The sequence below is a fragment of the Lactuca saligna genome, chromosome 7 (assembly GCF_052625555.1).
Source record: "Lactuca saligna cultivar CGN05327 chromosome 7, ASM5262555v1, whole genome shotgun sequence".
Lineage (NCBI taxonomy): Eukaryota > Viridiplantae > Streptophyta > Magnoliopsida > Asterales > Asteraceae > Lactuca > Lactuca saligna.
In genome coordinates this window covers 128,515,285-128,587,373 of record NC_136423.1, presented here as the reverse complement: position 1 = coordinate 128,587,373, position 72,089 = coordinate 128,515,285, and the positions used below count along the sequence as shown (strand labels likewise).

Below are 72,089 nucleotides of genomic sequence, written 5' to 3'. Positions count from 1 at the left end.
ATCTCCTTGTACTGTTAAATTTAAGATCGGTCGAGAATTAGCTGACGGTGTCAAAATAAAAGTTGTAGATCTTATTATTACCTACGCGTGGATATAAAGAATGTCAAAAACGGAGGTCGTATGTGAAAGTTACGGATTTTAGAAGTCGGAAGTGTGCTGTGCGAAAATGGGTGATGTGGCACAATCTTGGCCATTGCTTTCTCCCCAAGGCTTGCCACCAGATGGTGACATGTGGCACCAAGTTCAGCCACATTTCACCCTATAAATACCACCTCTCCCACCCTCATTTTCTTCACACCTTTCCCATTCTTTCTTCTCTTTACTCTCTCTCTCTCTCTCTAGAACCTCTCTCTAGCCCCGAAATCCCCCGAAAAGCCTAGGGAACCTCCCTAGCACGAGGCGGAAGCCCCGGAGTGCTCGAAGGCTCTGAGAAGAAGAGCTTTTCGGCTCGGGAACGCTGCTCCAAGCAAAGCCCGGTTTTCTATAAAACCCGCTGTAAGGGAGCTACGCCTACGCTATTTTTAATATAACTTTTATTTAATTATAGTAACGTTATTAGGAACTTATAATAAATACTTGGGCTATTATTATGGGTTATATAAGTATTTTTTGACGCTTATATAATAATAATAATAATAATAGCTAGACTATTAATTAGTCTCGACGAATAATAAACTAAACTCTAGTGGTAATAATACTAGGTTTCGTCGAAGAAAAATTCTTTTTAAGAAGCGAAGCGCTGTCTGAGTTCGAAATCACCACCTTTTCCAGTGAGTGCATAGTTACCTTCAACTTACACATAGATATGAAGTATTTTATATAAATTACGTGCTATGTGTGCATATTATCCGAATACTTGCTACCTATGCTAGATGAACGTTGTTATACATGTTTTCAATGATTTAAACTGTATATGTATTTTATATCTACGAAAATGTTGGGGTAAAACATGGGTAGATGTAATAGGTGATGTGTGATAAAATGCTGAGAGGCCTCGATGTTGTTGTTGTTGATCCAGTCATCTAGCGGAGTATAGATGACGACCACGGACTCTTCTAGACAGTCCAGTGGAACACTAGCAGGTTCGCAACCTGTAGGTGTTGTGAACGATGTGTTCACCGGTGTACTCCATCCCCCACATGGTTGCCTATTAGGACATTTATTGCTGAGGAATCCCCTTAGCAGTAGTGTCCGTCCCGATGATAATCCTTAGGCTAGGTCCCTTATGATAGGTGTTTAGGGACGTAAAGTGAGGATAACGGGAACGGGTAATCGGGTTATTGTTGATTGATGAAATTAATAAACTTATTTATTGTGGGTTGAAAACCCTATGTGCTCACCAGGCTCCCAAGCCTGACCCACTCAGTTTTATGTATTACAGGTAGTGGCGCATGAGCATAGGTGTGATGTTTTGGACGAGGGATTACGGATATAGGCCTGTAGATATGAAATAATGTAGTAAGGCTTATATTGTACTGTTTATACTTTTGATCTGTACGAACATGGCATCCCGAGTCTTTTAATGAATACATTTCTATGGAAATGCTTTTGATAAATCTTTATCATATTATTGTTTTGGGACAAATTCCGCAAACCATTTATTAAAAGATAACTCTGATTTTGAAATAAAGTATAAACAAAACCGGTCCTTTCTGGCCGTGATTTTGGGGATGTCACACTCTGATTCACAGAGTCGAATCATCTACCGTCTCCTGCTTGGAACTCTTCCAAGAGATTGCCCCTCCATTTATGGTAAAGACCCAGCCCAACTGAGAGCGGAAGTTATCCCTATCAGTCTGAAAACTAGCATCACTATACCCTAATACTCTCAAGTCATCACTCCCACCAAGGGTAAGGATCCAATCCTTAGTCCTCCGCAGGTACTTGAGAATGTTCTTTACTGCGGTCCAATGAGCCTTGCTAGGGTTCCCCTGATATCTGCTGACCATGCTCAAAGCAAAGGCCACATCAGGGCGGGTACAAGTCATAGCATACATGATCGAGCCTACAACGGAAGCATACGGTAATCGACACATTTCTGCTATCTCAGCCTCTGTACTCGGACTCTGAGTCTTACTTAGTTTGGCATTGCATTGGATCGGTAAATCTCCTTTCTTGGAATTTTGCATGTTGAACCTATTCAACACCTTATCCAAATAGGTTTCTGACTAAGTCCAATTAGTCTTTTACTCCTCTCTCTTAATATCCTTATCCCTAGGATATAGGCAGCTTCCCCTAGGTCCTTTATAGCAAAGCACTTCCCAAGCCAAGACTTAACCTCCTGCAAGGTTGGGATGTCATTTCCTATAAGTAGTATGTCATCTACATACAATACCAAGAACCTAACTATACTCCCACTATCTCTGACATACACACAAGACTCATCTTTACTTCTCGAGAAGCCAAACTCTTTGACCTTCTCATCGAAACAAATATTCCACCTACGAGATGCTTGTTTTAATCCATAAATGGATTTCTCAAGCTTGCATACTCTATTAGGGTACTATGCACTGACAAAACCCTCTGGCTGATTCATGTACACATCCTCAGCCAACTTTCCATTAAGAAAAGCGGTTTTGACATCCATTTGCCATATTTCATAATCATGAAATGCAGCAATGGCCAGCATAACCCTAATAGACTTAATCTTTGCTACCGGTGAGAAGGTTTCATCATAATCAATACCCTGAGTCTGAGTAAAACCCTTCGCAACCAGTCGAGCCTTATAAGTGTGCACTTTTCCTTCCATTTCAGTCTTCTTCTTGAAGATCCATTTGCACTCGACTGTTTTACGGCCTGGTACATTGTCAACCAAGTTCCAAACTTGATTTTCATACATGGACTGTATCTCACTGTCCATAGCCTCCTTCCATTTAGCAGACTTCAGGCCTGCCATGGCTTCGTTAACACTTTTAGGTTCATCCAAATTTACCAGTGTACTATCACTGATAAATGTATCACCTTCCGTAGTAATATGAAAACCATAATAAAACGCAGGTGTGTTCCTAACCCGTGAGGAACGCCTCGGAGGTACAGACTCGTTAGTTGGATCAACAGGAGTTTCCTCCTCAGGTTGATTGCTAGTGTCTGAGGTTCCTTCACCAATTGATTCTTGAATTTCTTCAAGATCAATCTGCCTCCCACTGTCTCCTTGGCTTATAAATTCTTTCTCGCGAAAGATCCCTCTTCTTGATACAAAGACCACATTCTCACTGGGTCTGTAGAAGAGGTAACCGAAGGATTTCTGTGGGTAGCCGATGAAAATACACCTTTCACTTCGGGGTTTGAGCTTATCATGAGTTTCACACCTCATGAAAGCCTCGCAACCCCAAATCTTGATGTGGTCTAAATTGGGAACCTTCCCAGTCCACATCTCGTGAGGTGTTTTGGTAATCTTCTTTGTAGGGACTAGATTAAGGATATGGGCGGCAGTCTCTAAGGCATACCCCCAAAAAGAGATTGGTAGCAAAGCTCAACTCATCATAGAGCGAACCATGTCTAACAAGGTTCGATTACGCCTCTCAGCTACACCATTTAGCTGTGGTGTCCTGGGAGGGGTCAATTGTGAGACAATCCCACACTCCTTAAGATAGTCAAGGAACTCGGTACTAAGATACTCACCACCTCGATCGGATCGAAGCATCTTAATGTTCCTGCCCAATTGATTTTTTACTTCCTGTTTAAATTCCTTAAACCTTTCAAAGGTTTCTGACTTATGTTTGATTAAGTAGACATAACCATATCTACTTAAATCATCAATAAAACTCACATAATACCGATTAGCATCCCTTGTGGCGGTTTTGAATGGTCCACATACATCAGTATGTATTAGGTCCAACAAACCCTCACCACGTTCACAAGTACCAGTGAAGGGTGATTTTGTCATCTTTCCAAGTAGACAAGATTCACAACTGTCATCCGATTTAAGGTTAAATGATTCCAAGACTCCATCCTTTTGGAGTTGGACTATGCGTTTCTTGTTTACATGTCCAAGACAATATTGCCACAATGATGCTTTATCTAGGCTAGTAGAAGAATCAATATACAAAACATTATTTCCTAAGTTGTCTACAATCGACACAGCTTCATACACACCATCACAAGGTAATGCTTTAAAATAAAACGCATTATTAAAGAAAGCATCAATACCAGCACATTCATTATCAAACAAAAAGGTAAAACCTTGTTAGTACAAACCATGAAAGGAAATAATATTCCTCGCCATTTCAGATGAGTACACACATTTATTCAAATCTAATTTTAACCCATTATTCAAAAACAAAGTATAAACTCCAATCTTGGAAACAGGTGAAGCCTTGCTATTCCCCATGACCAGGTTTATCTTTCCGTGCTCCACATCCTCACTTCTTCTTAGGCCCTGCAAATCAGAACATATGTGAATACCACATCCTATATCAAGCACCCAAGAGTTAGAATATGGTGAGTTATTAGACAATATTGTGTAAATACCTGCATGGGTGGGTTTCACTTTCCCATCCTCCAGATCCTGCAAGTATTTAGGGAAGTTTCACTTCCAGTGCCCCTTGTCCTGGCAATAGTAGCAATCAACATCCTTGGTAATGGCAGAAGGAGTGATAGAACCGCTCTTGGTCCTTGATGAGGAGCCTTCAAGAGACTTTCCCTTGGTACCCTTCGAAGGGGACTTCCTCTTTTTCCCTTTGCCTTACCCAATAGCCAAAACAGGGGTAGATGTTGGAGTAGGAGTAGTAGAGGTAACAACCAACTTGCCCTTAAGACCGGTTTCAGCGGTCTTCAAGAGTACTTGAAGCTTGCTAAGAGTAACATCCTCCTTGTTCATATGATATGTCATACGAAATTGGTCATAGATATAAGGTAAGGAGTGCAAAATGATGTCAATTGCCAACTCCTCAGGGAAGTTCACATTTAGCTTGAGCAGACGGTCCACATACCTTTGCATCTTTTTCATGTGGCCCGTGACGAATTCACCGTCCTTCATGCGGGTTGTTATCATGGAGGAGATTATTTCATACCGCTCCTGACGAGCACTCTGATGGTACCTTTCCATCAGGTCTTGGTGCATCTCAAAATGGTAGAAGTCATCATAGGACTTTTGGAGTTTGGCTATCATCATGGCCATCATGATGCATGCCACCTTAGTAGCATCTCTCCCATGTGTCCTGAATTCAGCGATCTCCTCAGGAGTAGCAGTGGACTCATCAAGCTCCTTCAACTCCTTATCGAGGATGTATTCTTTGTCCTCATAACGAGTACCATCCTGATGTTCCTAATCCAGTCCACGAAGTTGGAACCATCAAAGATGACTCTCCCACAAAGATTCATGAGAGAGAAAGAGCTAGTTGGGTTAGAGCCCGAAGCATTAGTGTTGCAAGACACCTGAAAGAAGAAAGCAAGTTTAGTTTATATATATAGAGTCCTTAATAAGACACCCAAATGTAATATTAAGGCTAGGATCCAATCACAATATATTATACTTAGAAGAGGGATGCCGTAATCTAAGTAATAACATATTTGAAAGGTAGGTGAATGACGATTCACCGATTTCCACCATGAAAAACGAAATGAATTATTAGGTTTTAATTGGATTTGAAATTCATAGATTCTTTTGAGATTCATTAAACTTTTCAATGGCATGTTTCAATCTCAATTGTGCCCTTCATGTTTTGTGACTGGGATGCCGAGGATCACAAAACAAGGTGTGAATAACCATGCTAATTCACTTGGTACCCTTAATATTATCACCTAATCAATGTGCCGGTTAACCACACACGCTCCATTGATCTATGAAAAACATTAAGTCACCATTTGTGATCCTTACTAGTCCAAGTTGGTGTGCTGGTTAACCACACACACTCCACCAACGACTTGGTAAGGTACAAAGTGTGAATTCCATGGACTAGCACCATGATCACATTTTCCTAAAGTAACTAAGATTGGGAATTCAAATAAATGTTTATTTACTTTATAATAATCATTATACTTTTAATGAGAATTTAAAGTCATTGTCCTACTCGTTCGGCTAACGACCCTCCACCGATCAAGGAAGCGGTGGGTGAGAGTGGACACCCATTAAGCTGTCATTTTATAGGCAACAACCTTATACCCCCCTTATAGACCGGCTTCGTGAATGAGGCCTACTAATGGTAAAACGACTTATTCTTATACATATATATAATAATTAACCATTAATGTTATAAATAGTACAAGTGTTGAATTTTAACTTATTAAAACTCTAAGGGTTGGAATTAAAGTTTATTAAAGTGTGTGAAACTTTACAAATTCCAAAACTTGAGGATAAGTTTTGTAAATATCCAAAACTTTTCATTTCATAACTTATGAATTAAAGGTTCATAAAATGGAGACTCTTCATTTTCATGTAACTTATGTGTTTTAAATGTGTGTTTAAAATAAGTGACCTTTGGATATCCATAACTTGAGGACAAATTATGGACTCCATTAAAACACATAAATGATCAAGAATTAATCCTAAACAATTCAGCAAATAATTCCTATCATCTTCTAAATTCATAAGAACATGAACATGATCATCAAAGTTTCAAGAACTATATGAACACATACAAAGCATGAAATTTTGATATAAGCTATTGTAAATGGATTAGAACAACCATTACACTAACTAAAACAAGTTTTAAAACACCAAAACAATTTAGGGTAATGTTTCTAGTCCATTTCCAGCAGCTAAAGTCGAAAATCTGCATTCTGAGGCTTCTACTCGCCGAGTGCACGAACATACTCGCTGAGTAGGATGAATTTACACATGAACTCGGCAAGTCCCCCCATGGATTCGGCGAGTTCATCAGGCAGATAGCAAAAATTCGACCTTTTTCCCTATTTTGCATCAAGTATCAAACAAACAAGCCTAGTCTCTGATACCACTGTTGGGTTTTGAGCATTCTAACACTTCCTAAGTGTACATGCAACCCTAATAAACCTTGGATCTATGTTTGTCTAAGGTACAAGCAAAATATTATTTTCCAAGGTTTATAACCTATCTAGCATGGCATGGGGTACTTTTAAACATAAAAGAACTAGATGAATTACATACCTTTTGTTGATTGTTGATTCCTTGGAGTTTGAGAGCCAAGCACCAATAATGTGAATGCCTCAAGTGGAAATCACAAATCACCACAAACTTGGAAAATGTATGAGAGACTATACTAACTCTTAGAAACCGGCCACCACTATTACGCACACACTAGGGGTGGTTTTTCATGCAACATAAGCTTGTTTATATAGTGTGCATGGTTAAGGTGAAACCCTAATAACCCATGTCTTTTCCGCTTCCAAGGATCCATGGGTTAAAGCTCCATGGATCATCCATGGGCTTCTATATAAGCTTAGCCCATTAACAAATGAGTATTAGCCCACACCATAGAAATGCAATAGCCCATAATTTAATTAGTCTTCCTTTTAATCACTAAATTAATTCATAATTAATTCAAGATTAAAACTAATTAAATATCATGACTTTATATTAATATATTATAACTTATAATATATTAATAATTTAATTATCCATAAATAGTTTGGGTGAAGTGCAACCCAAATGGACCATGCCGGGTCAGGTCAAGTATATACCAAATAAGTTATGGACTTAGACACCTTATCCAACAGTTGCGAGCACATCGTAATATACCAAATGAATACATGGTTAAGTCATCGGATGACTATAGGAACATTCTAAGAGTACTTCAGAAGAACTAAGAGAATGTATATGAAACAATTAGTTTAAAATAAAATCTTCGTGTAAAGAGATACATAAGATTCTGATTTCTAAGAAAATATAGATAATTATGAATTATAATTGGATTATGACTTCATTGTGGGATGAAGAGTATGTTTAGTTGGAATGAGGTCCAAGAAAAACAAAATGACACAATCTACGACAAAGTAAGAATACATTACTTTAGAAGTTGAAATCAAATATGATTGGATGAATAAGTTCATTGAAAAACTATGTTGATATCTGACATTTAAGGATCACATAGAAATCTTTGTGACTTCAAGAGTATACTTAATCGAGCTAAGAGACTTTATGTCACGAAAAAACACTAATCATATACTCCAAGATTTTTAACTATACCTAAATTCAAATGATAGTATTTGTAGAATTTATAAAAATTAAGTTTAGTCGAACTCGTTAATAAAGTCCTTTTAAGCTAAGAATGAATGATCTCACTTCATCTATAAGAATTTATTATTCTAGAAATGGGATTTTGTTTGGATTTAGTATTTGGATATTGGAACTTTGTAACAACAACTATTATATAATGTTTTGATATATTGGGATATAATCATAACATTGGTACTTGTGTTCTATATTAACATGTTTAATCCATGAATAATCTTATTATTCTAAAAGTTCATAGTTAGTTATAATTTTAGGAGCAATTATGTAACAGGACTAATATGAATTGTATTGGTTGACTTTCACCGAAAGAAGGTAGGCAATGGGCTGTAACCAAGTTTCAGAGGTACTTGTTAGAGAACTAGTATTAAACTGGCCTGCAGCAAAATCATCTCATGGATCAGTATCATGAATGATACTTAATTAAAAGGTGTTATCTTTGTATCCTTAACACCTGAGACACATAGTGGAACTTAAGTGTAAGGAATATTGTGTTTAGATATGGTCAAACGTTAGTCCTTAACTGGGTAGTTATAAAAGCCATTTTTAGGTATTGTGTGAACTATGAAAAAGGCTTATGTAGTCAAGGTGGGATTTGTTCCTCTCATGTGTTGAGAGTTAGACATCTAAGGTGCCTTACCAAAAGTTGAACACCTAATGAGATTGATTGTGATCTGTATCTCATGTCCAACATGATGTCTGTGACTAACGGATAACTGATAAACTTGCCTTATACACCAATTATAACTTTGAGCTTTTGGGATTTGGGTGTTGATGGAATGGCACAAAGTCATATGTTGTTGGGGGCAGTGAAATGTTACTAGGCATTCACCACTGTCTATGTCAATCTAATATGAGTCTTGTGCAAGTGGGAGATTGAAAGATCTAGTATGCTCAAGAGTCATATTAAAGTGATACTACTAATTAACATATGATACTAATGGGTCACACTATTAACAATTTGATATAATTTATTTATTTATTAGAAACTGATTTTAGTAAATATTCAATAAACTCTTATAATTAGTTAGAAATTATTTATTTCATGGAAATAAGAATTTTCATTAGCAGGTAACATAAAATATATATATATATATATATATATATATATATATATATATATATATATCATATAGTATGATTTATTAAGTTATGTACAACATTTTGGACTATAATGACTTTTGTCTTTTACCAAAAGGTTAAAGTTTATATTTTATAAACTTGGTTTATAAAATATAAAACTCATGACTTCTTTTTATTATATTGTCACAACTGGCATTTTGCTAGGAAATTCTATTCTCATGTAAACATCATCCATTGTAAAAACTGATACTCTAAGTGAATACTATACTCTATGCTAGTTCAAATATCGTATGTTCAAATAAGGGTTGGAAACCCTAGAAATCCCGATTCAAGTTCATTATGGACTAGGATTCACATTGGGCCTAAGGGACCAATAAATCATCAATTCGACTATTTTGGGCATAAATACCCTAATTGGATTCTAAATAAACCCAATTCATAAATCTATAACATTTGGAACCATTTGGGCCTAGAATGATTCATTCTAACCCTAATGGGCCTCATTAGGACATAAATGAATTAATTATCCCTAATGGGTCATAAACTTCACTCCTTTTATTTTAATGGTCTGAGAACCTTCCATTTGGGCCCATAATATCGAAATCAAGCATTCAAGGCCCAAACCACTCCTCCTTTCTCCTTTTCTTTCTTCCTATCGGCCCAACAACAAAAACAAAAAAAAAATGAAGAAAACAAGGTTTATCTGGGCTTGCCACCTAAACTTTATTCAATGGTAATCTAGGCTAAAAAATCTTAACCATCAAGTATCAACCATTTAATTCTCTCTCTTCCTCCTCCTCTAAAATTGGCCGAGAACACACACATCACCACCATCTTCATTTTCTCAAACTCTCACAAGAAGTCTCTCAAGAACTCTCCTACATTCTCCTCTAAATTTTCGAGAATTAGAGTATACTTCAAGAGATTCTTCTTCAAGATAATCAACTTTGTTCAAGATCTACTCAAGAAAGCTTGCTAGGATCAAAAATATGCTTCTACTTCTTCATCAAAACCAATCCATCACCCCAAGGTGAGTTCATACCCCTTATTTTCGGTTTTTACATGATTTTTTTTTTTTGGGGGGGGGGGGGGGGGGAGGAGGGGCGAATACAAGTAAAATGTGTAGATCTATGTGTATATGCATGAATATGTGTGTTTTTCATGACTTATTTGTTGATTATGTGTGACATACCTCCTAAATCTAAAAATATGTTATGAATATTAAGTTTTTCACTTGCCTCTACAAGGAAACATTGAGAAAAGTATGTGTTATCACATATAATACATGTAAACTTGTAGATCTGGGATTTATACACTTAAAATAGCAAAAATGAGCGTTGTGTTCGAAGATCATAAACTAAACTCCTAAATAAGCCCTTGACAGAAAAGTTTTGGTCCAATCTCGGACTGTTTTGACCAACTAAATGATAATATTTTTCAAAACTGTTTTACATGAAAAATGTTCGGGCCTATACCTTTAAAATGACTACTCTCATGTTTTCATACGATTTTTCTATAATTTTTGGTAAATTTTACAAAATTGCCTATCACATTTGAAATAATTTTGGACCAACCTGTGAAGGTGAGAAATTTTACACTAGTTTGAGGCCATTCAAAATTATGAGAAAAATTGTGAACAAGGTAGACAAAATTTCCAAACTTCTAGAGTTTATGGATTCAAATTTTGACTTACTATGATTTTTCTACAAATTTTCCAACAACTAGGTCAGAAAAGTAAAAAACCAGAAAAATGTGTGTTTTCACAAAAATCAAGCCAAAAATGGGTTAAAAATGTTATTTTTACCAAAAAATAGCCAAAAAAGAAAGTTTTGAACATAATGGAGACTAAACTTTTATTTTTACTAAGATTGAGCCTTAATTGTAAATTTTTGGCTTATTGGGCCAAGAGTGTCATTTTTACAAAAAGTGGTCCTTCTAACACAATGTGGCAAATACTTGGTATAAAACGAATAGAACAATAAGAAAACGGGTTAAACACGGTATTTACTTTTGTATTGGACCTGGAAATAATATACAAGTTTAGCGGACCTTAGTTGTCCCTTTACAAGTATATTGGGTCTTGAAATACTCATTTACTTTTGTATTGGGCATGAAATATAATATACATGTTTAGTGGGCTTTAGTGTCCTTTTACATGCTTAGTGGGCCTTAGTGTCCTTTTACGTGTTTAGTGGGCCTTAGTATCCTTTTACATGTCTATTTGGCCTGGAATTTACATTACATGTCATTTGGACCCTTGATGTCCATTTACATGTCAATGATTCCAAAAGTTTATTAATTATGTTTAATAGTGTAGTTCCATATTCGCGTAAATTTTGGTAAAGACTCTAGTGAGAAATGTCGGTCGACACCTATTGAGTGTATGATCGTAGCCTGTAGTTATAACCAGAGTCTCCTGGAGGGAGAACGGGAGTTTGTATGTAGATCTATACGATGGTGACACCCCACACCTGAGCTGTTCGCTATAATTAGACTAGGCCAGTCTAGGGTGACAAACTTTATCTTATGATTCTTCGGCGTTTATTAAACGTCATGAAAGGCGAAATTGTCATTATTATATATGGTTATAGAGACTCACATAGAGAATAACTCCATTATAAATTTACAGAGTACTTCATCAATGTAACACGGTCTTTGCTGATTAAGACTGCTTCATACTTTACAATAAGAAAATATCATATTTTCTAGAGAAAAGATTTAACTAATCAATATCTTCTACTTATATCAGAAAGTATAGGATTTTCTAGAATGTACTTTTTGTACCTTAACACACGTGCATTAATATAAGATCTGACACAAACACACTAAACTGTTTTCAAAAAATATAGGATTTTCTGGTGGTTTCAAAGTTATACAAATCATTTTCACAAACATGCTTATGAACTTAGGAAACTGTTGAAGCGGGTTAAACTGAACAAACTATCGGATGTTTAGTATTATTTTGTTTCATCATACTTTAACTATTTGGCATGTAATATTCAATTACAATCCTCAATGTAAACTATGAATGTTGTTATATTACATGTGTGATAATGATGATGTTATGTTTCAATTATATACTTTGTAATGATACTACAACAATGAAGTCACGCTCAAGCCCCTGTACATTTCCGCCGTCTGGTTCGGGGGTGTGACATATATAAAATCCAAAAATTTGAAAGAGGAATGTGGACTTGATTATTTTAATCAAAAGTAAGAGCTTTCTTGCAATCATGGGGGACATCATGCCTTAGGGGCATGGGTTGTCTTAAAGTTTTAAGACCCTTTGTGTAAAGATTACACTTTATAATGCTTGCATTTTGGCTTGCTTCCTTACTAGTCTAAAAACCTTAAGTTGCATGGAGGCATGAACTCTCTCTCATTTTGTTCATATTATGAAGATGTTACTTGCATTCATACTCTCTTCAAGTTCATACTTTGGATATGAACTTCAAGATTAAGAGTTAGGAGTTTTGGACTAGCATCTACATCAAGTTGAGTCATTGATGTTGTCTCTAAAGTTCATCGTTCTTCATAAACTTCCTAGCCTCTTAAGAGGACCCAAAGAACTACAAATGTTGTTATTCCTTCATCTCTTCTTTGGTTGCGTGACATCCCCAATTTCACGGCCAGAAAAGACCGATTTGTTTATGCTTTGTTTTATAAAATTAGAGTAATCCTTTAATTAAAAGAGTTGTGGAATTTGTTCCCAAAATAAAATACGATAAAATAAAATTTATCAAACATTTCTTAAAGAAATGTATTTTCATTAAATAACAAAATCTCGGGATGTCATGTTCCGATACATGCCAAAAGCATAAACAATATAAAATAGACCTTATAACAGTTATTTATAACTACTGATCTATAATCCAAAATCTCTCGTCAAGTCCACCAACTTATACCCTTGTGCCATTACCTGTAATGCAAAGAAAACTGAGTGGGTCAGGCTTGGGAGTTTGGTGAGCATATAGGGTTTTCAACCCATAATAATATAATTATTATATTTAATCATCAAACAATCAACCCAATTACCCATCCCCATTATATTCGTTTAATCTTCCCTAAAGATATTATCCTAAGGGTTATCTCCTATATCATATTTACCTCTCATCTCCTTACATCTTATTTCCTTATATGTTTGTTCCTAAGAACTTTTCCTAAGGATCATCGCATAGACAATACTAATTCGGAGATCACTCCCTCAATATGTGTCTAGTAAGGGTTAGGGTATCATCGCATGATTACGCAACCACAACATCGCCTGGACTCGTAAATCATAATAAGGGTTAGACTATCATCGAATGAATACGCAGCCACAACATCGCTTGGACTCGTAATTTATAATTAGGGTTATACTATCATCGTATGAATACGCAGCCACAACATTGCCTGGACTCGTAATTCATTACATATCTATCATCACCTAATTATCATCACCATTATATCCTCACCTATTTCTTATCACATTATTTCATCACACACCAACTATTTCATCTACCCATGTTCTACCCAACATATTTGTAGATATAAATTACATATATAGTTTAAATCATATACAAACATGTATAAAACATTCATCCAACATCCATCTCAAATAAACAAACAATATATAAACACATAACACGTATTTCATAGTAAATACTTAATATCTATGTGTTAGAAGAAAGTAACTACACTCACTTGATTAGAAGATGACCGGACAACACTACGACTCTAAGAGTAGTACTTCTTCGGTGAAACTAGAAGATCTTCACACATCGGGCTTCTCGCAGGCAGAGCTTCTGCTCGGAAACTCTTTTCTTCTCGGGATATTCGGGCTTTGGGACTTGCTTCGTGCCTCAGGATGATACCGGGGCTTTAGGGGGTTTAAAATATAGCTTAGAGAGGGTATCGGGAGTGGGAGAGAGGAGATTGAGCAACCAAACTCGGTTGCCCCTTAAGTTCTATTTATAGGGCCATTTTTCTGGATTCACGTCGTGGATCTCAAATATTCACGTCGTGAGTTCAATGTTCATCAGGTGCATCATCGCAACTTGCATCTGTCAGGCTCCAGAAGTCATAAATACTGAGTTCACGTCGTGAACTCTGATAGTTTTGGGTTTTTGCGCCCCGAACTTCAAAAATTCATAACTTTCGCATACGAACTCCATTTTCGACGTTCTTTATATCGACGTGTAGGTAAAAACAAGATCTACAACTTTCATTTAGACATCATCGGCTAATTTTGAATTTATTTTTATTATATTATTTATATATTATTTTTAGTAGGCCGGACAGGAAAACTTCATTATAAACTCGTAACTTCTTCATCTGTCGTCCGTTTTCGTCTGTATTTTCACCGTTGGACTACAATAGACGAGATCTTCAGTTCTCGTTTAGATTGTTTCGGCTAAATATCTGTCGATCTCATATTCGAACTTCGGGTTGTACACTGCTAAGCCGAAACTTCGAAAAATCATAACTTCCTCATACGAAGTCAGATTTGGGCATTCTTTTCATGCACGCTTTCGGTTTAACGTATTCTATGACTTTTTTTTGGATCACTAAATCCAAATATTGCTCTATCATAAATTCACTATGTACGTCGCGTTGTGTCATGTCGGTTCTATCGCGAAACTTTGATAGGTCATAACTTCTTCGTTATAACTCGGATTTTGGCATTCTTTATATGTACGGAATCCTTGTAACATATACTAAAACTTAGTTAAGATTACTCTTTCTAAATAATCTTCCATCAAAAAATCATTTTTGATGCTTATCGTCTCTAAATTGACTATCCCGGATCTACGGGCATTATAGGTTGGTATTTAAATCTTTCTACAACTTGCAAGATCATCCTTGGTGGGTATAAAATTGTTTATGTTATTCAAGATTATCAACTCTTACATTTCCTAAATTTTATGTTTTTAGGACTATTTTTGAATAAAAACCCAACAATTACATTCAACAATACACAAAAGTCTAACATAAATATCACTTCCATTACAAAATAAAATACTACATATTTTACTAAGTTTTAGAATACCAAAAAGTAAAATACAAATAGTGCCTTAAAAGATAGGCATAATTTACAAGCAATAAAGTGGTACTCTTGTGATTCTTTTATTGTTCCCTAAAACATGATACACATCTAGCTTTTAGTTCCCTGAGAATACATGGCATTTGAAAAGCATCAACATCAAGTTAGTGAGTTCACATGTTTGTTGTATTTGTATCAAAAGTATTTTTCCCTATGTTTGTTAATTTATGGGGTTTATGCAAGAATAGCAACAAACTGTTCATTTATTTGGTTGTTATAGCATTATACTTTTAATTCTTCGTATTACAACATTGTACTTATAAAAAATCTACCTAATAGAACAATGTCATATTGTCATCCAAATCCTAATATTGCTCCAACTATACTACTATAATTTAGTATATAATTTTCAAAGTACAATGTCCTAACATGAAATAACCTAAAAGTACAATGCTATAACCAGATTCTTTTTTAAAGAAAAGTATTCATAAGAAGACCCTTTGTAGGTTTCGGTTCACATACTTCTTCATTAGCTTCGTTATTTTTCTATTCTTATTCGTTTTACTGGTTGACTTTATAATATTTTTTGCATCTTTCGTATGAAAACAATTGTTTAGTGACCACGAAGTGGCCAAAGGTGCCCATTACGTGGCTTCTGAACAAATAGAAAATTTAAATTGATGCAGAAAAATAGCCTTTTGTGGTTTTTGCCCCACAAAAATGATTGAATAACCAAAAGTAATTAAACTAAAAATCAAATAAGTCATTCCTCGACAACGGCGCCAAAAAATTTGATGTGCACAAAGTATACCTATCAACTTTTAAATTTATAAACCTAACTAATTTAACTAATTTATGCACCTATAGGCAGTGTGTCTAGTCAGATTATAAAATAGCTTAGGTAAGTCGATGTCGAACTCGGGGGACGAAATTTAATTAATAAAATAACTACTTTTAATTAAACTAAGAAAACAAACTTTAAATTGGGTTTTTACTTATTTTGCAAGTTCAGTAACTTAATTCAAACTACTATCAATTATTAAAACTAAACAAGCAAAGAAAACGATTTTTACTTCAAGATTAAAGAGTACTTCCGCTTTGTTCCGATTTCCCCCTCTCATATGGTTTATTTCTAGTGGATGGATTATATTAATTTAAATTACTAGATATAATGATCAAATACCTAGATGTACCAATTTATGAATTACCATGCAATGATCAAGCACACGTTAAATACCAAATTGATATAAGCATGAACTGGACCATGAATGATAAATCGATAAATTATTTATCCTAGATCAAGAAAAGCAATTCAAGCACAAATTAATGATCAACTATGTTCTCTAACACAATTAAAGTTATTAACTTTTATTTACTTAACCCTAGGATTTGATTAATCACTAGCTCTAATTATTTAATGATAATAAACAATTAGGTAACAAATTAATGCAACTAGAATGATCATTTATTACAAAGAACTTGATTAATCAGCAATCCAAGCTAAAAATTCAACATGCTAGGATATTGATTATCAAACACAAGTAAAGTCAACATAAAACATTCATGAATTCAAAATCAACACATAAGGATCGGGTTGATCTTCACCAAACAGAAGTATAGGGTGATTAGCCCATAACTAAAGCAGAAACAAAGATGAAATCAAAATTAGCTAGAAAATACATGGTAAAATCTAGCAAACTGGATGATTCAATGATGATATCCATTCAACTATCTTCAAAGCTTGAGTGCAAATGAAATCTTCACTTCTGAGGGTTTTCTAAGGGTTCTTAGTCGTAATACTTAGCTTAATCATCAAGCTAACCTCTAGAATTTGACCTAATGTCCGGTTTATATAGATACCAAAAATATGGCTACCAAAACGTGGGGAATAAGTGTCACGTCGTGGTCAACACTTAAAACGTGTGCCTCAAGTCACCAGAATCTTCTGTACCAGGACAGGTGGCCACGTTGTGGCTTTTAGATTGTGAAGTCGTGGCATGTAATTTTTTGCACGACTTATTCTCTTCTTTTATGCATCTGCTAACTTTGACCTCTAAGTTTGCATCTTTTGTTATTTTCTTCAAGAATGTCCTTTTTTTGCTGGAAAATGTAATTTGACTTAGTAAGTACCAAATATCTTTGCTTTTAACTAAATCGTAGCTTAAATGTATTAAAATAATGCCTAAAACATATATAAATATGGCAATATCAATCACCCATCCCATGTAGGATGTAGTGATTTTTGAATTTCCCATTATCTTAAGGGTTCTAGAATATTCAAATTAGTTAACATTTAACTAATTAATATTCAATCCTTTAACTAATTAAAACTATTTAGTTAACTCCCAAAATATTTTCCAATTAATTTATTAAATTATAATAAATTAACAAACTTATTTTCTCTTATTTCTTTTTGCTCAATTTTGTCACGAGGGTATCTAAAAAGGACCATGTTATTATTAGAAATATTACTAATAGTTAATGACATTAGACACTCTTTCCAACAGTTTGTTCATTTCAACATTATTATTTTCTTTATTATTATTATTATTATTATTATTATTATTATTATTATTATTATTATTATTATCTTATTTTTACTATTATTATTATTATATTTTTTATTAATCAATTTATAATGTGATATTTTTGTAGTCTCACACGAATAAGGATCATTTAAATGATACCAAACTCATGTAAAATGATTATTAGTAGTGATTGTTAAATCTTAGAGCTAGAAAGGAATTGAAACCATATGATTACTTTTTACATACCAACCTAAATTTTGTCAAGTCCCAAGTAAAAAGGGAGGATAAATTTCCCTAAATTTTATGCTCTTAATATCTATCTCATCTTCAAGGGTATTCCCCTTATATTCTCAGTTTTATCCTTTTGTTGAGCTTTCTTCCCTATGTATTGCATGCTGAAAAGAATGAGAAAACTTATGAAGTTGAACATGAACATGAACATGATCCTTTTCCTTTTCCGGACCTTAAAAATAAGGTACCTTATTAATTAATTTATAGGAATCAATTCCATATTTTTATCTTTTATATAATTTATAGGACTCCCTTGTTTTTATTTGAGAATAAGACGCATCTGAAGATAGTGAGTCATTATTAAGGGAAGAGTTAGATCGGACCATTGGTTCACGTTGGATAGGGAAAAATATTAAGCATCAAGCTGAAGATGCACATTATGCTAAGAACCATGATGATCATGTCTTGACCCTGAAAATAAGGTTTCTTTTTAATTAATTTATAGGAACTAATTCTTTATTTCTATCTTATATATAATTTATGGGACTCCCTCTTTTTATTCAGGAAGAAGATGTATATAAAGATAGCGAATCATTATGAAGGTAAGAGTTAGGTAAGACCATTTGTTCACATTAGACATGGAGAAAACCGAGCCTCAAGATAAAGATGGAGGTTCTGCGAAAAACCATGATGATCATGAGCATAATGATGATACACATAAGGAAGAATGCATTGGATATGATACCAAAACTAAGGAGGACCACCATAATTATGATGAAGATGACACTGAAGATCATACAAATGGTGTTGGAGATAGAGCACATGATGATTTTAGTAGTTCACATAAATACGACATTACGAAATTGATTTGTCAGGTGCATATATTTTGTAATGCCCGATCCTGGTAATCTTCTATTTTGGTCCCTTATATATTTAGTTATTAATTTTGGCCTTGTTTTTCAAAATTGGAATGGGAGGAGGGGTCATTTCTGCTATTTTCGGATTTTGGAGGCGGAGCTTGAACGCGGGGTGCTCCCTTGGGGAACGCTACATGCTCACATGCAGAGCTCAAACCTTAATTTTTAGGGTTAAAGACCTATTTAAACACCTTAAGTCCCAGGTGTTGGCCTCCTTCTCTGCCTCCATAGCCTTCTAACCCAATTCTCGAACCCTAGAGCCTCCAAGAGTGTTGTGAGTCCATTGAGTGTGTTTGGTGTTTGTTTGAAGCTCATCCAATGAGGAGAAGCTTAGTATAAGGTGGTGATTTGAGAAGGAGCTTATAGATCTCGATTTTTTGCTTCATTTCCAACTCATTTGAGGTATAAAGCTCTAATCTTGCTCATGAAGATCTTAGATATAGGTTCTCATGGATATTTATCCCTTTTTGGTCCCATAGTTGAGATCTTGTAGTTGTGATCACTTTTGAGGCTTTAAGTTGCTCCTCTTGGCGTTTTTTAGGGTGTAGATTCATAAAGTTTGCATCTTTAGAGTAGTATAAGCCCCATGCATGAGATTAAGCCCTCCTATGAGAGTTGAATACTATATTGTGAAGTTGGAACCTTTTGGGGCATTCAAAGTCACCAATTCAGTGACTTTTATGGTCATATATGATCTTTAGGACTTAGATCCATGTTTTGGTCGAGTGGCTTTAAGCATTAAGTGATTAATAAGCCTTTTTGGAATCAACATGTGAATGCACTGCATAGGGTTGAAGAATGCCATGCGTTCTGACTTTGGTCTGCAATTAGAGTCGGTGGCAAACGCCTAACGCTCCACCAGGGAACGTCGTACGTTCGAGGCATCAGTGGGTTTTTGGACCTTTTCCTTGGACTTGATTTTTAGGTTTTGGGCTTAGTAGTTTGGACCTATGTTGGACTAAGGACTTTGAAGTTTTGGAGTCCTAGTTGAACACTCTCTTTTGGGCCTAAGATTGTAATTTGGGCCTTTTTGGATCTAGATTTGAATTCAGGCCTTGGCCCAATTGGGGAAAAAGGGGTCAAATGGACATTTACCCTAAATATGGGTCCTTAGTCAAGGATGTTATTCTAATTGTTATTTGGATGTTTGTTTACTGTGATAGTCCAGGATTTTCCGCAAGTCAGCAGTCGGGGACTTTAGTGCAGCTTGACATTTGAGAGTTGAGTTTTCCTCACTATACTACTAGGTCGAAGACACCAAGGCCGGCCCATTGGATTGTTACCGTGGTTATTGTGTGATGCTATATGTAGGGATCTGTTAGATATGTATTCTGATTATAGAATAATGATATGCTTACTGATCTATTAGATCTATTAGATATATTTGACTGATTGTGCATGCTAGATAGTACTTGATATGATATATGTTGTTATGTTATTGTGGTTGGGTTGAGGAGGTGATGTTTTGTGTTGAATGCCAAAAGACCTAAGGCGTCCTGGATAGACTGAAGGCCAAAAGTGACGTACCAGTCAGACTGAAGGCCTAACGAGCGTCCCAGTTAGAGTGATCGTTCCAGTCATGCTGAAGGCTCTATATGAATGTTTTTTATTGTATTGTTTTGGTTTTGTTGTGTGCTGGTATTTTGGGGGAAACTCACTAAGCTTTGGGCTCAATTTTGGATTATGTGTCAGGTTCTTCTGAGGATCGCGGAAGGCGAATGTATGATCATGCACCCCATCATGTTTTTATTTCATGATTTTGGGATTTCTCTAATGTTGAACTTATTTTGAAAACAATTTGTAAACAATGATGATTTGTGGTTTATTTTAAAATTTTAAATTTTTCAAGAATTTGTCGAATGTTACAGATTTCCCTATATTTGTTAATCTATGAGCTTTATGCGGAAATAATATCGAACTTTCATTTATTTGCTTGTTATAACATTATAATTTTAATTCTTCGTATTACAACATTGTACTTAAAAAAATCTACTCGATATAGCAATGCCATATTGTTACCCAACTCCTAAAATAGCTTAAAACTACGATGATATAATTGAGTAGATAATTTTCAAAGTACAATGTCCTAACATGAAATAGCTTGAAAGTACAATGTTAATATCGATCGCTTTTTGAAAGTAAAGTATTTGTAGTATGGCCCTTCATAGGTTTCGGTTCACATACTTCTTCATTAGCTTCCTTATTTTTCTATTCATGTTCATTAACTGATTGACTTATAATATGTTTTTGCATCTTCCGTGTGAAAAAAAATTGAATCATAGTGAAAGTTTCAATGTAGTGTGTTAATGATTGTTATTTCCTGTCTAGCAAAATATTTGAATATATAAACTCAAAATTAATTCATTTTGGCTGAAAATTGTGGAATAGGTAACAATTACAAAATTCAAAAAATTGTAATAACTTTTTCTCCAACCTAGTAATCCATTTCAAAATCCAGTAGCTCAGGTAAAAATCAAGATCAAAGGATTTTTGTTCTTTTGAAATTTGAACGTAAGCACCATGCCTAAATTTACTTGAAACTTTATTTATTTCTATGGCTTTTAAAGGTTGAAAATTTACAAAAATAATATGAAGATGCAAGTGGGAAGTTATCTAAAATACAAGACAAAATTTCACAATTGGTCCATGTAGTTTACAGAATATCGCATTTTGAGGACTTCCTAGCAAAAAGCCACGCAACTAGTCCCCGTGGTTTGTAAAATTACATGAAAGGTCATCCGACCATTAAATCTAACTTTTCAGTTGTTAGATTCAAATGGAAAAGACTATTTTGCCCTTGTACCGATATTGCAATACACTACAAACCTCAGGGACCATTCGTGTAATTTTATAAATTTGAAATTTTATGTATATATATAAATTATAAATTTCGCATTTTATATTTATATAAATTATAAATATAAATATATATATATATATATATATATATATATATATATATATATATATATATATATATATATATATATAATTTCAACAATTTGATAATTTTTTTTTATCTTTTTGATATTTTGTTTTCTATTTTTATTTTATAGTTTTAGTTACTTATGGTTTTTTGATAGTTTTATTTATTTCTATTTTTATTTTATAATTTTTTTTTATCCTTTAATTTTTCTTATTTGCGAATTGAAACATTAATGTTTTTTTTATTTGTTTGTTATTTTTTTTTTTAATTTTATGTTGTTATTATTCATGTTTTTTTTTATGTTCTATAGTTAATATCGTTAACAACTTTATGTTTGCATTTATCATTATCATTATTTGATCTTTTGTTTTCTATTTTAATTATTTATTATTTTTCTATTGGTTTTATTTATGTTGATTCAAGTAATGAAAAATAAAAAAATAAAAAACAAAAACTCAAACACCAAATTCTATTATACTCTAATATATTAATACATTTTACATTTTCATATTTTTTGTTTTTTTCATATTTTTTTATTTTTTAGTATTATATTTTTAATTTTTTCATATTATTTTTAAATTATTTCCTATTTTTATTTTTTAATTATTTCTTTTTTTATTTTTTCGTTGTTTCGTTTTATTTTTCATCAACTTTATAACTTTTCTTTGACCTTTTCCAAAAAAGTGTAAAATGTATGAATATATTAGAGTATTTTACAATTTTGGTGTTTGATGTTTTTTTGTTTTTTATAATTTTGGTTATTTATGGTTTTTGTAATTTTTTTTATTTTGATTCACGTAAATAAAATAGTTATATTTACAAATATAAATAAAGAAAATAAGCATAACTTTTTTATTTACACAAATCAAAAAAAAAGTTACGAAAACCATAAATAGCCAAAATTATAAAAAAAATGTGAAAAACATAAAAAAAAATATGAAAAGTTTAAAATGTATTAATATATTAGAGTATTTTACAACTTTGGGGTTTGATTTTGTTTTTTTTGTTTTTTTTTTTCTATTTTTCATTACTTGAATTAAAATAAATAAAAACAATAGAAGAACAATAAATAACTAATTATATATATAAAAAAAAAAAAAAACAACAAAATGTGAAATAATGATAATGATAAATGCAAACATAAAGTTGCTAACGACATTAACTATAGAACATCAAAGTAAAATAAATAAATAAACCGTAACAACAAAAAATTAAAAAATTAAAAAAAAACATTAATGTTTCATTTCATAAGTAAGAAAAAAAAAGATTTTGATATGGTTTATCTAACTTCAATTTATTTATTTGAATCAAAATAAATAAAAACATTAAAAAACCATAAATAACTAAAATTATAAAATAAAAATAGAAAATAAAATGTCAAAAAAGATTAAAAAAAAAAGTTATCAAGTTGTTGAAATATATATATATATATATATATATATATATATATATATATATATATATATATATATATATATATATATATATATATATATAATTTATATTTATAATTTATATATATACGAGATTTATATCTATAATTTATATATACACAAAATTTCAAATATATAAAATTACACGAATGGTCCTTGAGGTTTGTAGTGTATTACAATAACAGCTGAAAAGTTAGATTTAACGGCAGGATGACTTTTCATGTAATTTTACAAACCACAATGACCAGTCGTGTGATTTTTTGCTAGAAAGTCCTTAAAGTATGATATTTTGTAAACCACAGAAACCAATTGTGAAATTTTGTCAAAATACAATAAGGGTAAGAAGTTTAACAAAAAAAAGCTAGGACATGACTTTCATAAGTTTTAACCTTATGAACTTTTAAAATTAAAAAAATATATATACCAAAAAGGTACATTGCCTTTTTTTGTTTATAACTTATAGTTTTGTATTTTTTTATGGTTGGAGATTTCTAATATCTTAACATTACAGGTCTTTTGTTATTTTTGCTTGATCAACATTGATAGTATTTTAGTTTAACCGCACTTAAGAGTTTAACCGTATTTAAGATAAGGATAAAGGAATTCAGAATGTTTACATGCAATTCCATAATGAGGGTTCATGGATTGAGATTAAAACATTTCTCCCGTATTTAATTTCCTTATGAAACTCTATATCAACGAATAATTTTTTGGTTTGTTTTTATAATTGGGATTTTCTAATATGTATCTAAGGACACATATCTACTATAATAAATAAATGTTTTTTTGCCACATGTACTCTTCTCATTCATTTGGACACGTGATATTTTCTATAATTTTTAAATTTTTTATTTTTCACTTGTCATTTTATTGTATTTTTCATTTTATTAAATTAAAATTTTATATTTAATGTGTAAGGTAATATATATGTAAAGTATTTATTAGAAAAATTTTATCTATATAATGTATTCAATACATTAAAGTCTCATTATATCTTAATAATTCAAATTCTTCTCATTTTTTTTTATAAATTCAAACTTTTCAAATTGTTGAAATTTTATATTTATTTATTTTTAATTAAACCCATGTATTACATGAGTATTAAACCTAGTAAGAAATATTAATTATAAGGAATATTATCATAATTAATGTGATAAATATTCATTATAAGTAATATTATTTATAATTAATGTATTTTACATTTAACTATTATAATATTACACATAATTAATGTTTATCATATTTAATTATGATAATATTAATTATAATTACTACTTCAATTAATAATTTTTATATGTGTTCCTAAAACACGTTAGAAAATCCCTTTATTATTACATGTGCTCATTCTTGAGTACTCATGAAGAACATAATAATAATAATAATAATAATAATAATAATAATAATAATAATAATAAGTATATATGAATCGAGAAATGCACTAATCATGTTAGCTTTTATAAGATCATCTGTTATACCCACCATTAACCACTATAGTGGTGGATATCACATCAAGATCACATTCATTACCACTAACCATGAGATACCTACCATTAAACACACGGTTCCACCTTATTTTTTTTAATTAAATTTAAATAAAAAATACATAAAAATCATATAATTTTTTTAAATACTAATTTTCATTAATTTAAAATACCAAATTACATTAGTTAAAATACAAAAACTTTAAAAAAAAAAAACATTAAAAATAAAAATACAACTTCAAACTACATTACGTAAGTAACCTAATTAAAAGAATCAAACAAACATAAGTAAAAAAAAAAATAAAAAAAAATAAAAATAAAAAAAAAACTAATCTTCGTTCATATTGAGTTCGTACAAATGATCCGCGACATCTTCTGGAAGATTGAAACACGTTTCACTGTTATGAATTTCAACAACTCGTGATAAAAATTCATTTGTTTCGGGTACGAACTCTTCAAGCGGGATGACGACGTCGTCCAAATCGTACGTGCAAATCATTCGACCTTGATCTTCAATGATCACATTATGCATTATAACATATGCTAGGACCATTCGTTTAATTTTAACCTTATTCTAAATTAGTGTAGCGTATTTCACTACATGTCATGTCTGTTTGAGGACTCTAAATGCCCTCTCGATATCCTTCTCGCTGATTCCTGTCTCTTTGTGAATAACTTCGCCTTTTCACTTCAAGGAACCGAATATACCTTCATAAATGTAGAATAATCCGGGTATACCTCATCACAAAGGTAGTAACAGTATTTGTACGAATCTCCGTTTAATGTGAACGTCATATCAAGTGCTTTGTCGGTCTAAAGATCGTTAAAAAGTGAATACTGGCCAAGAACGTTATTGTCATTGTTAGACCCCTCGACTCCAAAAAAAGAATGTCATATCCATAAATCTTGAGATGCGATAGCTTCTAGGATTATACTTGGTTCACCTATATCTCCTCAAGTGAATTAATCACGCCATACATTTGGACATTTTTCCCAAGTCACATGCGTACAATCTAGATTGCCAAACATACTTGGAAATCAATGCCTCTCTTCATGAGCCAAATATAATCTCTCAATATCATGTGGAGTTGGTTTACGTAAATATTAATGATGAAAAAAATCATATACACATACGCAAAACCAATCTACACAATCAATTGCGGTCCTCTCAGATATTTTTAAGTATTCGTCAGATGCATCAAATGTTATACTGTATCCCAAATACCTAAGCACAGTCGTACACTTTTGTATACTACTAAAACCCATTATTCCTTTAGCGTCGGGTTTTTGTTTGAAAAAATCATAACAAACTTCTAAAGTATTACTAATACGTAAAAATATCGTCTTATTTAGACGGAAACGATGTTTGAATACGTCTTCATTATAAATACAGTTATCAACGAAGTAATCACGTACCAATAAGTCGTATGCGGCTTAACGATCACGATTGACAACTGCCTTTGTACGAGCAGCATTCGAACTTTCTTCATCGTGAATGTGTTGTACAACATTGAAGAAGATCAAGATGAATTCTCCATCATCATCCGAGTCAAAAAAGTTTAACACTTTCAAATCTTCCATGTTTTTTCTGGTTTAGAATGAGACTGAAATTTGATGAAATTTATAAATAGAAGTCTGATGATTTTATTTATATAAGTAATAAGTTTTTGAAAAAAAAAAATAACTGTTCAACAGTTTAAAGAAACAAAAGAAGTAAATTGAATTAGATTGGTCGTTTCATTTCATTGTCGGAAACACGAAATACCATGACTACAGTCGACCACGACCAGCCGAGATAGTGTGCACGGTCGTAGTCGAGGACCATGTAAACCACGAACCGGCTCGTGTCGGACTTGTACCAAAACTATTTATGCAAACCACATGACCAAAACCAGTGATGCGACGCGCTCTAGAAGCGCGTGGGATTTTGATACCCAACTTTCTCTCCAAACTTCTATCTTACGTACTCTTCCTCTTTCTACTACCGAATATTGTAGAGGAATCGGATCGATAAATTCGTCTCTCTCTCATGCCTTCGCGTTAGCAAGATAGAAAAAATCGAAATGCCCGCGCTCTCGATTGCCCTCATCGATCTCCCCGCTCATCTCGTCAATTTGTAGAAACAAACCCTATCTTGATTTCCAGTAAATCGACGCCCTTCAAATCCAAAGTATTTTCTTCCAACAATTCTCAGGTATGATTTTGTGTTTTCTTCCTTTTAATCGTTTTTACTAGTCGTAAAATCGTATGATTTACTCTTTGATGATTCTCTGAGATTTTTTGGAGGATTATGATGATTTTCAAGTATTTTAAGTTCGAATCTCAGATTAGGGGGTGGGTAGACGTCACAGGCATGTGCTTTTCCCTTTTTTTTAATTATAAAAGAAGTAAATACTGATGCCTATCGCCTTTGTTGCGGATGAACTCGTATTACTTTATTCATTATTAACTGTCGCTCGCGTGATTGGTTGGATATAGCATGTTGTGTAGCTTGCTAGCTACCTATATCTGCCTGACTTGGTTTACTATTTGAACATATACATATTCTGCTTACATCTTATCTTCAATTGCTTTTGGATCCAGATTTCCTTTCAAGCGCAACTGGTATGGTTAGTTTTTGTAGAATTTTGCTTTTTTTAATCGTCGCATTTGAGATCATTATCTTGAAGCAAATTTTCAATCTTTACTTGATCACGAAAACGCACTTATAGATGTTGATCCACATTGACTATCCCAAATTTATAAAATCGCATCCAGATCATGACAAATTTTGATATCATGTGTCAAGATTCACCTTTTATATTCAATTGGGATCATCTTCTCACGATGAACGTATTTAAACTTAGTCATATTGATGTTTGGTTAGCTAGTCTGCTTGTTCTTGAATTTCGATCAATCCTCATAAATTTTATCTAGATTTCATTTTTCTGGTAGTTTCGACTTCCTCTATGAGACTCTGATCACATTCTAGAAGTGATCCATCCAATTTCAAATCTTCATCTTCATCCAGCATCATCAATTGGGATTTTTTTTAATCGGATTTATTACTTGTCATCATTGTCTCTTTTTGATTTTGATTTGTATAGTTTCTACATTGATGGAGACAACAATAATTCTAAATTTCTTAGATCGATTTTATCCTGAAAACTGGACATTCTTTATGTAACCAAAATTTCCTTTCAACTTCCAACTCTGATCCTTTGAACCCCAATAAACTTTCACAAGTTTATGAATTTAACCATTTTCAATTCCCATATTTATCATTCTCAACAGGTTTATCTGAAAAAATGGCAAAAGGCACACGAGGAAGGCGCAGAATGGCTTCTAGAAACTTCCGGACAACCCCATACCCAATCCTCCCTAATTTATCAAACCCAAATGAGAAAAAATCCCAAAATGAAAATGAAAATGAAACACCAAAAAAAGATTGGGAAGACATAACATGTTCAGTATGCATGGAATACCCTCACAATGCTGTTCTTCTTCTATGTTCTTCACACGATAAAGGGTGTCGCCCCTACATGTGTGGCACTAGCTCCCGTTACTCCAACTGCTTAGATCAATACAAAAAAGCCTACACAAAAACCACCCTCACAAACGGGTCGTTAACGGGTTGGCCCATTGAGAGGAATCTTGAAGTTGCTGAGCTGGCATGCCCGCTGTGTAGGGGGCAAGTGAAAGGGTGGACTGTGGTGGAATCGGCTCGGGAGTATTTGAATTGTAAGAAGAGGACTTGTATGCATGACGACTGTGTGTTTGTTGGTGCGTATAAGGAGTTGAAGAAGCACGTGAAGGCGGTGCACCCGGCGGCTAAGCCGCGGGAGGTGGACCCCGACCAGGAACAGAAGTGGCGGCGGTTTGAGCGGGAACGGGAGCGCGAGGATGTCATTAGTACGGTTACATCGTCGATGCCGGGGTCGGTGGTGTTTGGTGATTACGTGATTGAACGGAATTCGTATGGGTCGGAATCGGAATCGGAAGACGAGGAGGGGTTTGATGTCGGTGGGAATCGGAATCGGAATCGGGGATTGGAAGTGCCGGGTGATGATGGTCTTGTTAATGTGTTTCTTTTGTTTCATGCGTTTGGTGCCGGTGATGGTGGCGGTGATGGCGGCGGTGATGGTGGTGGTGGTGGTGGGATGTCGTTGGTGAATCGGCTCCGGCGACAGGGGCGGGTTTTGCTTGGGAGGTCGGGGAGAAGGCGGAATGGGAATCAGGAAGTAGAGGTAGATGGAAACGAGACGTAGATTTGTGTATAAATTGGGGTGTAAAGAAGGGAATCAGGAAGGTAGTTTTTAGGGGGGATAAGAAAGAGAAATGGTGATCATTGGAATTGGAATTGGAATCGTTTCAAGTTGGAAAGAAAGTAGGTTGTTATTATTTTTTTTTTAAGAAAATTTGTGTTCTGACCAAAATTGTTGTAATTTCTGTTTGCAATTTTAATTTGCTGATTCCCTACCCAGGATTTGTTTATGTTTAAGTAGAAATTGTTGGATTTTGAACATTCTTTGGATTTGGATTATTACACTTATGTAAAGATTTGATCTCTTTAATCAAACGTTTGTGTTATACATGTCTTGAATTGTTTGAATTAGACTCATGTAAAGATTTGGATTATTACACTCATGCAATGAATTACATAATCAAATCCCTATATGTCACTTAAACCTTTTCTCAGATAGAAAACTTGTTCATTTCCATTGATCTAAAGTCTCAATCTAAGTGTACTCATTCGGCTTAATTTAGTTGAAATATTTGGTGTCTTGACATTATAGTTCAAGTATTTTATATTTAAAAATTGTAGCTTAATGAAACTAACAATTGGATCATTCATTTTTTAGATACTTTTCGTATGCAATAATTCAAATGAAACATTTAAAGAAAATTTAAAGGAGCACTTTGAGAATCATGTCAAACATGCCGACAACGTGCCAAAAGTCAACAAAATATATTTATTAGATACTTGTAACTTTTAAAATTGTTTTTTATATAAAAAAAAATTAAATCATTGTTTAATAGTATACCTTTGCAACGAGATTTGATCCATTAATTATTTGGAATTATTTTGACACGTCATTGAATATAATCCACACACATTTTGTTGAATCTAGATATTCTATCATTATCTTATTCAACAAAAAGTATATATTATTAATTGAAAAAAAAAACGAATCATATTTATATTCTTCTACAAAAATATATCTAAATTATATAAACAACTTAGATAAAAATAAATACTTCTTAGTATAAACGGGCTTTAGCCCAAGTTATTTGTAAGAGACATTGTATTGTGAAAGCCCACTAAAGAAAACGTTAACCAAAGGCTTTCTTTAAAGTTTAAACCCTAGAAAAGAATCTCCGATCTTCTCCAGGGTTTAGTTCCATCAAATTCTCGTTAAAAATTCGCAAAATTTGATAGAGCTCTAGTTATACAGACATGCCGAAATCCAAGAGAGATCGAGCAGGTAAAGTGCTTAATTTTACGTATTCCTCGAACTAAATTTTTATTCTATTTTCATTTTAGTGAAAGAGTCGATTTAAATAGGATATGGAAAGTGGGTGCGATGTGTTTGATTGATCATAAGTTTCTACTGAGAGTTGCTTGCATTTCCAATTTAGGAATTTAGGAGCTCATTTGATTCAATTTTATGTTTTTAGTCAAGCTTCGTAATTGAAATTGCAGTAATTGTTAAGAATCGGCTTTTATTTTAGTTAGTTGAATCATCCGAGCAATAGGATATTGCATTCAAGTTCAATGATATCAATTAAGGGAGATTCTAGATTGCTAAGATGAATAAGGTCTTAATTTGCTTGAAATTCTTTAGCTAAAGTTGCATTTGCATAGAGCAGAAAATGTTGGACACTGGATTTCTGAAAGTATATTATCAATCTTTCATTTTCTCTAATCTTAGCTTGAATGCAGTGACATTGTCAAAGACAAAGAAGAAAGGGAGAGAGCATAAAGAGAACATTGTGAACTCCATTCGCCAAGCTGTTGAAAAATATAATTCCATATATGTTTTCAGCTTTGAAAACATGAGGAATCTCAAGTTCAAGCAGTTCAGGGAGCAGCTTAAATCTACAAGCAGGTAACATCTGATAAACATTTAGCACTTTTTATAACTTATGCACACATATATTTAATAAAAAAGACTCTTAATCTTTGCCATTTTTATCAATTTGTTGTTTCAGATTTTTCCTTGGATCAAATAAAGTCATGCAGGTTGCTCTAGGAAGATCTGATTCTGATGAGATAAGAACAGGGCTTCACAAAGTTTCCAAGGTACACAAAATATTTACATTTACACTAAGGCTAACAAGTTTCTTTTATTGATTGTTTATTTAATAAATTATCTTTTCATTGTCTGCATACAGCTTCTTCATGGGGATTCTGGGCTTTGTGTAACCAATATGCCTAAAGAAGAAGCCCAAAGGTTACATTACAACTAAACACCTGTCTTTTTAAGTCATTTTAATACAGTTGATAGTATGACTTTCTTTAAATGGAAAGATAATCATCTTTTGCTCTTATTACAACTAACTTATTTACTTTGTCATATTTGGCAGAATATTCAACGAGTATGAAGATTATGATTTTGCTAGGACTGGAAGTATTGCAACAGAAACGGTTAGTAGAAATCCATGGAATGTAATGACTGATTCCATTCCATTCCTTTGTGATTCCATTCCATTGATGTTTGAGTTTCCAGGTGGAACTTAAAGAAGGTCCTCTAGACCAATTCACACACAAGATGGAGCCCTTCTTAAGAAAGCAAGGAATGCCTGTTCGCTTAAACAAAGGTTTTTCCAATTCCATTCCCTCTTACAAAACACACACACACACACACAATAAAATAAGGGCTTCTCTTATGAACACATACAAATTCTTCTCTTTTGAAATATTGACAGGAATTGTGGAACTTGTTGGAGATTTTGCTGTATGTGAAGAGGGGAAACCGATATCACCTGAATCTTCTCGTATACTGGTTTGTTCTCACCCTTTCTTTATAAAGTAGGGGTTTGACTTTGACTTTGACTTTGACTTTGACTCTGGCAGAGGTTAATGGGTGTGAAGATGGCTACTTTTAAGCTAAAGTTGATTTGTAGATGGAGTCCTGAAGATTTTCAAGTGTATCAAGAAGGTTTGGAAGGTTCTGATATTGAATCCACTTAAATTAATTGCTATTTGAGATTGATGTGTAATGTTGCTTCAATTAGCACACAGTTTTGTAGGATCTTAACATGGTAAGTGTGCTTTATTTGTTGCATTGGATTCTTAGTTTGTTTGTTTGAAAGTGATGAAGAAATTTTGTAAAGATTGAACGGAAGTATAATGAGATTTTATGTATGGTTGTGCTTGTTATTTGGGAGGGGATTCGAGTAGATTGGAGTAAATAGATTTGAAATAGTTAAAATATAGTTATACAATAAATTAACTAAAATATATGAAACATGAACTTGGAACAATTAAAATAATCAAAACATATATAAATTCAAACTTATAGAATCAAAGTTGTGTGCATGAAACTTTAACATCAAATTTGGTAGTGTTTGATGTTATTTTATTTGAAACGTCGACATCGATATTTGATGTGAGAAATGTGATTTTGATCAAGTGAATTTACACTAAAAACAATTCTAATCCAACACTAAATTTGATGTTGGTTAAAGATGCCCTAAGCATCTACAACTTGGCACAAAAACTCTAAGTTTATACTGAATATGGTGTTACGTTGCTCCAGTCTTATATTATATTTGTGAGATAATGATTTAAAATGGTAATGTATTTTTTGATTTGTATATAGGTTATTGAGTTTTTTTTTTCTTTACTATTGAACTTGTTGAACTATTCAAAAAACATCATTGTGACCTGCTATCGGAGGTTTAGCCGGTTTCCGACGTACTTGTGAGTTCTGGCGAAGTTCCGATCATCTTCTCGGGTGACCCCGAAATCCTTCAACCACTCCAACCCAGAAAATGAGTTTCAGAGTCATTTATGTCCAGAAATCGATTTTATATGTGTGTTCATTAGATTTTTGGAACAAAAGCTGATGAACATGGAATGATTTCGAAACGATTTCTGACACACACACCAACTTGTTTTGTCAGATCCAAGACAGTTAACGAATGAAATCGATTTGAAGGCCAGATCTGGCAAATGGGTTTGAAGCTACATCGTGTTTTAAAATCTGAGTGTTGTTCCAGATCTTATGTTCATCATCTTCAACCTTCAACCCAGATCTGATGCTCAAAGCTTCCCCTGATAACCTTCAAACATGATGTGTTCGTCGATATCATGAAGGTGTTTGTCTTCATCATGTTCATCTTCTTCTAAAAAAAGATCTAGAAGTGTTTTGAAATCAAATGATCTTTATGGTTTGGAATGATTTTTAGATCTCTTCGTTCGAGTTTAAAGCCAAATCTCTTCATTCGATTTTCAGATCTTCAAATATCTTCATTTGATTTTAAAATAAGAAAAACCTCTTTTTTCTCTTTTTGATTTATAAACCCAAAACTCGAATCTAAACACACACACACACGAACTTAAATATGAAATCGAGTTCATACAAGAAATCGATCTTTGGGATTTTTAATGGCCCTAGATCTGGGTTTCTGATGGTTTTCGTGTTCAACTTCGCAGCCCTCCTTCTTTCAAAATCAAAATATGAGTTCTTGGGTTCTTGTAACCAAGAACACCAGATCTGTTATGGTCTTCTTCTTCCCTGAAAACCCACGCATCTGGAACCTTTCAAACTCGTTGGTTTCTGGAGATGACAGTCACCGGAAAATTCATGTTTGGCCAAAGAGTTACCGGAGAAGATGACTGGAAATTCGCTACTCTCCGGCTAAACCTCCGATATGGGAAAAAAAATAGTAACTATATATATAAATCGAAAAATATGTTATCCTTTTAAGTTATTATCCCTATATTTGTACCAAATTTATCCCTATTTTGTACCAAATTTGATATGGGTGAAATAACACCAAATATATTGTTATATTATTCATTAACATTACACATGGATTTAAAGTTTAATATAAAATTTTCTTTCAAACTTTAAACTTATTCATTTTTAGTTTATTGTTTATATAATTATGGTATGTATTTAATATTGTTACTTGTGTTATTATATTTAAGAATTTAATTGCAATCCATATTTAAATAAAACAGATAATTGATATATTTTAATACTATAATTATAACACAAGCGACATAATTTTAGTAATTTAAAAACCATAAGTGACATCAATGATATTATAGTATTAGTAATTTAATAATCTGGTAAGATTTGTTCCGTTCTTTTTTAAAATCCTTCAAGTGATGAAGAAGACAAAAAAAATGTATTTCTCTATGCAACAAGTCACGTCGAAAGGATGTAAAACGTGCTTTTTGAGTTATCCAATCACATTTTGTAATTGTTAAGGGACCCTCTTGTTTTTGGAATAAAAAGAACTACATAGCATAATGATTAGTATGTTTTATTTTACATAATATGATAGTCAAAGATGAATGTGATCTTAATAAACCAACAGATGTTGCGAGAGAAGTATCAACGATGGATGCATGAAACATCATATCCCATATAGATTGTGTCTAGCCCTCTCAACGCCATTTACAATCCCTAAGTTTTCTATCAAAAGGACATCACTCCTACACTTCTAACGAATTTGTTCTTTCTTTTTTCTTCCGAAATATTTGAGTCTTTTCCTTTCCTATTCAAAATTTTTGTGGGTTCAAAATCATGCTTTCAAACTAAATTAGAAAAAAAAAAAAAAAAAAATTACATTTCTCAATTTATGCTTGTAACAGTTGGCTACATTGTCCTCATTGATCCGCGCCCCTCAATAGACATAGGAACGACAATAGTTGATTATAACGACTCCAACAATTTTTTGTTCCTGTATACACATCTCAAAGATTAAGAAGCTCATTTTGACAGAATGTTTTAATTGATAATTTATAGGAAACCCATTTCAATGTGTAAATGTGTAGTATTTTTTTTAAATATATCTTTGTAATAAAATAAACATATCAAGTTTGTGAAAACCAAATATTTATAAAGGTTATTTTGTAAAAATTCTAAAAGTTGATAAAAAAAATAACAATATAACTAGAATATTCTTTTTAATGTTAAATATATTATAATATGTTGGAAATAATTTAGTTTTTACATTATCTTTAACACTATTTATATCATTTAAGTCTAAAATATAATATTTGTGTTGGGATGGTCTAAGGAATAATGATAAAATCTCTAAAATATAGATCTTTACAAAATCCAATTCATTAGTGACAACCGAATACAATCATTAATAGTCTTCTGTTCCAACTAATTTGAAATTTATGAACCAAACACAGCTAACGGCTTGTTTGATAAGAACAAATCGAACAACATGAATAAAGCAAAGGAGCAAACAAGGTAATTTGAACTAGTAAAATGATCATAATTTGGTTGGCTTAGAAGAAAATAACGAATCATTTAGACATGTTTATTATTTGTTATGAAAGATTAAACTTTATCACATAAATTTGATCAACAAAGATTACATTATTTAATAAAAATAAATTTTGATCAAGAGAAAATGTATGTTAAATAAGTTACATATAAATATATTTCATGTACATTGAAATTATTGTATACAATTCAATAGGTCACAATCCATACTATATACCAAGGTTATCAAAATCAGAATCTTAATATAGGATCTTAAATATGATCATTTAGATTTGCAAGATTGGGTTCAAAAGATCCTACCAAAATAAATTAGTCTTTAGTTTTTTTTTTTTTTTTTTTTCGTTTATTACAGTACCCATTATAACTTGATTTTGATAAATACATAAATGATGGAATAATCTTTAACTTCTATAACAGTTACAATATTTTTCTTTAAAAAAAACCCTACTACGAAGAAAACATCTTAAACAGAAAAAAAAGATCCACATGATCATGTAAAAATAAAGACACAAAATCATAGAGAGACTAGCTTGTGTGTCATGATTCTATACCTAATTTGAGATGAATGGATCTTGTTGTGATGTTCCATGAGGCTTCCTTCGATCTGCAATGCTCAATTTTTTACGTTGAATTAAAGGATTTTTAGGCTCAATTTTAAGAAAAATTGTATGAAGAGCTGTAAATTTCTGTTTATTTCAACATCTAACCTTTAAGATCCCTGAGAAGTTTCCTGCAAAAGTTTCAATTCTCTCCTCCAATCTTCCAATTTAGCAACCTTCTCCACTTGTTCTTGTTTCAGATCATGATCATGCCCTGTTTTCTGTTGTTGAGCCTCCATCAATCGGATCTGCAACCCAACATTATAAATAAACAATCATCACCAAAACAACAATTTTGCGGTTTAATCACACTGTTTAAACCGACAATTTGTAAGGAGCTCTACCTTCTTCTTCAGTGCACGAATTCGTTTATCAATATCAGGAACATGCTCCGTTGTAGCTGAAGATTCCGTTGAATTTGAGGGAGGAGTAGTAGCAACACATTGATTTCCAGAAATCGTGATCTCGTTTATGTGGGACGCAATCGACTCAACGGATTCCAATGCTTGTTCTTCGTCTCCAGTAGATGAAGCTTCATTTTTACCCTGATCGGAATCAAATAAACACATATGAAAATCCGGCAGGAAACGCAAACAAAAGAACATGTGAAATGGGGGATCTGATTACGATACCTGCAAGCGCTTCTCCTTCTTTCGTTCATTTCTCTTAGCTGATTTGGATTTAGGTTTGTTGACGACATCTTGTTCAGGATCATAACCAGGAGGCACAGTTTCCTCCTTCAACATCGAATCATTATTGTAAATGCAAGTAGTTCAAGCATCAAAATCAGTTGGAATAATGCAAGTATGAAGTTATATTGGTAGAACAAATGTACCTTAGAGCCTTTGGATTTGTAAACAGCGACTTCATCTTGAGGGACGAAACCAGCCCTAATTCGAATGGGCTTGCGTAGAGTGCCGTCGGGTCGTCGGGTTGGAGCGAGGAGTTTTTCACCTTCTTTTAGGGTTTTGCTAATCTGAGCTGCTAGCTCTTTGGCTCCTCCTTCCCCTCCGCCGCTGACGCCTCCCTTGGTGGCCATCGTTAACCTCCGAGGACTCTTTATGGGAAACGTACCAGTGCGAGTGTGTCAACAATGATGAAGAACATACTTCGACAACCATTGTTTTAGTTATTTTAGTTGGTGTGTGGAATTGGAAGAAGGGTGATCAAAACCCTAACCTGTATTTTATTTTATCTTTTTTTTTTTTAATTACAAAACTAACCAACTTCTTTAATTACTTTGTAGAATAATAATAATAATAATAATAATAATAATAATCCCCTATCCTAATAAATAAGTAGAATAACGCCCACGTGTCATTCTCCTAGCCCCTAAAAGTCAGTTTTCCCGCTTCTTTTTTTCGAGTGTAATTACATAAATGTCATTCAGTTCAATTGGGGACACTAAATCTGGAAAAAACTAATATCTACAAATGCAATCAAATAATTAAAAAGAATAAAAGATCTGCAAATAATATGAAAATATCGGTTATTCAAGTTTCAAATTTCAAATACCCCATTTAATATGGAAGTTTGTTTATTATGATTGGAAATTAAATAATTTTCAGTGATTTCCAGTGAATAAATCCCAAAAAATCTGCACCAAATTATGAAATACCGAAATATATACAAGTACATACCATCTATACGCTTCTTTTGTTTTCAGTATTCTACTTCAGAGAATTCTATGCAAACGGTATTGATCTTCAGTTCTTCTTCACTGTTTTTAACGTAATTTATTCAATCATTTAACTTGCTAACTTAATTATTTGATTGCATCCTGTCGGTACCAGGGTTACTTCTTAATCATCGTCCGCCATCTTAATCCTGCAACGCTTCCATAAAGACATATCGGGTTAGTCTTTTCAAAATAATTTGTAGTATTTATTTAACATTATGTTAAGATCATTTTATTATTGTTAGAATAAAGAACCAGAAATCAAGATTACCAAAGTTTATATGCTCTTCGTGATATGGTTTCGTAGTATTTGTCATGTTTTCAGAATATGACCGATCTTCTTCTTCATCTTTTCCTTATTCTTCTTCTTCCTCATCTTCTTCTTCTACCTGTTTAGTTAAAAACACCATTTACCAATACACGATTTAGCAATGTCAGATTTATTATTACAATTATACACCATTTAATGTTAACATCGTTTTATTATTCTTAGAATAAAGAACCAGAAATCAAGATTACCAAAGTTTTTATGCTCTTCGTGATCTGGTTTTTCAGTATTTGTCATTTTTTAGCATAATTGGTGTAACGGTGATTTCATAAATCATACTTTTCTGTTGTAACGATTTTTTTAAAACTCTTTTAATATAATGTTTAAATGCAAAACTTAAACTTTCTGTTAAAATTGTATTTAATGTAATCAACATTACAACAATTATGATAAAAAATGCAAAAAATAAATTGTGATTATTTCTTTAGATGTTGATTTATAAATCAATTAAGCATCTAGACATTGCACTTTCATTATGAAAACAAATTTACCCCATAAAGGTATTTTGAAGTTAAAGTTAGAAAAAAGTGGTTGCGTTTTGATTTGGATATGAATTTGGAATTTAATTATTACTTTTAAAGAACAATTACAAATTTTTATTTTGCATGGCTGTATTTTCACATTGTGTGCTAGAAGGTTCAAATATTTGTTACTGAGGATTTTTTTTAATGGTTTGTCTGTGCTACATTCATAAAATATTATGTATTTATGAATTGGATTTTTTTGTTATGGCATCATATTTTTCGTTCATCAGACATAAAGTTTATCTATGTAGTATGGTATATGTTTGTATTTCCTACCATTTGTTTTTGTTTTTTCATAAACTATAAACAAAAGGGCATATTTGTCCTCTTTGTTCATGTTCAGAAATAATATCAGTTTTATTGTATTTTTTTTATCATAATTGTTGTAATTGGTGATTACATTTAATACAAATTTAACATAAAGTTTAAGTTTTTCATTTTTTTAATCAAAGTAATATTTATGGCAATATACTTTTGCCATTATTTCTTTTAAATAGAAAAGGACAATTCTATCCTTTTCTACTAATCTTGCACCCTCTCAAATTACAATGATACGATTTTTTGTTTGACTTTGATTACAAACTGGACTTTGTTTTATGTGATAAATCTTTTATTTTGATTATAAATATAAAAGTAAAATTATAATATTAATATTAATCTAAACTATATTTACGATTTAACTTTATTTCATATTAATCTTGACATTGAAGTTTGCAATTACCAAGTTATCTTGTGAAAAAAGCTGCCATGATTTCTTTTAAATTGAAAAAGAACAATGCTACCCTTTTTATTAATCTTGCACCTTCTCAAATTACAATCATTTCAAGTGAAAAAAAAAATGAAAATACAACTTTGTACTATAGAAAACTAGAAATATGATGCTATAATATGCAAATAAATGAAAGTAAGTTGCTATTTCTAACATTTACTAAGTTTATCCAGACATCAGTTAATGGGTAAAAAGAGACTTACATTGATGATTAGAACTAGGCAATTGAGTTTCTATGCTTTGTCAATACTCTGTATCAAAAACAAAAGAAAACAGGATGAACAAATTGAAGCACGAATGAATTGGGGGACAAATAGTTGAAGTGAAAATTGGGAATTACCTTAAAAAAATCGAACCAGAATGTCACTTATTCGTGAAATTATAGCACTATGTATAACAAAACTCCTCAACTTTTGTAGTCGAGAAGCCAGGTGTAACATGGGCCCACTGCAAACCGGTTGTGCATATAAGATCATGTCTCCTGCTTGATTCCATAATATTTTTAAACAATTGTAAACAGCCTCTATGTCATAGTATGTATTGGTAGCAAATTAAGCTCACTCTTTCTTTCTGCATATATACTAATGCCAATAAAATAATCAAAACACTCGGCTTGTATCCAAATGTGTAAAATACCCTTCACAGTAACATATAGGAAGAAAAAACCAAAACAAAATACATCTTGAATCTTGGCTTACCTTGCCAGTGGAGGCTCCATACCCCAAATAATCATAACTACAATATAAGCATTAACACAAAATGTTCTTATATAATTAATCATTGGAATTTTTGTAAATTGACTACCCTGTGTAATTATGGAGCAAATCTAAAGTGCCTAATTAACTTGTGGTCCATTAATCTTATTTAGCTTTATTTTTTTTAATGTCTATGTTATTATTTTTTTTGCAACATATGTTTATATTCCCAAAACCAACAAGATAAAATATAGATTATATTTGGACATTAAGTTTCTTAGTCAATTTTTCATATTTGAAGGAGATTCAGCAAGTCTTCATCAAATATGGAAGGTAAATTAGTAAAATCAAATTCTTATTTATTTGAAATGTATCAAAACAATACCTTGAACCAAATCGCCTAATATTTAGAAATATCGAATCCCAAAATTTCAAGTTATAGTTGCTGAAAAAATTAAATTAAAAGTACCGAATAATTTCTTTCATACTCGCTCTTAGCAATATTTTGTCTTTCTACTTTATGTGTCTATCATCATCGAAGAGATAATTCCTGCAGATTCAACATGTAACTTACTACATGTAAATTTTTATAAAGATATTAAAATAATGAACAAAGAGGTTCAGTTCTCGGAGTAATTTGTTGAATCTTACCGCCATTAGACCCAAATCACTTTCAATCTCAAAAGTTTCGTCATGATTTGTAATCAATTGTGCAAAAGGTGCTTAATGAATGTATTTCAAATATAAATCTTTGATTTCTCTGCTTCTGATGTTTGATCGACCGATGCGGAGATTGGGTTTGCTTTGAAAAATAGAGAAGGAACAAGGGTTGGCGGTGGTGCCCGAGAAGTAAATTGGCGGGTTACGGTGATAGGGTTAGGGCAACATATTGGGTTGTATGATTAATATATGTGTTTGTGTGTTACAGTGTAGGCAGCAGGTGTGTGTTTGGTGGGTGGAGGGATTAATGTATGTATAGACTTAAACTTATTATTATTTTATTTTATATATTTAACTTTTAGTACCATTTATAAATGAATTAATATTTGGTATAATGTCAATATTGATTTTGTAACTATCATAAATATTTTAAATGAATTATAGGAGTTTCCAATAGTCTCTAATCCTATTATGAAATTATTAATAATTTTATTTTTAACTTTACTTTATTATTTTTCATTATTTATTAGAGAAGAACATTGATGTCACGAATGCTAAACAGTGATGAAAAAAATAAAAAGTCATACTTGAAATTAAAATTGTTAAGTTTAGATATGGATGACACACTAACAAATAAAACATCTTATGTTGTGTATAAAGAAGTTTTTAGAAATTTGTAAAAACTTTGTTAAATTTTATTATTCATATCAATTTTTGTGTATATTTTATTTAAATTTTGATTCAATTCTACAAAAATCATATTTTTTTAATATATCTATAAATACAAATTGCCGATCGGATATTCAAACCACTATGTTTTCATAATTTTGACGAATCATCATATCATAGTGAAACTACTGATAAAACTTATATATTTATTACTTATTAACATTTTTATTATCATGGCTTAATTATTAAGTATCACTTTAAATAAAATTATTTTTTATTTTCTAATCCGTGGTGTCCACGGGTTATAACCTAGTAATAATAATAAAACCAACGTTATCAAACTCACAAGTGGATTAAGCCCGTCTGCGATTTCTCTATTTGATATGTGAATGTATAAGTCGGTAAAGCACAAACGTGTATTATGTGTTACACGTTCGCAGATGGTTTATTTAGTTTTTTTGAATTTTTTTCGGTATAAATACTCTCACACATGATTAAAATCACAGATGAACTTAGTCTATTTGTGATTTCCTCTTAAGTTCATCTACGATTTGGGGGTTTTCGTTTTTTTTTTCTTTTTGTAACAAAAGTACAAATATTTAAAGCACGGATACACAATAGTTTACATGGGGTAATTTTCTCTTTATTCGTGCTTTAAACACTTGTACTTTCGTTTAAAAACGAAACTAGAAACCCCAAAATCGCAAATAAACTTCAGAGGAAATCACAGATGGACTAAGTTCATCTATGATTTTAGTCAGGTGTGAGGGATTTATAGCGGGAAAAAAACATATGCAAACATACCACTCATAATGTGCGTCCGTGCTTTACCGACCTCTACATTCGTAGATCAAATGGGGAAATCATATATGAGCTTAATTCATCTGCGATTTTGGTGATTATTTTTGTAATGTTGGTCTTATTGGCTATTTTCTACAAAGTAATTAAGAAAATTGGCTATTTTTTGTAATTTTTTTAATGATTTATAGCTATTAAATTAATATAACGTCATACTATTATTTAAACTGATTAAAAATCTACTCTAATAAATGAATGTTTTTTTGTCACTTGTCACACTCTTATTTAATTTGACAAATGTCATTTTGTGATTATTTTAAATTAATTTCTTTTCCACATGTCATTTTATAGTTTTTCTATTTTAATAAATTCCAAATACAACTTTAATGTAATAATTACAATAAATCTAGTAATAAATGAATATCAATTTAATTAATAAACTTACCTTTTCATTTCAAAATTTTCAAATTAAAGCTCATTAGTTTTTTTTGTTTATTTATTTAAATTTAAAAGATAAAAAAAAATTAATTTTAATAATTCATTATTTTTTATTTTCTTATAAATCCAAAGTTCTTAAATATTTAGACATTTATATTTAACTTTTATTAATTAACTAATGTGAGTCTTACACCAAGTATCTATAAATTTAAAACTTATTATTAAAACGTAACTAATTATTAGTGTTTAAACAATATATCTTTTATAACAAGTTAAAAATATCCTGCTTAAAATCATGGCGATATTATGTATCTGTTAGTTCATTTTGTTGCTTTTACTCAACCTTAAAATGAAATAAATAATTAAATATTTCATTATGGTTAGAAAAATACATAATTGAAGTACAAAAAGTTCACATATTGTTATGGTTAAGAAGGTTATACGTGAAAACGATCTTACGAAGAAACATGATATAATTAGTTTTACTAATTTGGGATTTGAAGGGTATTACGAAGTATATTGATCCAAAGAAAAAGTCGGGGAAAGGAAAATATTTATCTTAACCATTGAACGATATACTATTAAATTTATATGATCTTTCAAGTTGTATGTATATGATACATTATTCTAACCATAATAATATATTTGAAATATCAACAGTTGTGGTGATAACGCTTTAAAATCCAACAAATTGGTGATGCTTGTTAAAGATATGTCTTTTCAGTATTTTTGTGAATTAGTTTATTTGTTTATAGCTACATGAAAGAATTGAAATGAACTGAAGTTGACTTAATTTGAAAAATCATAGAGAACATGCAATTTGTAGGTAGGGAATTATTGGTGTTGTCAATGGAAAAGAAGATAGACATTGCACTTAAAGAATGCATTTCGATAATAAAAGTATCGAGAATTTTCAATGTCCAAAAGATCAAGTCATAAGGTCATGGACACACCACCCCTTAGCCTCAACATGGGGGTGTTTCGCAACCCTTCTCAACAAATCTCTACATATGAGAGAGAAAGTCTAAATCTCATATTTGTTCCCATTTTCCTTTTCCTGAAAAAAATGAAAATATCATGACAACCCATCACCTCTAAATGGCAATAAGTTAATGTGGTTTGGGAAAAGTAAAGTGTCATCTATGTGGTAGCAAAATAGTATAACAAGAGTAGCCTTCTGATCCTTTTTTATTCAAGATAAATATTTGAATGATCAAGACAAAGAATTAATTTTCTAACTATTGTAGTATATGATCTTTCAAATTGTATTCAAACGATATTGTTTCCGAACCATGGAAATCAAAATTGATTCCTTATTCATTTTAGGGATAAATGAGAAATAAAATGACATCAAATAAACAAAAATAAGAATTTGCCTAACTAGTTTGTTGTTGTAGATCGAATAATCAAATATAAATCATTCCACTTAAAAAAAAATGTCAGTTGAATGTAGAAGAGGTTAATATCTTATTTTTTCAGTCAAATCTTAATTTTAAAGTGTTTGATGATGTTTTTTGCACAAGCATTCTTGGTTTATAGTGTTTTTAACATACATTCCAAGTTTAGGGAATTTTGCAAAAATAACATCCAAATTTGAAAAACTTAACATGTTAAACATGCTAGAAAAGGTTATTACCGCATTCTGAACACTTTAAATAGTTTTTATTTTACCTCCATACAAAAGACATAAATACCCTCCTCACTCTCGTAATGAAAAAGTAGAAATTGCAAATCTAACAACCAGCCAACCAACCGTGTATCTTTTATAACACAAACATAAGCATAAAACCACAGGAATAAAACATGTCTTGAATTAAGGAAAAAAAAAACATTCCTACACTTGTTCATATCATCATACAGTTAAGTTCATGGTTTTAGAGAGAGAAAGAGAGAGATTGTTTTTTCACATCAAGCACCTCGGGATTCCTCAGCTGGCATATCATCTTCATCGTGGTAAATATTTTCAGCCATCTGCCATATTTGAAGAATGTTGTCTTCTGCAACACTTGCAACAATCCAATCTTCACATGGATTCCATGAAAAATCCGATACTTTACTTGTATGTCCACCATGGATAAACAGCAGCTCTGGTGGCCCATCTTCTGCATCCTCTGGTGTTTGCTCCTGATCAATCCTGTATTCACAAAAAAACATTTAATACTCTTTTCCTTTTCAATTTAAAAAAAAAAAATGTCAAAAAGACAAGTGAAATCCATATAACTCCATACCTACTAAGATCCCACACCATAAGTCTCCTCCCAAGACAACAAGAAGCTAAAATCGTCTCATTCTGTGGATTCCATCCAACTTGAAACACCTCCTCCCTGTGAAAACATAATATTAGTGATTGAATAAGAGACCAGGGGCAAAAAAGGAAAAAAAAAAAAAAAAAAAAAATCTTACTTGTGACAATCAAAGGTATGAAGGGCAGTGGTGATTTTTCGTAAGTCAAACAGTTTGACAGTTTTGTCGGTTGATCCGGTTGCTAAAACCCATTCATTAAAAGGATTGAATGCTAAGCAGTTGACCTATTACACCAGTAACGGAATGAGTGATTCCATTCCGACTTATTTCAACGGAATGGAAAAAAGAAAAACAATATGTAATGTAATGTAACTATAACTACCTCACTTTGATGAGCCATTACACTTTGAACAGGTTTGTTAACAGATTGAGATCTCAAATCCCATATGTGTAAGTATTGATCATCTCCACATGAACCAAATAAATATTCATGCCTTAAATGCCATGCTACATCTTCTACAACACCATCATGAACCTATCAAGATTCAAACATGAAAAGATTTACACTCATTCTTGTATATATTACAACACAAAAGGCTAACTTTACCTTAAATATTTGCATAGCATCGAGTGATTTGTTCTTGGGAGTTCCATTAATGTCCCACAAGCAAATTTGAGCATCATCAGAGCCACTCAATAAATGCCCCTGTTTAAATTTACTCCATGATAAGCCATATCCTTCAGTGTTGTGGCCTCTCAATCTTAAATCAGGGCTACATGCTCCATCTAGAGGAGGCTTTGATGGATGTTTGCTATAATCAAAAACATAGACTTCTGCACTCACTGTTTTTGTGGCAATAATGAAAGGGTTTTGAGGCATATAACGAGCCCTGTTTACCTCTCCATCATGATTTATTTGCTGGATTATTTGCACCTGTAGAAGAAAAGAAATGAAAAGAAAAGAAAATGGTGTGTTTTGGTTTTGTTGTGTTCTTGTGTTGAAGAGGAAGAGAAAGAAAGGTAACTACTTTATGATTATACTCTTTATGTGTTTAACTATGTTGGTTGAGATTGTTTGGTAATTAAAAGAATAAAAAGACTTACATTACATTACCTTTCTCTACAAATCTTCCAGCATTTAAGATGGAATTTTGGTGGGAAAATGTAAGTTTTCAGCCACTTCATTTCTTTCTCCTATAGAACTTGAAAACATGAATTATTTGGCTTCCCTCTATTTTCTTTCAAAGCACTCACTTTCTCTCCAAAAAAGATATCTTATAAAAACTATTCTAATGACATAACTACCATTTATCTCACATAACCTAATTAACCAGTAGTGACCATTATTGTCTAGAACACTAAAAAACTACTAAAACATAACATAAAGATCGTTTTTTTTGCTTCTTTTCCATCCAAGCATAAAGAAGATATCGTCCAGACACCAGTCTGTCTCTCTATATCAGAACTAATGAGAGAATTATATACAAAAAAACACCAAAAGTTTTCATAAACACACACGTAAGCTAACCCTAACAACGAATTCACAAAATATTTAGAGAACTACCTCTCAAACTACGGTTAAAGCTAATTTTGAAGTTTACACCCTACAGAACTTCATAAAACAACAGCATAAACACCCATCAACAGCTCGATTGTCGATTTCGAATAACAAAAACAGCAAAAAGCAACGTAAGCACAAACCTTGCCATTGGCGCAACCAAACCCCCCAAAATCAGACCGGTCATCATCATAATGACGAGCATCGTACTCAGCATCTTCAAGCGGTAACTGAACCTGGGCTAGCATAAGGTAATTAGGCTCATTCTCGGATGTGTGGGTCCCAAGGATCAACTTCTGAACGGAGTAGTCTTTTCCGGCGGGCTCATCACGGTCCGGGAGCCATTCCACGGTGAGCGAAGGCCACTCTAGCGCGTGCGTGATGACCAAATCGTACAAAAAGGGTGTGTTCTTTTTCCAAATTTTGTATTCTTCGTTGATGAGCCTCTCCTCTATCTCACCTCGCATATCGTCTTCGTCTTTCCCCATAATTTTGTGGAAATTGCAGAAGATTTTGCTTTGAAATAAGTGTGAATCGGAAGTTATAAGATTTGATTTTGGGGGATTCTTTGAAGGTCCGAGAATCGGAGGGAAAGGGGGGAAAGAGAGATGAGTGAAGATCGTAGCTTTTTGAGAGACGAGGGAAGGGTTTTGCCGTAGAAAATGGAATTGGGCCTAGTGCATTTGGGCCCAAATAAGAAAGCATTTCGTGGGCCAATTGTATTTGAGCCCAATTCTGAAGTTTTGAGTTTTGAATGATTAAAAAATGATAGTGTCGATATTTAAGAATGTGTGAATCTCCCCATACAAGACAATGGTTGATATTCAAAGTATTTCGTTCATTTGGATCAAGATTAGAGGGAAATTGATAATTTGATTCGGCAAATGTGGTGTTGTTCCCATTTGTTAAATTGCTTATTATAATTTATACTCGTTCTTTTCGTTTTTAATGATAATCTTAACCTTAGAAAAATGATTTAAAGACAACCGGATGAACAATTTATTTATTATAGTCGCTCTATAATTAAAAAAGAAATCATATAACTATTTGGTAAAAGTCAAAACACCAACTACCATAACAAAAAAAGTCAGTGTGACAGTGTAACGGTAATAATTAGAAGAATATATAAAGAATGTTAATGTATATAGTCATCACTCACATAAATTGTCAAATCAAAGAGGTATACATACTCACCTATTCACACAAGGGTACATGAAGTAAGTCTTTATGATTTCATTTAATAAAATTTTAAAAATTATACGTGTACGAAAATAATGATTTTAATGTGTGTAAACCTTGAAAATAAAAGCTTATGGCTTCACGTTAGTCGTAATAAGGCTCTAAATGCTCAAATTTAAACATGAACAACTTTTTTGAGAACGTAATTATCTTTTCATGTACATGACTCTGGTGGGAATAGACGGTGACGCTCACCTTAGGCTATAAGGTATGGACAACGGGAATATAAATGTTATAACATCCAAGCTTTGCAACATCACCTTCCAACCAACATGTTATAACACGAAGTGGGGATGGTGTTCTCATGTTATAGCATGGTGTTGAGAGAGAGAGAGATCATTGACAATATGTTATCATGCTCACGTATCTTAACATAACACCCTTTAACATGAAAGGGAGATGGTGTTTCCCATGTTATCATGGCGTTAAGTGGTGTCACGTCATCCATATTATTTTCTGTTACCCACTCCATATAGTCTTATAAGTAATAATAAATGTTTTTTTTCATGCATTAAAAAAAGCTTTGTCGTCTATAAAAACAAATTTCTATTATATGAAGATCATCAAAAGTTGCTCATTAATAACCCACGATAGTGATGCTAATCATTTACGATATGGATGGCTACAAGTTTTTAATCCACATGTTATAGGCCATGATGTTAAGCTTACCATATGTTAGAATTAGGGAATCTAGAAATATCAATAAATAGATTTAATGATCGTGTTTATAAATACTTTTCGAAATATATAATTCGTTCTTTTTGTTTGGGGTACACGACTTCAGAAGTTGGATAATCAAAGAATGAACTAATTTGAATTACAGACCTAATTTAGATTGTGAAACACACAATACCTTGTTTGGTGTGTTCCTGAGAGATAGATAAAATATTAATAAACAAATTAGAGTATATCTTTGTAACCTATTTTCTGTAACATGAAGAATGTTCTTATACAACAAGGAACGGTAGTTATTGGTGGTTGCATGCAGATTTGGCGCCAAATGGTTGGGTTTAATGGATTGCGTCAATTGTATAGTTCATATTTTGTAACGGGTTGGGCTTGTCCACCCGGTTTTGTAATGTGCTATGGTTTGAGTATTTATAGTGCATACATGCACCGTGTTTTGCATCAATCATCTTGTAACCCTACGATACCTTTATAATAGCAGCTATTCATCAAGCTCTTTTAAGGTAGTGCTTTTCAATCATTAAGCAAACTTTGATCTTTATTCTTTGTGTTGACTCTTATACATGTTCTTAAACCTACCAATCTTATTGTTTCAAACTCATCAGTTGGTATCAGAGCAGGAGATTGTGTAAACAATACACATCTTTTTTGTTAAGAGTCATTAGGGTTTCCGCTTTTATTGGATCTGTTATTTGTTGTCTTCATCTTTGTTGACGTTAAATCTCAATCTTAATTCTGCCCTAAAATCAGTTTTAGATTTACACATCTAGTTATTACAGGTTCTTTTTTAATCAACAACATGAATGCAGAAGATCCTCACACTCTTGCATTTAACCTATCCAACAGTATTGGCTCTACAACCAGAATCCCTATTCTATATCTGCAGGATTATGAAGTGTGGGCGCTACACTTTGAAGATTACGTTTTGGGGATAGAAGATCATGGAATAACGATTTGGCAAGCCATGATGGAGGGTACTTTCATGCACAATGGAACGAGGAAGGTTATTAAGACCCAATCAGAATATAATGCTCTTCTCATTACTGTTACAAACATCCCTCATTATGAAAATGATAAATTGCTTAGCAACATTAAATCAATGAGAATTATTATGTTTGCTCTACCACCAGGCACATTTTGTCTGGTGAGTTCCTGTGAAACTGCAAAAGAAATATGGGACAGGTTAAAAGAGTTATATTCAAGTGATGCAAATCTTGAACATTCTGTTCAAACTTTGCTTCTTTCTGAGTATGTGCTTTCACTCAAAAGTTAGATGAAAAGCTTGATTAGGCATTCAACCTCTTTAACCATCTTCTAAGCATGATGCTTAAGTTCAAGATCAAACGTGAAGTTATAGAGCAGAAGGTGACCTTCATGAACATCTTGAGATCTAAGTGGAAATCAGTTGTATCAACTATGAAAGCTCATGTGCAATTCAAGAACTATTCCTTGGTGCAGCTTGTAGGAATACTTAGATCACATGAAGATGAGGTGACGAATGAGGGAAAAGTTGTTTCTAGCATGGTTCGTTGGCTCTTGTAGCAGAGGGCAAATAGGTTTTTGAAGAAGGTTCAGAGTCTGATGTGACAACCATCAATTTTGGTTAAGCAAAGTCAAACAACGTTAACAAGTCAGCAAAAATCAAACGATTCAACTGTTGGATTAGTGTCTAAGTCCATAACTATTTTGGTATGTACTTGACCCGATGGTGCATGGTCCTTTTGGGTTGTATTCACCAAAGCAACTTGATAGGATGAACTATGGAGAGAAAGGATTAAATATGATTTATTAATATATTGTGAGAATAATATATTAAAGGATAAATCATATTGTTTAATTAATATTAGTCAATAATTAATTGGTAATTAGTTTTGTGACTAAAAGAGATTAATTAAACTTAAGGGACTGGAATTGTAATTATAAGATAATTGCAATTTGGGCCATGGATTGCCTTATATTATAAGGTGGACGAATTCTATGAGAAAGCCCATATGAAATCATCCAAGGCCTTGAGGAAAGGGCTCCATGGGTTGCTTAGGGCTTAAGCATCCAAATTAGGGTTTCCTTGTTAGATAACCCTAATTGCCTTCTATATATATAGACCCCTTATGACCCAAAAACATGGTGAAGACTTCTCTAGGGTTTGTAGACGGTTTTGGGCAGCCTCTATCCTCTCTCATCTTCATCCTCTTGCTTATGGTGTTTGTGAACCATTAGAGGAGTGATATTTGTGACTCTAAGCTTTCTAAAGTCAATACAAGGAGGAATTGGATTGTTATTGCTACATAACAATCAAGGTATGATCTTAAACCTATTCTCATGTTAATATGATTACTTGAATGCTAGAATTAGGGTTTATAGTCTTGGATAATGTCACACCCCCGAACCAGACGACGGAAACGTCCGGGGGCTGTTGTGACTCAATTGAATACCATCACAATGAATATACATGAAACATAACATCATACATCACCAAGCATTGGAATAATACAACTGGTAGCGTTTACATCCATTACATTGTCTCAAAATATTACATCCCCAAAATAAATTGTTCATTGTGACTTAAACAACCGCAAAACAATCATAGAGTACAGTCATTTCTTCACTTATCTGTTACCTGAGAATACAAGTATTTTGGAAAAACGTCAACATATGAAATGTTGGTGAGTTCATAAGTAATGTTTAAAATCCAATGTTTGTATTGTTTTGAAAACCACCAGAAAATCCGATATTTTCTGAAAATAGTATAGCGTAAAAAAAATATGTGAAGATCCGTGAGTATGCTTGTTTGTTTTCTATAGATGTAAGCGTACGAGTTGTGAAATTCGGCATGTAGTTCGTAAGTGTACTAGTTGAAAACCCTAGGAAAACCCGATGTTTTCCTATCACTTTGCTTTAATTAGTTTGTGTTGTTGTTTTGTTACGTTAGAGGTGTTCGTTGAGCTCCGGAGGCATTGAGTATATAGTGGGTGGTGAATTGTTGTAACGTACGTTAATGAAAACGTCCAGTTGACAACCGTACTAGCGATCCCTTAGGCGTCACTCGCACTTATTCACACAACTCAATCCTCCCGGACTTGTGTAGTCCCACGACCGAAGAGAAAAAGAGAAGGTGCGAAACCCTCGGTATTTCCCTACGTCGTTCAAGACCATTGCAATTGCGAAGGGCCCGAAGCCCAACCCGCAATCGTGAGTTCCCGACTTTACTAGCAGCACCGAAGGACCCTTGGGGACCAGCAGCACGTTTACCATTGAAAGTCCTTTTACACGCGGTTAAGTCGTATTAGACCCAACTACATGTAAGCAAGTATCCTTTGGGCCTAAAGATCATGTCATCGGGCTAGCTAGGCTCAACAAGCATGATTTGCAACTTTTGGGCCTAAGGAATGTACGTCGACGTATTGAGTAATTCCACGAGAGTATAGAGTTCCGAGAGTTCCATATGTGTATTGAGCGTTGTAGTGTTAGTAGTTTTGGATTTGTTATTGATTCGAGACCGAATCAATTCGTTTAACAACGATTTTTGGTATTGTTGTGTATTGTGTCGGTAGTCGCGGTGCCAATATTTGATCAAGTTGCGTGTATTGAATTAGCCTTGAACGTTTTCTGTTTGCAGCCCCTCATTGTTTGCAAAATTTACTTTTTCCACCCTCTAATTAAATAACTTTCCGGTTTGGTCCTTAAATCATTTTTCTTGACATTTTAACACCAAAAATTATTGAAATTAATATTTTTCAGCATATTTTTCATTGAAAATAGTAAGTCCCTGAAATTGTAGTTTTCTCGGTTATAACCCTTCTTTTTCGCAGTTTTTACAATTTTGGCCCCAATTGGAAATTTTTTGCAACTTTGGTCCTTTTTAAATTTGAAAAGCATTTTAAACCTTTGAAAAGTACTTGTAACACTAGTAGTCCACTGTTTTACAGAAAAACACAGTTTTGGCCCTCCAAAACAGAAAATTTCGCATAATGGGCCCTATTGGGCCGAAATTGTCATTTTTAGCCCATTAAGTTTGAAATTTATGTTTTTAATCCTCCAAAAGAGTATATTTTTAGAAAATACATTATGGAAACTGTTTTGACTCATCTCACCCATCAGATTTCGAAATATTTCATTTTGGGCCCTTCAACTTTGTATTTTTAACATTTATGTCTAAAAAAAATGAGTTTTTAGCCCAAAGTATGTATTATTAAGCCACTTAGCTATTTTTCTTGGTATACTTTGTATGTAGTAGTATGTTTTATGTTAGTATCATTTAACATAAAGTATATCTCGGTTTTTAGTGATTTATGACTAGATCCAACATCATAATCATACCAAACACACATATAAGCATAGAAATCATACAAGGCATACACATAATGTTAGATCTACACCTTTGCTTGTATTCTCCCCCACAAAAACTTATAAAAACCGAAAATAAGGGGGTATGAAGCTCACCTTAGGGGGTAGTTTCGGTTCTTGAAGAAAAGATGGAAGAAACTTGGTGATTTTTGACCCTAGCACCCTTTGATGAAGATTTCGAGTTTATGGAGTTCTAAGACACAAGTTTATGATTTCATGAGAGTTAAGAAGAGATTTTTGAAGATAAGAAAGAGTCCAAAGCATGGATCCAAGCATTAACTTACCTAGATGATGATTTTGGTGATGGATTCTCCTTGTGAAGCTCTTGATTCACGAAATTTTTAAAGGAGGAGGGAGGATTGTTCCTTGAGAATTCTAGAGAGAGTTTGTGAGAGATTTGTGTGTGTGTGTGTGTGTTTCGGCCGAGAGTGAGTGAGAGAAGAGAGAAATAGACCCTTGAGGTGATATGCATGGAAACATGGAACATTTTGCATGGAAATCCTTTGGTTAATTGTGAGGTGTCACTCACAAGGTCAACCCTTCCTCTTGGGCTTGTTTTGGGCCGAAAATATGGAAGGAAGAAGAGAAATTTGGGCTTTAATGCCCACAATCCCATGTGTAAATTAAGTTGGATGAGTTTTAACCTAAAAGGAGATATAATATGATTTTTATACTTTGTTGGGCTAGTTTAGGTTAATCATGGATCAAAGCTTTTAATTCATTTCATTCTAGGCCCAACATAGCCCAAAATATTGAAATAAATAAATTTGGGTCCAATTAGAGCCCATTTAAGGGTTCTAAGCCCATGATAGTCAAATTGGAAGCTTATTGGTCCATTTGGGTCCAATAAGGAAGTCCTAGTCCAAAATGGACTTAAACGAGGACTTCTAGGGTTTCCAATTGGTTGTTGACTATTTGTAGCACTTGCATGATGTATTTGATTGAAGTTTTTGATGTCATTTAATAAGCATCACACATGCTTTTAAGTTTTTGATTCAACATTTTACTTGAGTTTAGTGATTACAAGACACAAAATTTCTAGTTGTGACATCATCACCCCGTTAAAGGGAATTTCGTCCCGAAATTCTGTTTGAAAGTTAGATTTGAGAATGCTAGAATAGGTGAGGGTACTTCTGCTTCATTTGGTCTTCGCGTTCCCACGTGAATTCCGGCCCACGCTTTGCGTTCCACCGTACCTTCACGATCGGGATGCGACTTTGCTTAGTACGCTTCACCTCCCTGTCCATGATTTCAATTGGTTCTTCAACGAACAGGAGATTCTCGTTGATTTCGATTTCGTCAAGGGGAATGACGAGTGTTTCATCTGATAGACACTTCTTCAGATTAGAGACATGGAACACGGGGTGTACACCATTTAGCTCTGCGGGTAGTTGCAGTCTGTAGGCTACCGGACCTATTCGGGCGACGATTTCGAAAGGTCCAATGTACCGTGGGTTTAGTTTTCCCCGCTTCCCAAAACGAATAACTCCTTTCCAGGGCGATACTTTTAACAGTACTCGATCACCGACCTGAAATTCTAAGGGCTTTCGCCGCTTATCGGCGTAGCTCTTTTGTCGGTCACGCGATGCTTGCAATCGAGCTTTGATTTGAACGATCTTTTCCGTGGTTTCGCAAATGATTTCCGGTCCCGTTAGTGCTTTGTCCGACGCACGTGTTTTTGCTAGCTGGGTGTCACCTATTTCAGCCCAACATAACGGTGATATACATTTACGCCCGTACAGTGCTTCGAAAGGAGCCACCTTGATGCTCGAATGATAACTATTGTTGTATGAGAACTCGATTAAAGGTAGGTGGGTATCCCAAGACTTTCCAAAGTCTATCACGCATGCGCGGAGCATGTCTTCGAGCGTTTGGATGGTTCGCTCGCTTTGACCATCCGTTTGTGGATGATAAGCGGTGCTCATGTCGAGGTTTGTTCCCATCGCCTTATGGAGGGATTGCCAAAATCGTGACGTGAAGCTACTGTCCCTATCCGAGATGATAGATACTGGTATTCCGTGGAGTCTCACGATCTCTCGAATGTATAAACGCGTCAATCTCTCCATCTTGTAAGATTCTTTAATTGGCAGGAAATGGGCAGATTTCGTCAGTCGGTCGATTATTACCCATATGGTGTCTAATCCATCCGACGTTTTGGGTAGCTTGGTCACGAAATCCATAGAAATCCCCTCCCATTTCCACTCAGGGATTGCCGGTTGCTGTAACAATCCTGAGGGTTTCTGGTATTCCACCTTTACTTTGGCGCACGTAAGGCACTTACTAATGTAGGTCACGATTTCCGCCTTCATGTTAGGCCACCAATAGTGTTGTTTAATATCCAAATACATCTTGTCGGAACCGGGATGAATGGAGTATCGCGTCTTGTGGGCTTCCTTCATAACAACATCTCTAAACCCTCCAAGTTTAGGGACCCAAATACGGTTCGTGAAATAGTATACTCCATTCTTCTTTGCCTCCAGGTTCTTTTCCATTCCGCGCAATGCTTCTCTTGCTCTATTTTTCTTCTTCATGGCCTCTGACTGGACTACTGCAATTTGAGTGGCCAGGTGAGATTGAATGGTTATGGAGAGAGTTTTCGTACGACGATTAGAGTACTCCTTCCGACTTAATGCGTCAGCTACCACGTTGGCCTTGCCTGGGTGGTACTTAATCTCACACTTATAATCGTTTAGCAATTCAACCCATCTTCGTTGTCTCATGTTCAACTCCTTTTGGTTCAAGATGTGTTGGAGACTCTTGTGATCCGTGAAGACGGTGCACTTCGTACCATAAAGGTAATGCCTCCAAATCTTTAGGGCAAAGACTACAGCTCCCAACTCTAGGTCATGGGTCGTATAGTTTACTTCATGCGTCTTTAGTTGGCAGGATGCGTAGGCTATCACTCTCCCACGTTGCATGAGAACGCAACCTAAGCCCTGATTTGACGCGTCGCAGTAGACTACAAAATCTTCCGTTCCTTCAGGCAGAGATAGTACAGGTGCGCTACAGAGAGCTTGTTTCAAGGTCCGAAACACAATCTCTTGTTTGTCTGTCCATTTGAATGGTACTCCCTTTTGCGTAAGCGAGGTAAGTGGCTTGGCGATCTTAGAGAAGTTTTGAATGAATCTCCTATAGTAGCCTGCTAGACCCAAGAATTGACGAATTTCTGTGGGCGTTGTCGGGATTGCCCATCCTTCTACAACTTTGACCTTAGAGGGATCCACATGGATTCCATCTTGGCTGACTACATGTCCTAGGAAGTTCACACTCCGTAGCCAGAACTCACACTTGGAGAGTTTGGCGTAAAGCTTTTCTGATCGCAGAGTTCCTAGGACTTGTCAAAGATGTTGGTCATGCTCTTCCTTGCTTCGAGAATAGACGAGGATGTCATCGATAAAAACAATGACAAAGTTGTCGAGGAACGGTCGGCAGATTCGATTCATTAGGTCCATAAATGCAGCAGGGGCATTCGTTAGACCGAAGGGCATTACGACAAATTCATAATGTCCGTAGCGAGTTCGGAAAGTGGTTTTTGGAATATCCTCTTCCCGGACTTTGAGTTGGTGGTATCCGGACCGTAGATCTATTTTAGAAAAATAACTAGCTCCTTGGAGCTGGTCGAATAGGTCATTGATTCGTGGGAGTGGGTAGCGGTTCTTGATTGTGAGTTTATTTAACTCTCTGTAATCGATGCACATTCTAAAAGATCCGTCCTTCTTTTTGACTAAGAGCACCGGAGCTCCCCATGGCGAGTAACTAGGTCGAATAAATCCCTTGTCCAAAAGTTCGCTGAGTTGGCTGGATAATTCCTGCATCTCGGCAGGAGCTAGCCGGTAGGGTGATTTAGCGAGAGGAGTTGCTCCTTGAATGAGGTCAATTCGAAACTCAACCTGTCTCTCTGGGGGTACTCCCGGAAGATCTTCAGGAAACACGTCCGGAAATTCACACGCTACGGGAATGTCTCAAACGTTAATCTCCTCCTTGGTTTTATCCACCACGTGAGCCAGGAACGCCAGATTGTTCCTTCGTAGATATTTTTGTGCCTTGATGCACGAAACGAGGCGAAGGTTCATGCTAGATTTGTCTCCGTAAATTACTAGGGTTTCGTGATTTGTGAGACGAAGACGAACGGCCTTCTCGTGGCACATAATTTCAGCATGGTGGGGGCTTAACCAGTCCATGCCGATGATCACATCGAAACTCCTAATTGATACTGGCGTTAGATCTATTCGAAAGACGTGTTGATTAAGGGTTAGGGTACATCCGGTGTAGATTTCCCCAGTGGATTCGGTTTTCCCATTGGCCATTTCCACCGTATAGGTTTCATTTAGCTTTTGGGGCAGTTGTTTTAATAAATGCTTAAACTTATTGCTTACGAAACTTCGCTCCGCTCCGGTGTCAAATAAGATGCATGCATAAGTGTGGTTTAAGGGAAACGTACCGGTAACAACAGAGGGGTCCTGAATAGCCTCACCCTGACCCATGGTCAACATCCTTCCTGTTCCTCCGTTTCTTAAATTGTTGTTGTTAGGGCAGTCTCGGCGGATGTGTCCAATCCTCCCACACCCGAAGCAGGTGTGGCTAGGCCCTGCGTTATTGCCGTCGGCATTGATGTTGTTTTTGTTGCGATGGTTGTTGTTGTTGGTTCCCTGATTTTGTTTCTGGGGAGGGTAAGTCCTGCAGTACCTTGCAGTGTGTCCCCTTCGGTTGCAACTGGTGCACTGAAAATCCTTGCATTCTCCATTGTGATGGAAACCGCACTTGTTGCATTTGGGAAGATTACCGGAATAAGGTCTGGAAGCATTTGAAGTGGCTGAGGTTGGAGCATGTGGTGCGGCTGGAACCGGTGCGGTGACAGCATTAACCGCCACTGTCTGCTGCTTCTTGGAGGTGTCGGGGCCCTGGCGCCCCTTCCTCTTATTGTTCTTTCCCTTCTTGCCATCACCTTCCTTCGTCTTCTCAGTCTCCACTGGCTTCTCTCCCTTCTTGTTGTTATGGTCATACAGCTTCTTTGCCAATCTTTTCGCACTGTCAAATGTTTCGGGGTTTGCAGCTATCACATTCCCTTGAATTGGTGATGTTAGTCCCCAGATGAATCGCTCAATCTTCTTTCCTTCCGAGGTGATCATACCCGGGCACAGCAGAGATAGTTCGCTAAATCTCGATATGTAGGCATCGATATTCACATTCTGCACAGTGAGGTTCCATAGCTCTTGCTCCATCTTTTATATTTTGCCTCGTGGGCAGTACTCAGCCATTAACATTTCTTTCATCTCTGCCCACGGCATAGAGTTGGCTACAGGGAGCGTCATGGATTCTACATGTCCGTTCCACCAGGTGAGCGCTTGATCGACAAGAGTGCAGGCCGCGAGCTTTACTTTCATCTGCTCAGGACAATCGCATATCTCGAATACCGATTCCACCTTCTCGATCCATCGCTTCAGAGTGATCACCCCTCCAGTGCCGTTAAAAGTTCGTGGTTTGGCGTTTGTGAAGTCCTTGTAGGTACATGTCTTGGTGGGTCCTTGATTCATTCCGTTGTTCGAAATTCCGGCTCCTTGTCCATTGACTCCTCCATTGTTCCCTTGATGAATTTGCGCAATCGCTGCAGTGACTGCTGCAGATACAGCTGCCTGGAACGCGGCTGAGTCAACTTCAGGTGGGGTTGGTCCTGGGTTTCCGCGAGTAGGTCGGAGAGGCATCTTTCTGTCACAAAACGGAAAGATGTTGAGGGTATGTGGTTTCTGTGAGGTCGTGATCCTACTGACTAGGTGCATGGTACGAACTTAAACACTACTACCATTGACCAATCAATCATAATTTCTCAACACATAGCAATTTGTAATATCGTAACAAAACACGTAAAACTTTATTAATATTATCCGCATTTGATACATGAAAATTTTGCTCGCAAGAGCATACATGAGTGATACTAGTTCGACAGCATAACGACTCTATGAGTAGTGTAGTCACTTAAACATAGAGTCGGGGTACATAGCATAGTTCCTAACGACCTACTAAGATAAGTCTATCCCTAACCGCGATGAGCTACGTCCTACTATAACGGTGAAATCATATGCCGAAGTGCTGAGCCAACAGCTGAGCCATCTCAGTCATGTCTACAATGACCTCATCCCTCTCATGCTCTGCTTGCACGACACGTGCTTCCATGGCGAACAGTTGTTGCCGCAAGTCGGCAATCTCGGCTTCTGGGGAGCGATTCTCCCTCGCGGGATTCACTGGTGGGACGTGGTGATCCTGTTGCACTTCGCTAACAGGAGATGCGACGTGATCCACGTCCGGGGCCTGATCCTCCTCCATGTCATCGTCGGTCTCCTCGAACTCGTAGTCGGTGTCCATGTACTCGTCAGGTTCAACGCCGTGGACTCCCTCTTGATTCCCTTCTGGTTCGTCTTCGAGTATCCCATGTGCCCCTAGGGCTTGGTGAAACTGAATGCCCTGATGCTCTCCCTCCATGAAGACTGGGAGAAAGTATACGAATAAGCTATCACTTTCCTACGACTCTACCGCTATTGCACAAGCTAACCAGGCGTTCTCTTTTCGGTAGTAGGGGTATAGTTTTAGGTTCCCTAGCTATCCCGATCTCATCAGGACGTGTGTTAGTTATACTTTGGAGAGAGTGTAGTTGATCAGGCTACATCCACTCCTTGGTACCACTAAGAACAGTCCTGAATTTAACCGAGATACTAGTATTATTTTTGTTTGGTTCGGCGTTATGTTCCTATTCCTAATGCAAGCAAGGGTGTTTCATTTACTTGTTTTGTTCAGAGTTATGTTAGTCCCTCTTTTTGGTTTATAGTTGCATATCAATGTGTGGCTAGATATGTTAGTTCACTATAAACAAAGCTCTAATACCAACCTGTCACACCCCCGAACCAGACGGCGGAAACGTCCGGGGGCTGTTGTGACTCAATTGAATACCATCACAATGAATATACATGAAACATAACATCATACATCACCAAGCATTGGAATAATACAACTGGTAGCGTTTACATCCATTACATTGTCTCAAAATATTACATCCCCAAAATAAATTGTTCATTGTTACTTAAACAACCGCAAAACAATCATAGAGTACAATCCTTTCTTCACTTATCTGTTACCTGAGAATACAAGTATTTTGGAAAAACGTCAACATATGAAATGTTGGTGAGTTCATAAGTAATGTTTCAAATCCAATGTTTGTATTGTTTTGAAAACCACCAGAAAATTCGATATTTTCTGAAAATAGTATAGCGTAAAAAAAATATGTGAAGATCCGTGAGTATGCTTGTTTGTTTTCTATAGATGTAAGCGTACGAGTTGTGAAATTCGGCATGTAGTTCGTAAGTGTACTAGTTGAAAACCCTAGGAAAACCCGATGTTTTCCTATCACTTTGCTTTAATTAGTTTGTGTTGTTGTTTTGTTACGTTAGAGGTGTTCGTTGAGCTCCGGAGGCATTGAGTATATAGTGGGTGGTGAATTGTTGTAACGTACGTTAATGAAAACGTCCAGTTGACAACCGTACTAGCGATCCCTTAGGCGTCACTCGCACTTATTCACACAACTCAATCCTCCCGGACTTGTGTAGTCCCACGACCGAAGAGAAAAGAGAAGGTGCGAAACCCTTGGTATTTCCCTACGTCGTTCAAGACCATTGCAATTGCGAAGGGCCCGAAGCCCAACCCGCAATCGTGAGTTCCCGACTTTACTAGCAGCACCGAAGGACCTTTGGGGACCAGCAGCACGTTTGCCATTGAAAGTCCTTTTACACGCGGTTAAGTCGTATTAGACCCAACTACATGTAAGCAAGTATCCTTTGGGCCTAAAGATCATGTCATCGGGCTAGCTAGGCTCAACAAGCATGATTTGCAACTTTTGGGCCTAAGGAATGTACGTCGACGTATTGAGTAATTCCACGAGAGTATAGAGTTCCGAGAGTTCCATATGTGTATTGAGCGTTGTAGTGTTAGTAGTTTTGGATTTGTTATTGATTCGAGACCGAATCAATTCGTTTAACAACGATTTTTGGTATTGTTGTGTATTGTGTCGGTAGTCGCGGTGCCAATATTTGATCAAGTTGCGTGTATTGAATTAGCCTTGAACGTTTTCTGTTTTCAGCCCCTCATTGTTTGCAAAATTTACTTTTTCCACCCTCTAATTAAATAACTTTCCGGTTTGGTCCTTAAATCATTTTTCTTGACATTTTAACACCAAAAATTATTGAAATTAATATTTTTCAGCATATTTTTCATTGAAAACAGTTTAAGTCCCTGAAATTGTAGTTTTCTCGGTTATAACCCTTCTTTTTCGCAGTTTTTACAATTTTGGCCCCAATTGGAAATTTTTTGCAACTTTGGTCCTTTTTAAATTTGAAAAGCATTTTAAACCTTTGAAAAGTACTTGTAACACTAGTAGTCCACTGTTTTACAGAAAAACACAGTTTTGGCCCTCCAAAATAGAAAATTTCGCATAATGGGCCCTATTGGGCCGAAATTGTCATTTTTAGCCTATTAAGCTTGAAATTTATGTTTTTAATCCTCCAAAAGAGTATATTTTCAGAAAATACATTATGGAAACTGTTTTGACTCATCTCACCCATCAGATTTCGAAATATTTCATTTTGGGCCCTTCAACTTTGTATTTTTAACATTTATGTCTAAAAAAAATGAGTTTTTAGCCCAAAGTATGTATTATTAAGCCACTTAGCTATTTTTCTTGGTATACTTTGTATGTAGTAGTATGTTTTATGTTAGTATCATTTAACATAAAGTATATCTCGGTTTTTAGTGATTTATGACTAGATCCAACATCATAATCATACCAAACACACATATAAGCATAGAAATCATACAAGGCATACACATAATGTTAGATCTACACCTTTACTTGTATTCTCCCCCACAAAAACTTATAAAAACCAAAAATAAGGGGGTATGAAGCTCACCTTAGGGGGTAGTTTCGATTCTTGAAGAAAAGATGGAAGAAACTTGGTGATTTTTGACCCTAGCACCCTTTGATGAAGATTTCGAGTTTATGGAGTTCTAAGACACAAGTTTATGATTTCATGAGAGTTAAGAAGAGATTTTTGAAGATAAGAAAGAGTCCAAAGCATGGATCCAAGCATTAACTTACCTAGATGATGATTTTGGTGATGGATTCTCCTTGTGAAGCTCTTGATTCACGAAATTTTTGAAGGAGGAGGGAGGATTGTTCCTTGAGAATTCTAGAGAGTGTTTGTGAGAGATTTGTGTGTGTGTGTGTATGTTTCGGCCGAGAGTGAGTGAGAGAAGAGAGAAATAGACCCTTGAGGTGATATGCATGGAAACATGGAACATTTTGCATGGAAATCCTTTGGTTAATTGTGAGGTGTCACTCACAAGGTCAACCCTTCCTCTTGGGCTTGTTTTGGGCCGAAAATATGGAAGGAAGAAGAGAAATTTGGGCTTTAATGCCCACAGGCCCATGTGTAAATTAAGTTGGATGAGTTTTAACCTAAAAGGAGATATAATATGATTTTTATACTTTGTTGGGCTAGTTTAGGTTAATCATGGATCAAAGCTTTTAATTCATTTCATTCTAGGCCCAACATAGCCCAAAATATTGAAATAAATAAATTTGGGTCCAATTAGAGCCCATTTAAGGGTTCTAAGCCCATGATAGCCAAATTGGAAGCTTATTGGTCCATTTGGGTCCAATAAGGAAGTCCTAGTACAAAATGGACTTAAACGAGGAATTCTAGGGTTTCCAATTGGTTGTTGACTATTTGTAGCACTTGCATGATGTATTTGATTGAAGTTTTTGATGTCATTTAATAAGCATCACACATGCTTTTAAGTTTTTGATTCAACATTTTACTTGAGTTTAGTGATTACAAGACACAAAATTTCTAGTTGTGACAGATAACTTGCATGTACAATAGAGAAACCTAGATCTAAGCATTAGGGTTTGTATGAGCACATAGGATATTCTTACGACCAAAACCATCAGTGGTATCAGAGCCTTGATTGGTTTCTATTGTATTGATGCTTGATGTAACTGAAAAATTTGTTTTTTTGTGTTTCTGGAGGCTGGACTCACCGAGTCCATGGTGACTCGACGAGTCCATTCCTGACTCGGCGAGTCTGCTCGTCATAAGGAGGGAAAACCGGGATTTCTTGCTGTTTTTGCTTAAGGATAGTTGCCTTATCATATTAGATCAATATTAATCCGATTTTATGATATATTTGACTATATTCTTGATCTAATTGAAGATATTTATCAATTAATAAAATAATTGTTTCCTTATGTGATAATTGATTAATTATTTTGATTAAATTGGTAAATTGTTTTGCAAGAAATCATTAAATAAATAAAATATAGATAATTATGTGATTAATTGTTAATTTTAGATTATTTGTTATTTGATCCTTGTTGTTATGAAAAGTTTCATATTTTCCCCTTTAGGTTTTATAGTTTAAATTTGAACTCAAAAGTTTTGTTGTTTTGAAATTTAAATAGTTGAAACCCTAATGTTTTGAAAAAGGTTTCAAAACTTGCCCTCAAGTTTTAGAATTTAAATTTTGATTAATAGTTTAATTGTGATGTATAGTCAAATTCTAAACCCAAATGTTTTGAAATGTTTCAAAACTTGCCCTCAAGTTTTGGAATTTATAAGTTGATTAAAAGTTTAATTTAGGAATGTTAAATTCTAAAACCCTAGTAATGTTTTGAAAAGTTCAAATCACACCCTTATGGTTTTATTAATTAATTAAGGAGTATAATTACAAGAGGTTTAATAAATCCATAAAAGTTTAGGTTTACAATTTAATTGAATTAAAAGTATAATTGTTAAATTTGACCACCTAGTATTTTAAAAGTGTAAAATGAACCCTATACTATATATAACATTAAAAGTCTAACATTATATATATGTATGAGTAAAAGTCAGTCTTACCGTTAGTAGGCCTCATTCACGCAGCTGGTCTATAAGGGGTGTTTAAGGAAATTGCCTATAATATGGCGATTGAATGGGTATCCACTCTTACCCACCGCACTCTTGACTAGTGGAGGGTCGTTAGCCGAACGGGTAGGATAGAATGAAACCTTCCATTATAAGTATAATGAAATACAAAGTAACTAAATGTTTTTCAAATTCCCAATCTTAGTTACTTAGGCAAAGTGAATTGATGCAATTCCATAAAATTACACTTTGTGCCCTTGCGAAGACGTTAGTGGAGCGTGTGTGGTTTACTGGCACACTAAATGGTTCTAAGCAAAGGTAGAAAAGGGTGACTCAATGTTTGTCATAGTTCGGTGGAGCGTGTGTGGTTTACTGGCACATCGAATAGGTGACTGTAACATGTGAGGGCACCATGTAAGTTTGCATGGTTATTCACACCCGCTTTGTGATCCTCGGCATCCCAGTCACAAACAAGAGGGACATATCGAGATTTAAACATGCCATTGAAATGTTTAATGAATCTCAAAGGATCTAGGAGTTTTCATAGATTTAAAACTTAAATTTCTTTTTCGTTTTTCATGGTGGAAATTAGTGAATCGTCATTCACTTACCTTCAAATATTCTGCAACTAGATTACGACATCCCTTTTCTAGGTTGTAGCGTATTGTGTTAGGTCCTAGCCTTGTAATTTCATTTGGGTGATTTACCAAGGACTCAATCAATCAAATAACTTGAATTTGTTTCTCCCGTTTTGTAGATGTCAAAGTTCGACAACTATGGTCTTCCCAAATCCTGTGGAACAAGCATTCCACATGAATATGATATTCCACGATTCGATCAAGGAACAAGAAATCATGTTTCACTTCCTCCACCTCCTCAAATTATTCTCCCTAACCCACAAGATCGAAGAATTGAAAGGTTCAATATCACTAAAGCCCTATTGGAAATGAAACATGAAGATGGTAAACTCGTGTGTGCCCACGTTCTAGGAATGAAATCACACATTGATAGGTTGATAATGTTGGGTGTGTCATTCCCGAATGAGTTGGCTGTAAATTGGGTTTTGCAGTCACTTCCTGAATCATATAATGAATTCAAAAGAAAGTATTATATGATGGATCATGACGACAAACTCATTGACCTAACTTACATGCTCATTGCTGCTAAATCAGAAATGATTTGGCGAAGCAATGGAGTGTATTTGTTGGGAAAGTTAACCAACCATGCTTCCAAGGACGTTCTAGGAGAACCAACCTGCGTTTGCTGCCAAAAGAAAGGGCGTTGGATAGAAATATGCCCCAAGAGCCCGAAGATTCCAAAGATGGGAGAGTCAAAGAGTATGGTTGTGCTTCAGGGAAAATCTACTATCTAAATTAAGGTCCTATTCGTTGATTCTTAATACATGATGTGATAAGATTGCATTTGTATGTTTTTGTAGGATCGGTGAAAAGAAAGGAAGCTTGGTGAAAGAGCAAGATGAATCTAATCACAAGAAATGGATCTTGATCGCATGGACTTGAAGATTAGATTTTGAGCTTAGATAGTTATGATAGAGTTGTTAGAAATTTTCTTTTTGAAATACATAGTTTTCAATGGATTTTGCATTGTAAGGACAAATGTTTTCCGTTGCTTTTATAAATAAAATAAATTTTGGTTTGACTTATTTATTTATTTCCTTGCAATGAAATCGTTATGAAAATTGGTGTTTGCATATATCTACAACAAAAGGATATGATTCTTATTTATGGTGTTTATGGAAAAGTCGAGAGTTTACCAAATAGGGAGAGTTTCTCATCGCCCAAGTTTCAATTGGACATAAATTTGGAATCACGCAACTTGGTTGCATGATGAATGAGAAATTTCATATTTGGAAATTAGGCTAATTCGTTGAAAAGTGTCAAGTGAAAGGAATAGGAGATCGAGCACACAAAGTTGTGTGTTGATCAAAGTCCACCACAAGAATAACAAAGATATTCGTCATGATTTACTAAAGGTTTAGTAAATATGATTATACTTATAAGATTAAGTGTAATTATGAATTGATTAAAAAAGGTTTAAATCAATAGCAGCACGAATAAGAAGAATCACGTAGGTAGAAAGATAAAAGTTTCTCCATTCTAAGAAGAAGGGAAAGTACCTTTTATGCTTTATGATAGGTCTTAATGATTAAGAACCATATCTCAATTGATCCTCTAAGTAAGTCTTATTACAATTGTGTGTTTAAGAAGAGGAATCAAGAATTGAAGAAATGGTTAAATCAAAAGGTCAATCATACTTCGTTCCAATAACAAGTCTTAAAGTTAAGATTGTGACAATGAGTGAAACGTATTAAGAAGGTTTATAACATTCATCAAATGTGGAAAGTTGTGATATCTTGGATAAGACAAAGGCCAACTAGGACCAATTTATGAAGTGTTTTGATAAAAGCTACACTAACTCTTGAATATTTGTTTTGTCAAGAAATGGTTATTGACAAGAGAATCTTATATGTCAAGGAGTCAGTGGGAGTCTTAATGGTCTTGGAAGGTTTCAAGAACAAATCAAGTAAACCTTATCGATCATCACTAGCACACGAGTTGAGGTTTACAACCTATCGTGATGACATTATTTTGTTTCTGTGTTGTTTCCAATAGAGTTAATTATGCATGTGAGTTCTATGAGTTCTCATAAAAGGCAAGGCACCTTGATCAATGAAAGGTACATTGATAGGAAAAGGTGAGCTGCTTAACTACTTGGAAGACGTGGTGGGCAACTGTGCTACCATAAGGCAAGAAATCAAGATTAAGAAAGTTCGGTCCATATGAGTTTGAATTTGTCGTAAACTTTGGTTTTAAAAAATTCACATGGATAGGAACACATACACCGTTTAAATCTAAGTGTCATAAGATTTCCTCCTTCTTGAAAATGATTGTGAGGAAATGCTTTCACTAAGAAATACTTTAAGAAGATAGTGATTGTAAAATTGCATTCTCGAATTCGATTATGGTTACGGTATCCCTTTCCATGATTTGAATTGTGAGGTTTGGCAACTAGTCTTAATTGTTTAGACACACATATGACCTATCTAAGGAAAAAGTGTATAAGTTTAAGAGGCCTTGATAAAAGATTATCAAAGGATTAAGTATTAGAAACATGGACTTAAGAAATTCAATAGGTATTGTTTTTCTGAAAGTTAAGATGTTTATGAATACATGTCGAAGCTAGTGGGAGCATAAGTGTTATGTTTTATAATAATCATTATGATAGTGGGAGCATAAATGTTATGATTGTATGATTATTAAGGCAAGTATTGCAAGTTGGCAATATTAATTATAGAAAACAAGAGTCATTCTTTGCAAAGTCGTAAGGATGGAATAGTTTTTTTGCTATAATTAAGGGAGAGAATATTATGCTTCATTTCAAATCTAAAGGTTTAGGTTGTGGAATGTTAATAACTTAGTCAAAGAAACATAGTGTGTTCTTAAAATTTCGATTATGATTACGGCATTCCTCTTCACAATTCGAATTTTGAGAACATAGCAAATAAAACATTATGCGTCATGTCCCATACGCTTCGGGTATAGGATCGATTGTTGCAAATGCTTTAATGTTTGACCATTCTAAAATTTTCAAAATGTCTAGCGCATTTAGAGGGAAAAGGGACTAGAATCGGTTTTGACTAAAATAGTTAAACAACTATCAAAGGACAATCCAAAGTTCGACGAGGATTGGTTGCTTATGAGTAGTTGGAAGCATGGTATTGAATGGACCATATCGATATTATTATGAATAGAAAAGATTCTATTAAGAATGAGTTATCATATGGAAATTATGGAAATGTTTCCATATTGGAGGAACCATATCGACATCATTACGAATAGATAAGATTCTATTAAGAATGAGTTGTCATATGGAAAATATGGAAGCGTGTCCATATTAGGAATTGAATATTGAAAATCTATGTCTAGATTAGAAACTTTTATGCAAAAGGATGTTCAAAGGAATGTACTTTGAGTGAGAGACATCATATCTAAGGAATTGTCTTGTAACAATCTCCGATAGAAGATTTTGTAATATCATTGGCAATAGTCTTTGTGACTTTGGTGCAGTGATATTACGAAAGGATGATTGCATAGAATGTTAGAATCTAGCATATTCTATAAGTAGCAAGAATTTGATATTCTTACACTTATGAAAAAGGATTAGGAGTTGTGAAATGAGGATGATTGGAAATGTGCTCGATTTGGTCTATTTCACAAAGTAAGAACCATTGGTGAACATTGTGTGCATGCTAGGAGCATGGGACAAGTGTAGTAACTCAAGTAAGAAGTTGATTACCCGAAATGACAAATAATGAGTAATCGATATGGTGATAAATAAAAGGAGTTTTATTTATACTCAAAGGTTTGAGGCCATAGGGGATTAGTATTATTCTTGTGTTTCACTTTGCATGTTTTGACTTCCTGAATAAATTTAATTGGTTAAGAACAGTCAAATTATTCGAACGGGCCACAGTCGTTCATTGGAAGTAGATATGAATGAAGACTGTCGTGAATTGGTATGTGGATTGTCTAAAAGAGTATTAGACATAAGTAAATGTTTGCTGCAATGTTCATGAGTGCTTATGAATATGAAATTTGAGCATTGGATTAGACCCATGCTCACTTGGATCACTCCATGAATTGTATCACGAGTGATTGGTGAGACGATAACATCTTATATTCTTGAAACCGAGATGTGTGAGTTGTATCTTGCTAATCGGTTGCACATTGATAATATGTAAACGCACTAGTAACTTGGTGTTATAAAACATATTGTTGTGTGTGATTCGGTGAGTGAGTGCAAGCGAGCATTGTATCAAAGTTTATCCGTTCCTTTTATCCAAAGTAGGATAAAAGCGATATCTTTGGGCCCCTCGATGATTTAGTGTTGACAAACGTAAATGCTCAGCCGAGCTATGGCTAATTTGATTTGTTCAATTAGTCAGTCGTCATAAATCGGAGATCAGGAAATAGTACAAAGAGAATGATTAGAAATCATGTCTTACGATATCTAGAATGGAGGAATATATGATCCCTTATCTAAGGACACGCGTATCTGATAGGATCAGAGTTGACAGCGGCTTTGGAAAGCTACGATTGCAGATCAGTATCTGAAGTCATACGATTCAACTGTTGGATTAGTGTCTAAGTCCATAACTATTTTGGTATGTACTTGACCCGATGGTGCATGGTCCTTTTGGGTTGCCTTCACCAAAGCAACTTGATAGAATGAATTATGGAGAGAAAGGATTAAATATGATTTATTAATATATTGTGAGAATAATATATTAAAGGAGAAATCATATTGTTTAATTAATATTAGTCAATAATTAATTGGTAATTAGTTTTGTGACTAAAAGAGATTAATTAAACTTAAGGGACTGGAATTGTAATTATAAGATAATTGAAATTTGGGCCATGGATTGCCTTATATTTTAAGGTGGACGAATTCTATGGGGAAGCCCATATGAAATCGTCCAAGGCCTTGAGGAAAGGGCTCCATGGGTTGCTTAGGGCTTAAGCATCCAAATTAGGGTTTCCTTGTTAGATAACCCTAACTGCCTTCTATATATATAGACCCCTTATGACCCAAAAACGTGGTGAAGACTTCTCTAGGGTTTGTAGAGGGTTTTGGGCAGCCTCTATTCTCTCTCCTCTTCATCCTCTTGCTTATGGTGTTTGTGAACCATTAGAGGAGTGACATTTGTGACTCTAAGCTTTCTAAAGTCAATACAAGGAGGAATTGGATTGTTATTGCTACATAACAATCAAGGTATGATCTTAAACCTATTCTCATGTTAATATGATTACTTGAATGCTAGAATTAGGGTTTATAGTCTTGGATAACTTGCATGTACAATAGAGAAACCTATATCCAAGCATTAGGGTTTGTATGAGCACATAGGATGTTCTTATGACCAAAACCATCACCAACGAAGGTCAATTGACTTAAAGTTCCAGTACACTAAGATTTCGATTGGTACTTGGACCTAAATCACAAGGTGATTTCGATTGGCACCTAGACCGAAATCACTTGGTGATCTCAGTTGGCACCTAGGCCGAAATCACCTTGTGATCTCGGTGGTGCTAGGCCAAAATCACATGTAATTTCAATGGTACATGCCACTTGATTGGTGGATATTTTTCCAATGTGATAAATTACACACTTCAAGAAAAATGTCACTTCACCCCACCCCACCCTCAACCCCCCCCCATTCGTATGTGTGTGTGTGTGTGTGTGTATATATATATATATATATATATATATATATTGGCCGAAAACACCTCAAATATCATCATTTACATCTTCAAACTCTCCTACTTTCCTCTTAAGTAACGAGTTCAAACTTTCCCAGAAAGTTATTCTTCAAGTTTAGTTCTTAGGATTGTGGTAAGTTTCTTATCTATTTAGTGTTTTTACAACACATTATTGCTAATTCATATAATTTACACACATTACTGTGTTAAAAACTCATAGGATACAACTATTTTCAAGTATTCTAAGCTTGAAGATCATCACCGTCACCTTTTTATCCAACCACGAGCACACTCAAGGTGAGTTCATACCCCTACATTTTTCGAGATTTTCATATTTTTAGGGGGGAGAATACAAGTTAAACACAAGAGAACTTGTGTTAATATACAAATCGTACATATGTTTTCCTACATTTTATGTAAAAATGATAAATACATGAGATAACATTACTACCAAACTTATGAGCTTTTACATGCAAAGTTTGCTAAAAATACAAAGGTTTTCATTTCAATGGAAACATACATTATAAACTATAATGGGTATAGTGTATGGGGCATTTACACTATTTTGTCAAATTCGAGATACAACACAAAAATAGTTATTTATATGCATAATTATTTTATACTACATAACTATTATGGAAGAATAATACTTCCACTTACAAAAGGGTTTTTCATTACACTATATGTAAACCGGTTGATACAATTTGTGAGACATTTGGCTTCACCATACTTAATAGAGTACCTACAAAAGTCCTGTATTATAACCAGAGTCTCTTGGAGGGAGAGCGTGACACTTGTGTATAGATCTATACGAGACTGACAATCACGCACCTAAACTGTTAGCTACAGTTAGACCGGCAGGTTTGGGTTGACAAATGTCATTATGACGCCTGAAGAACATCGTAACAGATTATCTAGTCGCTAGCATGTCTATAATAACTTACATAGGGTATTAACAATACATTTGGTTTACGGGGCTAACTTACCTTCAATCGGTTTTATAAAATGATAAAACTATATTATACTATTTTTCAGTACATCACTACTTATCATCTTGTGTCTTGGGATTTAGACCTACAATTCATTTTACAAGAAAATATTGGATTTTTTTGGAATCACACTCTATCATTATACAAGGAAAAATGACATATTTTTCCCATACAAAACTCTTATGAACTCACCAACTTAATTGTTGACACTTTTTCAAAACTGCTTGTATTATCAGGAAATCAGTATACATGTAATGAAAATGGTTTTTGAGGATGGAGCGCTACAACATCACGTCATATATTTTTGTTATATGCATTTTTGGTATCAAGCAAACAATGATTTGAATACAATGTAAACTTAAAATTATCAATATGATTGTTGTATGGGTTTGATCATTATTATTCAATTATTATGATATTGTACATGAAGTCACCCACCCCTAGACGTTTCCGCCATTTTGGTTTGGGGGTGCGACATATTGGTATCAGATCATTGTTTATAGTGAACTAAGTATATCAAACCATGTAAGATATACAACTATAAATACAATGGGCTAAAACACTCTGACTAAGAAATGTACTTTCAAAACATAATAATATTTTTGTAAAAGTATACGTACATGTATACATACTAGGACAATGTCATAACAAGAACCATATAAAAAGTACCAAGATAAGTTGGATGCTACGATTAAACCTAAATAGTTATGTAATCATGTATGGGATAAATATAACATGATCAATTATATTTATGCGAGATATGACCAACATGTGTTTGGGATTGGTCGTGGTGGACAACGAATCAAAAACTTACCCACTCTATACACCAAGAAACTCTAGAATAAAGTTTAAAATACTATAGGAGTATTTTAGGATACTACAGAGTCATACACTTAAACCCTGCTTATATTTATCATTTCTTTATTCTTGCATAGACGTCATGGCCATATTTTATATGCCTGGAGACCCTTATTTCCCTAATCAAGGATATGGCGAATGGATCGAGGAGGATCCCGAAGAGGATCCTGAAGACACGATGGAGGAAGATCCCAAGAGGATCCATAGGAGGAAGAAGATGCGGAGGAGATAGAGGAAGACTCGGACGCAAAGTCTGAGGTCATTAATCCTTTATATGTCACTCGGGTTCCTGTATACTGTCAGGACTACCAGAGACCCGCTCCCCATTGGGCAGATGCCCTGGAAAGGTGGAGCAGCCAGTAACATCATCGTTCCCCCCTACGACATGGAGCGAGGTTTTTATAACCTCGGTCACGGAGGTCGGGCAGACAGGGCTCTTCCTGTCTTGGTTCAACAGATCACACACCTAGGGGATCAGGCCAAGGCATCGACTAGTCAGATCCTGAAAGTGGGGGCTGTTGCGAAGGCCGCTGACGCACGAGCTTGATGACTGGAGAGGGA

The 72,089-nt window shown here is 34.3% G+C and overlaps 4 protein-coding genes across 5 annotated transcripts; 2 read left to right on the top strand and 2 right to left on the bottom strand.

The window, feature by feature from the left end:
* The first annotated feature begins 26,736 nt into the window (after positions 1 to 26,736).
* On the top strand, positions 26,737 to 29,343 carry LOC145004964 (uncharacterized). Of its 2 annotated transcripts, none has more exons than XM_078963998.1 (2): positions 26,737 to 26,964; positions 28,044 to 29,343. In XM_078963998.1, the coding sequence occupies exon 2, from the start codon at positions 28,058 to 28,060 to the stop codon at positions 29,015 to 29,017; it is 960 nt and encodes a 319-aa protein (XP_078820124.1). In that variant the 5' UTR covers positions 26,737 to 26,964; positions 28,044 to 28,057; the 3' UTR covers positions 29,018 to 29,343. The 2 variants fall into 2 exon arrangements, with proteins under 2 accessions (XP_078820124.1, XP_078820125.1); XM_078963999.1 differs by lacking the exon at positions 26,737 to 26,964 and adding an exon at positions 26,987 to 27,374.
* Positions 29,344 to 30,080: 737 nt separating this feature from the next.
* On the top strand, positions 30,081 to 32,135 carry LOC145003987 (uncharacterized). The gene is made up of 8 exons (XM_078962895.1): positions 30,081 to 30,235; positions 30,694 to 30,859; positions 30,963 to 31,053; positions 31,146 to 31,204; positions 31,338 to 31,398; positions 31,481 to 31,571; positions 31,680 to 31,756; positions 31,828 to 32,135. The coding sequence occupies exons 1-8, from the start codon at positions 30,208 to 30,210 to the stop codon at positions 31,942 to 31,944; spliced, it is 690 nt and encodes a 229-aa protein (XP_078819021.1). The 5' UTR covers positions 30,081 to 30,207; the 3' UTR covers positions 31,945 to 32,135.
* A 3,461-nt stretch (positions 32,136 to 35,596) lies between these two features.
* On the bottom strand, positions 35,597 to 36,960 carry LOC145004020 (partner of Y14 and mago-like). The gene is made up of 5 exons (XM_078962924.1): positions 36,662 to 36,960; positions 36,459 to 36,563; positions 36,171 to 36,371; positions 35,935 to 36,074; positions 35,597 to 35,831 (listed from the first exon to the last, which is right to left on the bottom strand). The coding sequence occupies exons 1-4, from the start codon at positions 36,863 to 36,865 to the stop codon at positions 35,937 to 35,939; spliced, it is 648 nt and encodes a 215-aa protein (XP_078819050.1). The 5' UTR covers positions 36,866 to 36,960; the 3' UTR covers positions 35,597 to 35,831; positions 35,935 to 35,936.
* Positions 36,961 to 44,119: 7,159 nt separating this feature from the next.
* On the bottom strand, positions 44,120 to 46,820 carry LOC145004761 (histone-binding protein MSI1). Its single transcript, XM_078963749.1, has 6 exons — positions 46,331 to 46,820; positions 45,237 to 45,563; positions 45,012 to 45,164; positions 44,789 to 44,913; positions 44,614 to 44,709; positions 44,120 to 44,519 (listed from the first exon to the last, which is right to left on the bottom strand). The coding sequence occupies exons 1-6, from the start codon at positions 46,673 to 46,675 to the stop codon at positions 44,294 to 44,296; spliced, it is 1,272 nt and encodes a 423-aa protein (XP_078819875.1). The 5' UTR covers positions 46,676 to 46,820; the 3' UTR covers positions 44,120 to 44,293.
* Positions 46,821 to 72,089: the final 25,269 nt, after the last annotated feature.

Bases quoted from the DNA above. Each gene is read 5' to 3' on its own strand.
- LOC145004761 (XM_078963749.1), bottom strand. From the start codon at position 46,675: ATGGGGAAAGACGAAGACGATATGCGAGGTGAGATAGAGGAGAGGCTC. The intron at 45,564-46,330 runs GTTTGTGCTTAC...TTTCTTCTACAG, and splicing joins TTGGTTGCGCCAATGGCAAG to GTGCAAATAATCCAGCAAAT. The intron at 44,520-44,613 runs GTATGGAGTTAT...TTGTGAATACAG, and splicing joins ATGGTGTGGGATCTTAGTAG to GATTGATCAGGAGCAAACAC.
- LOC145004020 (XM_078962924.1), bottom strand. From the start codon at position 36,865: ATGGCCACCAAGGGAGGCGTCAGCGGCGGAGGGGAAGGAGGAGCCAAA. The intron at 36,372-36,458 runs GTATCGTAATCA...GATTCCGATCAG, and splicing joins AGAAGGAGAAGCGCTTGCAG to GGTAAAAATGAAGCTTCATC. The intron at 36,075-36,170 runs GTAGAGCTCCTT...GTTGGGTTGCAG, and splicing joins TTCGTGCACTGAAGAAGAAG to ATCCGATTGATGGAGGCTCA.
- LOC145004964 (XM_078963998.1), top strand. From the start codon at position 28,058: ATGGCAAAAGGCACACGAGGAAGGCGCAGAATGGCTTCTAGAAACTTC.
- LOC145003987 (XM_078962895.1), top strand. From the start codon at position 30,208: ATGCCGAAATCCAAGAGAGATCGAGCAG. The intron at 30,860-30,962 runs GTAACATCTGAT...TTGTTGTTTCAG, and splicing joins CAGCTTAAATCTACAAGCAG to ATTTTTCCTTGGATCAAATA. The intron at 31,054-31,145 runs GTACACAAAATA...GTCTGCATACAG, and splicing joins GGCTTCACAAAGTTTCCAAG to CTTCTTCATGGGGATTCTGG.